Source organism: Emydura macquarii, unplaced genomic scaffold (assembly GCF_026122565.2).
Source record: "Emydura macquarii macquarii isolate MOO-44397 ecotype Brisbane River unplaced genomic scaffold, CSIRO-AGI_Emac_v2 contig_1345, whole genome shotgun sequence".
Taxonomy (NCBI): Eukaryota; Metazoa; Chordata; order Testudines; family Chelidae; genus Emydura; species Emydura macquarii.
In genome coordinates, this window is record NW_027131482.1 from 51429 (window position 1) to 112376 (window position 60948).

At 62.1% G+C, this 60948-nt stretch overlaps 7 protein-coding genes across 9 annotated transcripts; 4 read left to right on the top strand and 3 right to left on the bottom strand.

Moving 5' to 3' along the window:
* Window positions 1-10375: 10375 nt before the first annotated feature.
* LOC137154974 (lymphocyte antigen 6 complex locus protein G6c-like) lies at window positions 10376-11279 on the bottom strand. Its single transcript, XM_067550824.1, has 3 exons — window positions 11169-11279; window positions 10815-10934; window positions 10376-10605 (listed from the first exon to the last, which is right to left on the bottom strand). Exons 1-3 carry the CDS (start codon window positions 11218-11220, stop codon window positions 10376-10378), a joined length of 402 nt encoding a protein of 133 aa, XP_067406925.1. The 5' UTR covers window positions 11221-11279.
* A 1673-nt stretch (window positions 11280-12952) lies between these two features.
* LY6G6C (lymphocyte antigen 6 family member G6C) lies at window positions 12953-17071 on the top strand. 2 transcript variants are annotated; one of them, XM_067550797.1, is made up of 3 exons: window positions 12953-13088; window positions 15088-15207; window positions 15856-17071. In XM_067550797.1, exons 1-3 carry the CDS (start codon window positions 13037-13039, stop codon window positions 16062-16064), a joined length of 381 nt encoding a protein of 126 aa, XP_067406898.1. In that variant the 5' UTR covers window positions 12953-13036; the 3' UTR covers window positions 16065-17071. The 2 variants fall into 2 exon arrangements, with proteins under 2 accessions (XP_067406898.1, XP_067406899.1); XM_067550798.1 differs by having other exon boundaries at window positions 15091-15207.
* A 5782-nt stretch (window positions 17072-22853) lies between these two features.
* LOC137154965 (sperm acrosome membrane-associated protein 4-like) lies at window positions 22854-25601 on the top strand. Its single transcript, XM_067550812.1, has 3 exons — window positions 22854-23044; window positions 25091-25204; window positions 25298-25601. The coding sequence occupies exons 1-3, from the start codon at window positions 22993-22995 to the stop codon at window positions 25504-25506; spliced, it is 375 nt and encodes a 124-aa protein (XP_067406913.1). The 5' UTR covers window positions 22854-22992; the 3' UTR covers window positions 25507-25601.
* Window positions 25602-27779: 2178 nt separating this feature from the next.
* LY6G6F (lymphocyte antigen 6 family member G6F) lies at window positions 27780-29810 on the bottom strand. Its single transcript, XM_067550825.1, has 6 exons — window positions 29756-29810; window positions 29106-29393; window positions 28723-28995; window positions 28401-28548; window positions 28257-28294; window positions 27780-28131 (listed from the first exon to the last, which is right to left on the bottom strand). Exons 1-6 carry the CDS (start codon window positions 29808-29810, stop codon window positions 28052-28054), a joined length of 882 nt encoding a protein of 293 aa, XP_067406926.1. The 3' UTR covers window positions 27780-28051.
* A 962-nt stretch (window positions 29811-30772) lies between these two features.
* ABHD16A (abhydrolase domain containing 16A, phospholipase) lies at window positions 30773-41274 on the top strand. 2 transcript variants are annotated; one of them, XM_067550799.1, is made up of 20 exons: window positions 30773-31008; window positions 32586-32642; window positions 33082-33148; window positions 33540-33626; window positions 33729-33814; window positions 34277-34350; window positions 34586-34690; window positions 35434-35548; window positions 35863-35964; window positions 36340-36403; window positions 37213-37262; window positions 37392-37515; window positions 37607-37711; window positions 39015-39078; window positions 39589-39645; window positions 39826-39888; window positions 39985-40061; window positions 40172-40270; window positions 40495-40541; window positions 40862-41274. In XM_067550799.1, the coding sequence occupies exons 1-20, from the start codon at window positions 30877-30879 to the stop codon at window positions 40943-40945; spliced, it is 1659 nt and encodes a 552-aa protein (XP_067406900.1). In that variant the 5' UTR covers window positions 30773-30876; the 3' UTR covers window positions 40946-41274. The 2 variants fall into 2 exon arrangements, with proteins under 2 accessions (XP_067406900.1, XP_067406901.1); XM_067550800.1 differs by having other exon boundaries at window positions 32589-32642.
* A 185-nt stretch (window positions 41275-41459) lies between these two features.
* MPIG6B (megakaryocyte and platelet inhibitory receptor G6b) lies at window positions 41460-43841 on the top strand. Its single transcript, XM_067550801.1, has 7 exons — window positions 41460-41814; window positions 41960-42277; window positions 42369-42650; window positions 42730-42835; window positions 43022-43059; window positions 43361-43446; window positions 43606-43841. Exons 1-7 carry the CDS (start codon window positions 41760-41762, stop codon window positions 43705-43707), a joined length of 987 nt encoding a protein of 328 aa, XP_067406902.1. The 5' UTR covers window positions 41460-41759; the 3' UTR covers window positions 43708-43841.
* An 8552-nt stretch (window positions 43842-52393) lies between these two features.
* Window positions 52394-60084, bottom strand: LOC137154966 (C-type lectin domain family 2 member D-like). Its single transcript, XM_067550813.1, has 6 exons — window positions 59471-60084; window positions 58146-58390; window positions 57371-57478; window positions 54958-55145; window positions 54567-54670; window positions 52394-53386 (listed from the first exon to the last, which is right to left on the bottom strand). Exons 2-6 carry the CDS (start codon window positions 58222-58224, stop codon window positions 53275-53277), a joined length of 591 nt encoding a protein of 196 aa, XP_067406914.1. The 5' UTR covers window positions 58225-58390; window positions 59471-60084; the 3' UTR covers window positions 52394-53274.
* Between the last annotated feature and the right edge of the window lie 864 nt (window positions 60085-60948).

The following is a 60948-nucleotide window of genomic DNA, read 5'->3' on the forward strand; positions in this document are numbered from 1 at the left end:
GCGGCCTGATCCCTAGGGAAGGAGCCTGGATCAATTCAGTCGCCCCTCACTGCTGACCCACAGCACCCCCCAGCGCAGGACTCCCCCCCCCCCGACCCCCAGCTCTGCCGGTGCCCCTCACTCCCGACCCACAGCCCCCCACTAGCCCAGGGCTCCCCCTCCGACCCCCAGCTCTGCCGGTGCCCCTCACTCCCGACCCACAGCCCCCCCGCTAGCCCGGTCCTGGGCCCCCCAGGCATAGCTCTGCCGGGGGCTGCGGGAGGGGGTGGCAGGCCCCCGGGGGGGTCCCTGATATCCGTACCCAGCGCTTCCAGGCGCCCCTGCGCGCTCCGCAAACCCCGGCGGCTCTGCGGCTCCTCCGCTGCAGAATGAATGTAAATCCGGCCCCCCCGCGCCGGTTTCAATCCCCCCCCCCCCCCGCCCCCGCACTTCTCCTTCGGTTAGTTTCACTTTCCTTTCTTCCCCTGGCGCCCTGCTTCTCTGCTCTGTGCATCCTCCCCCCTGGGATCTCTGCCCCCCCCCACCCCATCGCCACCTCTGCAGGGGGCCCGGCCCTGCCTCCCCCCCCCCCTTGTGTCCCAGGGGGTGCCCAGCTCCAGCTGCTTCCCCGGAGATTTTCCCTTCACAGGAGATTCGGGCTTTTTTTCCCTTCTCATCCGGTTTCGAGCTGATCTGCTGCAAGGAACCCAGGAGTCCGGGCAGACTGTAGGTCCCTTACCCCCGTCCCGCAGGAGGGGGAAGGACCTGGGAGAACTCGCAACCCCTCCCTATTCCCCCCGCTCCCAGCCCACCCTCCAGTTCCCTAGGGAGCCCTTTGCGGTCTGTGCCTGTCCCCACAGCCCCCGCATCCTGCCCACAGCCCCCCAGTGCCCCCAGTCCACCTGCACCCAGCCCTCCCTCCCCGCCCGACGGGCTGCGTCTCACTTTCCATTTCCCCGAGGGCAATGATTCAGATTCCTCCTGGTTTACACCGGAGTCAGAGAACCGGCGCCTCTGGAACCGTGGCAGGGGGCGAAGCGGTGGAAACCAGAGCGCTCCGTACACGTGTAAATCATTTCCCGGGCTCTGCCGCACCTGCTCTGTGCGCCCGGGCCTTGTAGAACCCGTCCACCATCCGCCTGCTGGCCCCACTGAAAACCACAAAAGAAGGTAGCCCACGGGGAGCCCCATAGCATAGAGGGGCTCCCAGCTGCCCTCGTCCCCTCTCTCTACGGTTGATAGGGGCGCACGGTTGGACGGGACCCCAGGGGTCACCGAATGCAGTCCCGGCTGGCACCAACACCCATCGTCTCCTCCTGTCCGTAAACGTCTCAAGCGCTGCCATATTTTCGGTGTGGTTCACAGCCCCCTCGGGCAAGACTTCGTACCCCCCCCCCCCCCCCACAACCCGGGTCTTGCCAGGGAAGGAAGGATCATTTCCTGCATCTGTTCTCCTAAGCAAATTACCCGGCGGTGGATGTGGGGACAGATCCCGACTCTCTAGCCCGGCCTCGCTTGGCCGCATCGCCTCCCAGCACGTCTGTGCCAGAGCTGTGTCCTCCGGGTGCTTTTCTACGGGAGGTGTTCTCAGGCACTTCGATACCAGGGACCGGTTTGCTGCCTTCCTAAACCGTGTCCGGGAGAGCTCTGGGACCGGTGCCGGTTGTTAAAACACACTGCCTCCCAACGGTTACACAACTCTCTGGTGTGCAATCTGCGTGCACAGCAGCAGAGGGGGCCAGAGATCTTTCTCTTCCAGCACCCCCAGCTCGGTGCTCCAGGGGCCTCATTTTAGTGGGGATCAGGCTTTTCCAGTGCGTCAGTTTTCACCAGAATCAACAGGCTCCTGCCTCTCCGTGCCTAGGATGGGCCCTGGGATTTTGGACTGGATCGGAGGCAGTTTTCAAACGTTAGCACAGAGCGAGAAAGGCCGCCCCGTTGGCTGGAGCTTCCCTTGGCTAACATCTACAACGTCCGCTTCACAAGCCCATGATTTTGGGGGGTCCTGCATGTGATTTGTGACCACTGGGGGTTAACGACACAAGTCAGCTGCCCTGCGAGGGGTTGGTTGAGCAGAGTCTGGTGTGGGGGCTGATTTGGGCAGGCGGGCCGCTGGCAGGAGAGGGGTTTCTTCCCGCTGATGGTGGGGAGGGCACGACCTGCTTTGGCGGGGGAGCTGGGTCCCAGCTCACAGCACCAACCACTAGCCCATACTCCCTTCCCAGAGCTGGGGATAGAACCCAGGAGTCCTGACTCTCAGTCCCCTATACCTATCGCTTTAGTGCCTCGATAACAAGGGGGTCTGCCCCCTTTAAGGCCAGCCGGCCCTGTCCGCTAAGCAGATGCAGCTGAGAAGGGGGCAGGCGCCCCCCATAAAATACTGCCAGAAAAAGGGGATCCCAGAGCTGGTCAATGTGCTGTGTCTGTTGGTTTCTCTCAGGCTGCACGGCATGAGTCTGCCTGGGGCCAGAGACTTTGCTGGTGCGTTTTCAGTGGGTATAGTCTCACGGTTTATTTAAGCTGCAGTTAATCGGAAAATTAGTAGCAAAAAATCCAACCCACTTTCTACTATTTAAGTCGCAGGCACTGGCTTGTTTTTGTCTACGTTCATTAACACGTCACAGAAATCTGTTCAGCTCCCTGCACCCATCCATCCGTCCACCCATCTATTCTCATATAGATCCATCTACCCATCCCCATACAGACTCACTCCATTTCTCTCTCCCAGAATAATGGCCTGGGTGGGCAACTTTCTGGAAGAAGAGGGCCCTGCTCCAGTTTAAAGAGTGGAAAAGCTAAGCAGAAACCAGACACTGTTATTCCAGAATACGTCTCTCCAGACAGAGTTATTCTGGCATCGTTATTCCATTTTCAATTCACTGCCTCGGGCTGGAATGATTTTCACCTGTAGGAACAACCTCAGCAATCCCCTTCCATCTATTTATTCCCAGTTCCTGCTGCCTAATCACGACCATGGGGGGCTAGAACCCACATCTGCAGAGGCAGTTGATAGTTCCACAGCGCCACCAGGAGGCCACACAGCAGCCCAGCCAGGGGGCACTGGGGGAAGGAGGCACTGCAGGAAGTCCCGCCCACTGGAGCAAGAGCCACAGCACCCTGTGGCCCTCTGATTGGCCAAGTGGCCCCTACTTAACCCCAGAAAGTTGTCTGAGCAACCACACAGAGCTTGGCCTGCTCGAGGCTGGCTTTGGCCTTGTCTCTTGAGCTGCGGTCTCCAACCTCAGCCCGACTTGACTCCGGCCTGACCCCGACTGGCAGTTCCTCTGCCTACGCCCCGCTGATGCCTGTCCCTGCTGGGGAGGCCTCAGACCGGCTGTGACCACTAGGCCAGACTGACTACACCCTGGTCCCTTACACCAGCCTTCTACGTTCTGGTGTATCTATTCACACTCTCCGTATCTTTAGATATCTGACTTTTCTCTCTCTCTTAATTCATCCCTCTCCCCATACGTCTCTAGTCTCTCGCACTCTTTTCATACCTGTCTACCACAGCGCCTCCACACCAATCTAGCTGATCTCTGGCGTTCTCTTCCTGTTTATCTATATCTGGCTTTCATTACCTCCCGATTTATTGCATTATCTCCATATCATTCATTTCTGTGTCTTGGTGTCTTACCTATTTAGCTGTATATCGCACGTTCTCCATATCGATCTACGTACTCAGCAGGATTAGCTCAGGGGAATAACGCGTAGCCATTTTTGTGATGTGCATTTGGCACCTATTGCAAATTCTGCCGAAATGACCAGACGCCTCGGCAGTTGTTTCACGGGGAGATCAACCCTTTTTGGACGGGACCACTTCCCAATGGAGAATCACGCTGCTTGAAAGGGTGACGGTCGAGAGCCAATGTTTCAGCCACCCACTCCAGAAAGCCTCTGTAACCTTTCCCGGATTCGTCAGGAAGCCATCCACTCTGGCGTACCGTCGGATGAGTGTTTACGGAGGCATTCGTTCAATTTGCATGGATTGGTGATCAATCCGCTCAAGTTACGACCGGGCCATAAGCTATGGGGCCGTGCTGGAATAGCTGGACTGGGATAAACTCCATGGTGTAGACCCAAGCCAAAGCCTCATTTTCTCACGGAAGCGTCTGTCTCTCTTTGGGCCCTTGGTCGAAACAGCGCCATGGCTTGGAAGGAGACTGGCGGGTTGCAAACTACCCCCCCCAAATGTTCAAAAACTCCCCAGTGGCTGACATATCCTGAGACGTTTTTCAATAATGATCAGAGAAATCCAAGGTGCAAAGGGCTCTCGAGACGTCCTCTAGTCCAGCCTCGATCAGCCTTGGATCACTTTTGTTGCTGCCCTCTGGACTCTCCAAATTGTCCGCGTCTCTCCTGAAGCAGGACACCCAGAATTGGACCCAAGACGCCAGGCGAGGCCTCGCCGGTGCCAGTAGAACAGAGCAGTGACCTCGCGCGGCTTACGTACGACGCTCCAGTTAATACACCCCAGAAAGGTGTTTGCCTTTTTTCCCCACCTGCATCGCGTTGTTGGCTCGTGTTCGATTTGGGGAAGTGTCCTGGCTCAGAGAGGAAGGCCAAGAGAGGGACTGGGTGCTGGGTCTTAACACACACACACAGACACACAGATACAACCATATACTCAAAAGCCACACAGCTCACCTTGCCTGCATTCAGCATACATACACACCCTGCTCACTCACAAAAGAACACAAATCAACTCCCCCTCACACAGCCCGCACAAAATTTCAGCCACATACACACAACGAAAATATGCACAAAACACACACACAGCAACACAGGCACAATCCCATATACAAGAAAGATCAACACATGCACACAGCTCAACTAAACCCCATGCAACGCACACACACACCCGCACGCAGACAACAAAATCCACTCTCCGGAACCCTGCTCAAAACACACCTGGATCAGCACACCGCTACACCACACACACACATCCAGCCCTGACCCAGATCAACACCAGAGACCACAAGTGGACAAAGAAATTGACACGTGAAAAATACACAGGATGACAGGCACAGCTAAAAACAATAAACCACACATGTGGCCACAGAGAGCACACGCCAGACAGAGCCGTGTACGTGAGACGCTGCAGTCTTAGTTGTATGCTGAGGATTAATTGCACAAACAGAACTAGATTGCACAGACAAGACTGGACGATTGCTGCTTTAAACCCATGAGAAACGACCCGCTATTTGACCCACAGAAAACTGGAGGTTTCATAAATGAGATGCCATCAAAACCCGCGCCAAATATTTTCACTCCCAATTCAAAACCTGACTTTGATCTGCCTTTATGAATCCCATGCGCGTTCTCTGCATGTAGATAAACTGCCCCCTGTCTGCCATTGGGTGTTGCCTGTTCTGCTGCACACCCCCAACGAAATCAAAGACCATTTGAACCACAGCGACCCTGTTTAGAGGAACTAGAAAAGTTCTGCTTGGTTTTGCTTTTGGAATGGGGGCTGCGCCCTGGAAATGACACGGTTTGTATGGCGCACGAGGGAAGGAAATGCGGAGAGGTGTAAGCACTCGGCGGGTGTCGCTTTGGAGTATTAAAACGAGTGGTTTAAACAGGCAAATTCTCGTTAATCGTGTGGGTTAAAAGGGAAACGCAACGAACGGCAAAGGACGAAACTAAACAAAGAAAAATTCCTCCTGTGAGAGAATGAAACCTGAAAAAGAGCTCTGGAAGTCAGTCCCTTTCGCCAGTAGATGCTGGTGGACTCAGACGTTTAAGGGCAGAAGGGACCAGCATGATCATCCAGTCTGACCTCCTGCACTTGCAGGCCACAGGACCTCCCCCTCTGTAATAGACCCCGAACCGATGAGTGAGTTACTGAAGTCCTCAGATCAGGGTTTAAAGACTTCAAGGTCCGGAGAATCCCACAGCAAGTGTCCCAGGCCCCACGTTCCAGAGGAAGGTGAAGATACTATCCAGGAACATATGCTAACTCAGCGAGACGAGCTGGGTGAAAGAGTCAGACATATTTCTGATACGCCACTGCCATCTCTTGGCTATCGTCTGAAGCACCGGAGAGCAGCCGGTGACAAGTGTCCGATTGAAAGCAGACAGCACCATCGGGCTATAACGAACCTGAAAGTCTCTGAGGAGACCCTCTGAAGCGGCAGAGCGCATCGTGGCGCTTTGGACCAGCAGCTTCCATCCAGCCAAGGGTTACCGGGAATACGAAGCCGTGGGGCTTCTGTTCAGGGATTGCATTTCTCTTTGTTTGAGACCCAAGATTATTTCTCCCTGGTGTTCGTCTGGCTTTAACCTTCCAGCCATTGGTTCTTACTCTGCCTTTCTTCATTATCTTAAGGAACCTTTTAGTGCCGAGAAATTCCCGGGAGGTTTCTTATTCCTCAATCAAGCTGCCTCTTGATTTTTCTCTCTGCTAAATCAAGCTGGGTGAGCCATTCCGGTTGCTCATGGCGAGGTCTGCCCACGGGTTAGGTAGATAAGATACAGGTAGCTATCAGGCTGTGATGTAAGGACCTACAGGTGTCAGGCCTCTATCCCAATCAGCTTATCAGAACCAAGGCCTGGCTGGACCGGAGCGGCCTGACGTAAGGAAATAACCGATAGACGATCTTAACTGAAACGCCTAAACCGAGTGATACGTGGTGGGAAAAGGCAAAGCGAGGAACGCGGGGAATTATCCCTGCGACATTGCTGGGAAAGTTTGAGTGTAACTTGAAATGTGCATGTACTAGGCACAGCTGTGCCACGCCAGCTAATTAACATAAATGCTAATAACTACGAGGTAAATGGTCAATTAGCAGGTAGAAGATAAACAGTGAACGTGGGGGGTAGGGGGAGATTGTTTCTCGATGTCCTCGCGGTCCTGAATGGGGTGATAAAATCTCCACCATCCCTGATTCGGAGAAGCAGCCCTTTCAGGTCACCGCATGTTAAATAAACCCCAGGAAGCGCTAGGTTATGGCTCACCTGCCGCTATTTTCACCAATGTCTGGAAGTTTTACTGCTTTAACATTCAGGGAGGCGTGTGGATTATTTTTATTTTAACAAATTCCCTTTGACATTCAGGGAGATACTCCCAGGCACCTTTAGCGTCAGCGCGTCGTTCTACCAGTATAACCCCTAATGTGGACCAGCTAGACCAGTGTAAAGGGGTAGCTAAACTGATTAGAAGCACTTTGACCCTGGTATAGCTGGGTCCAGTAGGGTGATGTGATCATAACGAGCAACGCAACTTTTTGTACAACATCAGGCGCTAGTTTCTTCTTTGTGTGTAGTGTAGCGGGGGAGTGGCCATGCTGGTTCCAGGATATTAGAGACACGGGGCGAGCAAGGTGGAGCCAGCTCATCTTGTCTCTCTAGTTTCTTCTCGGTGAGTCATAGAGAAACGTCCCGGCATAGAAACGTTGAAGCTGAGGCAGTCCAAGGCAGCCTTGAAGAAACCCTTGGGAACATCAAAACCAGTTGCTTAAAACTTAAAACTGTCTTAACTCTGCCCCCCCAGAGAACTGTCTGCAGGAAGGGAAAACAAATGAGCATCTCAACCATCTCACACAAGCATGGTTCCCACCACAATTTGGGTTCACATGACCCACCGGGATCCCTGAGTGCAGGCTGTGAGCACCTTTGAGCTAAAGGAGGGCAGAGTTAAGGGTATTTTGGGGAGAATCACCTTAATTCTGGCTGTTCTTCATTCCCTGAGAATGGGAATGAAACTCTTGCATGCGGGAAGGAGGCCAGAGTTTTTAAATCCTCCTTAACAAAGTTGCTTTGCATTGAAGCTGGTTACACCCAAAAGGGGAATTTCTTGAGGAATGGAGAAAGATAAAGAAAGAGCTACAGACCCGGCCTGGGAAACAAAAATCAGGGAAAGGTTTCCTGGGCTGCAGGGCTTGCCGGGCCCGGCGCAGGTCAGCGCGGCCAGACATGGGAGGAGAAGTTTGCCCAGGGGCGTCTTCCGGAGAGGTGGAAGCGGAAGATCGAGTGGATTGTCTAGGGAGACAGGACACTCCCAGGGCTCGGTGGTTGGCAACTGAGGGGGCAGCCAGGTGTGTGTGTCTGACACGCAGAGAAGGGGGGGCGGGAGGGCGTGGAAACAAATTGACAGATGGGCATGAGTAGCAAACACAGACGTGCGTCGCTCAGACAGCCTCAGGGATTAGGTTAGACGTTCATGTAACTGGAACACACACACACACACACACACACACACAGACTCTCCCTGACAGACACGGGGCTGTAAAGACACACGTAGGTAAAACACACCCAGCTGTAGCTAACACACACACAAACCAAACACACACACACACACACCTGTAGCTAGCACACGCACAAAACACACACACACACACACATACACAGAATAAATGCTAATACACGCTGAAGACACAGTCACTCACAAGAGATAGACCCACAAGGGTAGACACACGGCCTGATCAGAGGGGCACAGTTGACAACACACACACGAGTGTAAACAGACCCACACAACTGCACCTGCATTGCCAAGGGCGACGCAGGGACTGGAACACACACGGACACAGGAAAACACAGCTGCACACACGGCCGCACGGCCGGCCAGAGAAGGTCCCTGGCGGGCGGGACGTGGCTGCAGTGGGTCGGCCCCATGGAGGCCCGGGGCCAAATCCCCCTGCGGGGGGATGGGGGGGCGGTGAAGGCAGTGGTGAGGGGGGTTGAGTCGGCCCCGCTGGGATCCTGGCCCCAGGCAGCTGTTAGTTCCCCCCATTGCCCCCGTCCCCCCCCTCGCGTGGGGTTATGACATCAGCATTAGAACGACCAATCAGACTCCTCTCCCCCGGGCTGTCGGGGCCCAGCCGTTGCCCGCGTGGACGGGGGAGACTCAGGCCCCCCCCCGGGTAAGTGGCTCCCCTCAGCCCCAACCCACAGCCCCCTGCTAGCCCAGCCCAGGCCCCCCCCAGAGAACCCAGGCGTCCTGGCGCCCCTTTCTCCAGCGCCGGCCTCACGGCGTGGGGCTCCCCGCCCGGCCCTCCCCAGGGAGCAGCCAGGGGTCGCCTGGGACATCCCCGGAACCCCTTCCCCCGGCCCCCAAATCCTGCCACCCCGGCCTCCCCCCAGGCACAGGCCATGGGGCCACCTGGTGCCCGCCACGAATTCCTCCCCTCCCTCGGGAGCCGTGACACCCCCTTTGCCCCTCCGGGCTGGGTCCCGGGTGTGTCCAGCCAGGGCGAGTCCCAGAGCCCCATGGCCCGGCCCTGCCACTGGCCCGGCCCCCCAAGTCCGCGTCTCTGCCCTCAATGGGGCAGGGCCCCAGCCACCGTGGGGCAGGGCATCGCCACTGGTCGGGGAAGGACCGTCCAATGGGAGAAGGGCAGAGGGAAGGCCCGTCCAATGGGACAAAGGCGCTGTCCGGGGGGGGGGGGGGGGGGCCCCACACTGCCCAATGAGGGAAGGGCAGAGGCTGGACCGTCCAAAGGGAGAAGGGCTGAGGGCGGATGGTCTGTCCGGGCCGCGGGATCCGGGTGGGGAGACTTTGGGGGGGGCCCTCGGGTGTGGGGCGCTGACCCTGATTAAGACACCTCGGCCCCAAACCTGTCTCCTCTTTGGGGAGCCCCCCCCGAACACCGCCCCCCCAGACCAGCCTAGAGCAATATTGTCCTGCCACACCTGGGGAAACTGAGGCACGAAGCAGTGACGTAACTCGCTCAGTGAATTGGTGGCAGAGCCGGGGAGAGAAGAGAACCCAGGCGTCCTGGCTCCCAGCCCCCTCCTGCTCTAACCACTAGACCCCACCCCCTCCCAGAGCCGGGGAAAGAACCCAGGAGTCCTGGCCCCCGGCCCCCAGCTCCCTGGGCTGTTTGAAGCACTGGATACGTTGTTAGCTCATTCGTTTGTTTACTTAGGTTAGGCTCCCCTTAAGGCCGGTCGCCATGGAGCTGGTTTGTTATCGTAGGGTCTCCGGGTGATTGTCGAAGGACCGGTCAGTTATTGTAGGGTCTCTCGTCGGTGGTGGCGGTGAGCACGCTGCTTTATTTTTGTAGGGTCCTCTGAGTGCAGGGGGGGCACAGCGCTGGCCATTTGTTATGGTAGCGTCACTCTTGAGCAGTGAGCCTGGCCTGCGTTGTTATTGTAGGGTCCCACATAAGTGCTGGGGCTGTGTGGACTGCTTTGTTATTGTAGGGTCTCTCAGGGATCCGCACAGGCTGGTGTGTTATTGGAGGGTCTTTCAGGGGTTTGTTGTTATTGTTATTGTTAGAGCAGGGGGGGCTGGGAGTCAGGACACCTGGGTTCCATCCCGAGCTCTGGGAGGGGAGTGGGGGCTAGTGGTTAGAGCAGGGGGGCTGGGGTCTGTTGGGGGGGCAGTTTGTTATTGTAGGGTCTCTGGCGAGGCTGGGGGAGTCGTGGGCAGCAGGGGGAGGGCGTCTCTGGCTCAGCGCAGGACCCAGAGCGCCAGCGCCAGCAGCAGGGAGGCGTGGGGGGTGTGGGGGGCGCGGCTCCAGGGCCAGGGCCCGCGCAGGGCGGGGGGCGCGTTGCAGAGGTCGGTGCTGTTGCAGCAGGTGTGGTTGTAGGTGAAGCCGAAGAAGGGGTCGACCAGGTCGGCGGCGTCGCAGGGGGCCCCGTGGGGGGCGCAGCCCAGGGTGGACAGCGAGAAGAGGGGGCCTGCGGGGGGGAGAGAGACGAGGCTGTGTTGGGGGGGGCGGATCCTGGACGACCCCAGCCCTCCCTGCCCCACATCTTCGGCTTCCCTGCTCCCCAGCACCCTCTGCCCCACACTTCCAGTCCCCGGGACCTAGGCCTTCTCCCCCCCCCCCGCTGTCTCCCCAGCCTTGACACCCCCGGCCCCTCTGCCCCCCCAGTAGGGGACTCACCGAAGTCGACGACGTGGGTCCAGCAGACGCCCCCAGGCTGGGCCGTGCATGTCCCCTGGCCCCACAGGCAGCCCTTGTAGGGGTTCCCCACCTCGCACACCCGGCACCGCAGCGCCCCCCCTGCCCGGAGAGAGGGACACCCCGTCAGAGCCGCCCAGCCACCGCACGCCCCCCCAGGACCCCCCAAGCCCCCGCCGTGGGGCTGGATCACAGCTGGCGCCCCCTAGAGGGGACGGGCCCCTGCCCCCTTGCCCCAGCCAGTCCCCGCCATGGGGCCCGATCACAGCCTAGAGGGGACGGGCCCCACGCCCCATTTGTGCCCGCTGCCCCACCCAGTCCCCGCCGTGGGCGCACCGGTGGCACAGCAGAGCAGGACGGCGCCGGCGACGAGCAGGGTCAGGCCCATGGCACTGTGTGGGGGTCGCTGGGGGGGTCAGTCGGGCTCTGGGGTCCGGCTCCGGCTGCTGCGTCTCGGGCTCGCTCGGCTCTGAGCCACGCCCGGGTTTACTCTGCTCTTATCGGCGCTGACGCCCTGGGCGGGGAGCTAGAAGGGAGGAGTGGGGCGTGGGGCCCTTCCCTGTGCCGGCCCCTGGTAGCTCAGCCCCATTGACTGGCCGGGGGGGGAGCGGGGGGGTGTTTCTCCCCTAGCAGCCAGCAGTAGTAGGCTGTTATCCCGCTGCCGGCACCACAGGGCAGGGGCATTTCCAAAGCCAACCAGCGGCGTCGCCCTCCCCAGCGCCAAGTGAAAGGGGGCGACTCCCCACTGGGGGGGCTGGGAGCGACCCCCAACCTAATCATGCTGGGACCTGGAGGGAAACTGAGGCACGCATGGGCTTCCTGCTGAGAGGACAGATCATTCCCACTTTGGCACAGCCCAGCCACCCCACCTCAGAGGGAGGATGGCCCCGCGCCCCATCCCCGCCCCCCAAATCCAGCCAGTCCCCCACTCCAGGGGTCAGTGGGCAGTGGGCGAGTCCCCCCTCGCCCAGCCCCTATCTCCAGGCCGCGTTATTTGCCCCCCCCCCCCCCCCACCCTGGCCTGCTTCCTGCCCTGGCGCCGAGACCTTTCGCAAACCCCGGCCCGCCTGACCCCGCGTAAGAGTCTCGGGAGCTTCGCTGTGACTCACAGACCGTGGGCCGGTGGGCTGAGGAACGGAACGGGGGGGCCAGGACGCCTGGGTTCCTTCCCCAGTTCAGGGAAGTGGGGGCTGGGGTTAGAGCGGGGGGAGGGGGGGGGCTGGGAGCCAGGACACCTGGGTTCTCTCCCTGGCACCCGGAGGGGAGTGGGGCCTAGTGGTTGGAGCAGAGGGCTGGGAGCTAGGACGCCTGGGCCATATTCCACATTCTGGCGAGGTCGCCAGGCCCCTCCCAGCCCCGCGGCCCAGCCAGATCCGGCCCCCCAGGCGCCTCTCCTGGCCCGACACCTTTTTCTTTATTATCCCCGGGCCGCGATTTGGGTGGGGGGTTAATTGTTATTTTCTCTGGCGTCTGGACCTTGATATACCCGGACCAAGGAGTCTGGGCCTGGACCAAGAAACAAGGGACGCCCCTGCCTGGGCCGAGCCAAACTGCACCGGGGGGGGGGGCGGAGAGGGGGTCTGTCCTGAGCTGCCCCCAAGGAGGGGCCTGGTTGGCACAGCCAGGCGGGGAACGGGACCCGGGGGCCTTTCCCCTCTTGGGGGCGCGGCTCCCACCCAGCCCCAGGGCGGGGCAGTGGCTGGCCCAGGGCCGAGCCTGCGGGGTGACTGTGGGGAAGCCTCGTGTGACGAGTTTGTGCAGCCTCAGCCCGCTGCGAAACCGGCCGAACCAAACCAAATCTCCGCGCAGCGTTTCCACGGCGGGAGCAGAGACCAGCCCGGCGGGGTGAGGGGGTGAGGGGCACCGGCGGAGCTGCGGGGGTCGCAGGGCTGGGGTAACCGGGGGCTGCGGGTCGGGGGTGAGGGGCACCGGGTGTAACTTCCCCACGCGTGCCCGGCGGGGAATCCGAAGCGAAGCGAAGCGGAGCCTCCCCCCCGCCCGCTGGGGCCGGACCTCCCCACTGCCAGCATCTGGGCGGCGAATCCCGCCCCCTCATTGGCCGCGCCCAGCCCCACGGAGGGATAAAAGACCCGGAGCCGCCCCGCCCTGCCGCGATCTCCCCGGAGGAAGAAGCAGCGTCGCGCCCGGCCCGTTAATTCGGCTCCGCGCCTTTGTTGGTTTCAGCCGCTCCGGAGTTCGCCGCGATGGGCAAAGCGCCGCTGCTGGCTCTGTCCCTGCTGCTGCTCTGCGGGCCGGGTGAGCGGGGGGCCGGCCGGGCCGGGGCTGGGCGCTGCTCTGCGGTTGGGCGATGCGGATTCTGGGCTCTGTGGTCACCCCAGGTTGCAAATCCGGAGTGACTCCGCTGTCGCTGGGGGGGCGGTCCGCCCGGCCAGAAAGTGCGGCTGAAGCGAGTTTCAGGTGGGGCTCGCTTGCCTGGAAACCCACGCGGGACTGGGGGGTGGGATGAGTCCCCCTCTCCCCCCGGATTAAGGGCAGAGTAAATGGTTCAGGGTCCGCGAAGGGCGTTTGTGCCGGAGTGAACGGCGAGGCAGGGCCCGGGTTGGAAGGGGGGAGGTGTTTGGCTGGGGAAAGTTGGGACAATTCGGAGTTGGAGGGTGCTGAAGGGGGGCTGGGAGCCAGGACTCCTGGGTTCTCATCCCAGCTCCGGGAGGGGCGTGGGGTCCAGTGATTAGAGCGGCTGGGAGCCAGGACTCCTGGGTTCTGTCCCTGCTTCTGGGTGGGGCGTGGGGTCCAGTGGTTAGAGGGGGGACAGGTAGCCAGGACTCCTGGGTTCCCTTCCCAGCTCTTCTGTTCCCTTGCCGGGTGTCTGGGCAACAAACCCCGGGGCCAGTTCTCCCTCCCGGTCCCGGCACAGAACTGGGGGGTTTGTTCCATTGCCTGGGGCCCGTCCGGCCCCTGGGAACACGGCTCCCCCCAGCCAGGCATCTGTCACAAACTGCAGCTCCCGAATCCAGCGGGTATCCTGGGGGGACACTTGAAACCGTCATTTGTGAAAAGCTGTTTCGAGCTTTTTCTTCCCCCTTCGTTTTATTTTGAGGGTGGACTTGGGGCTGGGAAATTTGCTCCCTTCTGAGATGGAGAACCCCCCCCCCCCACACACACACACACACACACTTCGAGTTTAGGGGTGGGGGGGGGAGAGACTCGTTTAAACTCCGTCTGTATTTGCACCTTGGAAGGGGGCGGGGGAGATGCTGGCTAATAACCAGAGGCTTTGCCATGCTTGTGGGTCCCTTGGGGAACCTGGAACAGGCTCTGGCCCCGGAGGGGAGCCCTGTGACCTCTGCTGCTCATCCGCTCCGGGCAGGTTCTGCTCTGGGAGGGGGTGGGACCGGGTGGAGCCACACGACTGGTTTCGGGGGGTGTTGGGTGGGCTCGGACGTCGCCCTTTGGAATGACTCCAAGCCCCCGGCCACGCCTTCTGACGGTGCCCGGTGGGCGGAGGTTGCGCCCTCTCTGGTGGAGAGCGCTCCGGCAGCACCCCACTTGAACGCTCGACTCTTCACCCTCTTAAGGGACTCTTAACATATTTGCATGTTCCCTGGCATGCCCAGGGCTGCTCGGCAAGCTGAAATTCCTGGGAACCCAGGAGTCCTGGCTCCTAGCCCTCCGCCGCCCCTCCGCCCCCCCAGCTGGGATAGAACCCAGGAGTCCTGCCTTGCTCTCCAGCCGTGTGCCGGCTGCCTTCCCCTGCGGGGGTCCCGGTCAAGGTGTTGGGTGTTGAATCCCCCTCGCTGAGATTTCACCCCCGCTAGCGCCTGAGGCGTGGGTTTGGGCCCCGGTCCCAGCCTGGGTAATGACGATCCGGTCCTGCCCCGGCCAGGGAACGGGCGGCGTCGCAGCCATGCTCCACCCCAGAGGCAGCCGCGGGGCTGCAACAGGAGCTCTCCGCTGTTACGTCGCTTCCTACATGTCCCAATTTCCACTGCTGGAAAAGTCACTGGGATGACTCAGGCCCTGCACCCCCGCCCCCGGCTCTGCCTCTCACACCCTGTACCGCACTGCCAGGCCAAATGGCTTTCCAGCCCTCCCGCCGTGCCAATCCAGCCAGGGAAACGAGCTGCTGCAGATGCCGCCCGGATGCCTCGCCCCAGCGGGGTGTGTGCGTGTGAATTCTTGGCTTAGGTCTCTCTTGGCCCCGGGGGGGGAATGAAGAACCCAGGCGTCCTGGCTCCCAGCCCCCCCCCCCCCCCCCCCCCCCCCCCCCCGAGTGACGTGCCTCCTGTCTTCCCAGCAGCTGAAGGCCTGGTTTGCAAGGTCTGCAAGTTCAAGGTGGGCGCCCTCTGCTTCCACTCCGGCCAGCCCTGCGTCGCCGAGAAAAACCAAGTCTGCGACACCACCAAGGCCTACATCGGTAAGTCCTGGGGCCCCTTCGTGCCGGTCAGGACCCCAGGCAGGCATCCGAGCTGCTCCGGATCCCGGGGAGGAGGGGCGGGCACTCTGCTGCCCGGGGTGACCTGCGGCCCGTCGGAGGAGAGGCGCCAGGCTAGGCGGGCCGCTCGCCGCGGGTCCGTGTCTGCTGCAGCCGGGGCCGGAGACGCTCGTGGCCCCGTCCCAGGGCAGGTCCATCCTTCCAGGGCTTTTTTCTCGCCCTCGCCTGGGTTGCCTCCTGCCCCGTCTCAATGGTGACCTGCTGGTGGAGATGTTTGGGTGGGAAAAGCTCCTGAACCCCCTGGCAAAACAGGTCCTGGCTTCTCCTCCTGCCCCTCCCAGGATTGTTGTTCTCTAGGGAACAAACCTACTACTGCTAGTTACTGGTGTCTCTCCTCTAACACAAGGGGCGGAGGGCAGAGCCGGAGGTCCCGGGCTCAAATGCTGAGGGGGATCCACCGTAGGGGCTGGCTGCTTCGCTTTCCCAGCACTCCTCTAAGATCACCTGCCCCACCCTCTCTTCCCAGAGCGGAGGAGAAAACCCAGGCGTCCTGGCTTCCCTCTGAGAGCCAGGACTTGAACCCGGGAGACCCGGCCCCCTGCTCACGGCTGCCCTGGTCTCTCCCCACAGGCAAGGTCCCGCTGTTCTCCAAATACGGCTGCAGCAGCAACCTCGATACCTGCAACAAGACGGAGCTGAAGGACAGCTCCTTCGACGTCAGCTACAACCGGACCTGCTGCACCATGGACCTGTGCAACGCGGCCGGCCCCGCCCGGGCGGCCGGGCTCCCTCTGCTCTCGGGGCTGGGGGTGCTGCTGGGGTGGTGGCTGCTGAAATAACGCCCCCGGCTGCCCTTTTCCACGTCCTCACCCCCGCGCCATCTCCACGACCTGCTTTTCCCTCCTCTCACGTGCGTCCGCTCGGGTACCAGGCTCCACTCCACCCCGTCAACTCGCCTTTTCCTCCTGTCTCCCGCCAGGCCTTTGCACATACAGCAAACGGCCTCTTCCCACACAGACACCCCCCGGAATCTGCCCCCCACCTTTTGAAGGGTTTGGGGATGCCCGAGCCGCTAATCTCCTCTTCTGCAAGGGTCTGGCCGGCGTCTCGAAGGGCTGACGCCGGCTCCTGTGGTAAAGCAGAGAGAGGTTTGCCGCTTTAGGCACCGCCCTGGAGTGCGTCTCCTCCCTGCACCCTCCCTCTGGGGGCAGACCCCAGCTCAGGGCAGGAGGCCAGAATCCCCCCGGGAGCAGGGGACCATCCCCAGGCTTTTCCGTGGAGGCTGCTGGGGACGACCCCAGCCCCGGTGGCTCTCTAGTGGGGTTGGCTGCATCTGTGCCCCCAAAGTTCTCCTGAAACCAAGTCCCCCAAGAGAGGCTGTTCCTCCTTCCAGGGGAGAAGAAATGTCCTGGCGCTTTGTCCCAGCTGTTTGGCTTGGGGTCGTCCGTGGTATCTCAAGACCCTGCAGAAGCCGATGGGTGGGAAGCCGAGCCCTTTAGCTCTTCCCCGGGCAGAGGATGACACTTCCCAAGCTCCTGGAGACCCTCAGAGCAGCCCGAAATCTGCAGCGCAGACCAGGTGGCCTCCGCAGCAGCGTGGCCTTAGACTCGGACGGCGTCTGAGCCCTCCAGGGGCCTGCCGGGGAGAGGACACAGCTGGGGAAGGAGCAATGTTAGACCGAGAGGCTGATATCAACCCACCGTGTCCGTCCGGGTGCGGGCGTGGTAACCTTCCTCGCGTCCCCATGCCCCAGCCGGCTCGCCGGGGTGTCTGTTCACCCGACGGCTGGGGGGTTTCAATGCAGTTTTTAACACTGAATGCATTAATAAAACAAAAATGTAAGTGGTTGCCTTGTCGCCAAGTTGTCTCTGTGGGTTCACGCGCTAGCCGAGAGACATCCGGGCTCTTGGAAGGGCCCCAAGAATGATTTCAAGGTCTGGAGAACTTGTTCATTATTTGCATCCCCACCGGGCCATGGGCATGGACTAGTGCTAGGTGCTGTACAAACACTGCCCCAGGAATCTAACAATCCAAATATCAGCCAAGGGGCGAGAGAGGGCTACAGGCAGAGGGGTGCAAGGAAGCCATGGCAGCCAGCGTTACAGGCCATGGTACCAGCGGCCTAACAGGGCCCAGCTTTATTTTTTGAAGACACCACAGCAAAGGCGTCAGGAGCAGGATAAACGAGTGAGGTTTTACGGATGTTGACAGGGAGCACGAGGGCTGCGGGGAGGGAGGAGGGGGGGAAGAAAGCACAAAGGGGCTCGTTCTAGAAATGTATCCACTGCAGGCTGGGCTGGGGGGCTCCTCAGATTTGTATCAACAGCTGAGGCCTGTGGGAACCCTCTGGGGGGGCCTTGGAAGTGAAGATGAGACATTATCATGTGACACAATGGAGACGGGGCAGCCCGAAGAGGGACACGCGGAGCCGGGGTGGACGGGCTCGGAGGAGAATCTGCAGCAGCAAGACAGCGGCCGGGTCTTGGCTGTGTCCTCGCGAACTTTCCTGGCGGGTAGGACGCCGGAACGCGGCCGTTTGCCGGTGTCCGGCTCCAGGGGCCTGGGGTCAAATCCCCTCTGGCTGGCGGCTGGCTGCCTGCGATGCCCAGGGTGCGTGCTCCACGGCAGCTGGATCCGGGCGTGTCCCGCGGTGCCAGCGGTTTCAACAGGCCGGTTCTCAGCGCCCAGCCTTGCCCCGGGGAATGCGGGAGGAAGGAGCCGGCGTGTGGCCACAGAATCAGGCCTGCACCTGCCTGGCTCCGACCAAGCCCTTTGGTTGGCGGGGGCCGTGCCGCGTCTTTCCCAGCCCCTCCAGCAAACATCCTAGGAGGTGAGCCCAGCTCGGCTCCCCGCCCCACTGCGCAGGTGAGCTGAAGGTGGGCCGGCTGCGGCGGAGGAGCCGGGGACGGACGTGCCGGTCCCTTCCTGGCCACCACTGCGCAGGGCGTGGCAGCTGCAGCGTGTGAAGGGGTTCAGGGCCGGCCCTGGCTGCAGGGCAGAGATGGTGGAGGCACTGCCCGGGGGAGGAGGCGAGGAAAAGTGGAGCCGGCGCTGAGTCTGCAGGGGGGCCTGCCCCCACCCCCCTCCCTGCAGGCGGCGCAGGCTGGGGCAGAGGGCCCAGCACAGAGGTGAATCAGCCCCACACCCCAAAAACCAGCCCCTGAAACAAACAGCTTAAAATTTGCCCGGCCTGGGGGAGCGGAGAGGCTGGTGCAGGGCCCAGAGCTCGGGGCTGGGCGAGCAGGGGCTGTGGGTCGGGAGTGTGGGGCACTGGCAGAGCTGGGGGCTGGGGTGGAGCTGGTGAGGGGGCAGGGGGACGATGGTTCCTCGCTGGCTGGGGGCCAAAAGGAAGCTGAGGTCCTCGTCTGTTTAAAGTTTCCCATGGCCGACTGCCGCAGCCAGGATGCCTGGGTTCTGCACCCCACCCTGGGCGGGGGTCTGGGGGGGCTAATGGGTTGGGGGAGGGGCAGAGGCTGGGAGTCAGGACTCCTGGGTTCTATTTTTACCTCTGCTGCTGACTGTGGGTGTCTCGAGGGCGACCCCCCCCTCCCCTGTCTACCCCTCCCGTAATTCCTGCCTCGCTGGGGCCGCTGATGGTCTCCGTGCAGCCTGAGTCCGGCCCTGCACCCCCACCGTGGGGCTCTCCCCGTGTTCGGGGCGAGTGAAGTCCCTAGGTTCACCTTCACCAGTGGGTGAAATTAATGGGGCTGGCCGTGGGGCTGGCCATGGGGCTGGGGGTTACCCACTGAAGTCCCTTGGCCTGCCCCCTTCCCGGTTTAGGCCCGGTCCCCCCAACCAGCTTCCCCTGGAGCGTCTTTTGTCAGGCCGGATCAGCACTGGGCCGTTCCCTCGTCCCGAGTTTCCACAGCCGGGGGGTTCTCGTCCATTGGCCGGGGTCGCCTGCGTAAGCAGTTCTCACACTGGTCCTGTGGCCGGGCGGGAGGGGGTGCTGGGCAGTATTTTCCCCAGCAATTGAAGGGGGGGGGGTGTTTGAATTGACGGGGGTGCGAAGGGGAGCTGGGCGACACCCTCGTGAAACGTGTTTCACGCCCGTTTTAGAAGCTGTAGCTGGTGCTTGGAAATCCTCCCCCAACTGAAAGCGGGCGACTGGAGCCTGCTGCGGCGTGGTTTGCTAACGGGGTGCCAGCGTTAACGAACGTCTCGAGGGCGGCGCGCTCAGCGGGCGGGACGTCTCGTGTTCCCAGCACGCCCCGTCCTCCAGCTGATCCGCTTGTTCGCTCACTCACAGGACGAGGCAGAAGCGGGGCGAGAACCGAGCGGGACGTCCCGTCCGTGACGGGAAAGGGGGCGCCCCGGGAGCGGCCGTGACGGCGAGTCGCACGAGATGAAGTCCTGCTTCTCTCACCCGCGAAGACGGGGCCGGGCCCCGGATGGTGATAAAAAAAAAAAAAAGCAGTTGAAATCCAAGCGCCTTTCGCTGGGCGGACGCTGCTCCAGGCCGTGTCCCAGTTCTCTAGTCTGCCCTTGTCACGGGGCCGCCTCTGCGCTGGCCGTGCCCCGCACCCCGCGACCGTCGGCGTTTTATAAGCCGGGCATCTGCGAAAGCTATGCAGAGCTTGCCTGGAATCCAGAAAGGGCCGTTGTGGGTCTGTAAGAATCACGGCTGTGTTGTGGTTTTTGTTTTCTCTGCCGCTGGCTTAACAAACGCCGCTTGTCCTCTGAAGGAGTCGACGTCCTCGGCACTCGTCAACGTCCGGCCTGAATTCTTTGCTTCTGCCAGCAGGTCTCCAAGGGATCCAGCCAAGTGCTGAGCCCGAGGATGGCGTGAAGGCCGAGCCTGGGTTCAAGAAAGAACCGGCGCAGTTCACGGAGGACAGCCGGCCCGTGGCGCTGACCCCAGCTGGCCGTTCTGCCCTTACGGTTTCAAGCGGCGCTTCGATGGCCGGACCAAGATCTCCTGTCGTAGCAGCTGCCTGGGTGGCATTTCATGACCCCGCTGGTTTCAACCGTGGACGTATGAGAGTGAGAGGATGAGGAGGGGTCGTCTCGTCCGGCCACCTGCCCTGAAGGCGGGATGAAGGGTTATCTAGACCCGCCCTGACAGGTGACTGTTTGACCTGCTCTTAAAAATCCCCCATGATAGAGATCCCACAACCCCCGAAGTAATGTATTCCCGTGTTTTACTGCCCGGCCGGGCAGGACTTTGTTCCTATTCTCCAGCCTTGTCCTGTCCTCAGAGAGAACAATGGTCTCCCTCCTCCTCGGAGCAGCCTGTGCTGGAAAACCGTTCTCACGTCCCCCCTCGGTCGTCCCTCCAGATTAAACAAACCCAGGTTTCCAATCCTCCCTCCTCGGTCATGTTTTTTAGACCTTCCATGTTTTTTTATTGCTCTCCACGGGACGGTCTGCAGCGTGTCCACATCCTTCCTGACACTCGACGCCCACAACTGGCCGCACAACTCCAGCTGAGGCCGTGTCGGCGCGGGGGCCATGCCTTCCCGGGCTGTTTTCGACACGCCTGTGAACACAGCCCAGAGTGAGGTTTGCGTTGAGTGCGACTCTCTTGACTCAGATTCAGCTTGTGATGCATCGGCACCCCCACACGACTCCTCCTCCGGCAGCATTTCCCAGCGTGGGCGTGCGCGACTGCCCCACGGCTCTGCTTTGGCCGGGTCGGTCTGAATTCGAATCCTGCCCCGGCAACCCCTCCCGGCCTCGTATCGCCCGCAAGCTTTATCGGCTGCTCTCTGGCCAGTCTCTGCATCGCCGACAAGGATATTGAGTGGAAGCGGACCCAGAACGGATCCCTGCGGGCCGCACTGCGGCGTGTCCAGGAGAAACCGGGGCTGGGCTTTTCTCTGAGCAAAGCTCATCCTCCCGGCGTGTCTTCCGGGGACGTCGGCAGCTCCAGCTGACGCGCACGCAGCCGGCCGACCGGGGCCCGGCATTGAGCTCCTCTGAGACGTGGGCTGGCACGGACGCAGCCGCCGCGGCTCCTGGAGCCGCCCGACCTCCGGCCAACGTGCTCGGCGCTGGGCGCCCGTCTGCATCGGGGCGTGTCGTCGGCCCGGCGTCTGCACGCGTTGCCGGGGGCTGGCTGGGGGGGCTGGTGGCGCAGGCTGGGGGGGTGGCATTTTTTGCCTAGATCTCCCAGCACCCCCCTCCCTGGACCCCAGCCCCCATTCTCCAGCCCACACCCCGGCCCTGGCGGCTCAGGCCCCCGGCCTTCGCGATGGGGGGAGGGGGAGAGGAATGGGATGGAGAAGCTCCGCCCTCCCTGTCTGCCACGTCGTCACGGAGACGACGGCCATGAGGTCGCCACGGCGATGACAGGACCCCCTCCACTGCAACCGGTGGCGTTGCCATGGCGGCGAGGTCGTGGGTGGGTGACCCACAGGGGGGTGACCCCCGGCCTCTTGGCACAAGCCTGGGCTGAGCGGCCCTGGACTGAAAGGGGGGGCCCCCCGTCTTTACATAAGCACCCCAGGCGCTCGGCATGATGGGAAATGGTGGGCAGGGCCGGGGTCAGGCCACAAACCCCTTCATTTGTGTGTTGTTAATTAACAATTTGCATTAATTGCAGGGCAACATAATGAGCCCTTCCCGTTCTGCCCCCCATCGATCCTAGCACCAGAAGGGAGGCGTTCAGGCTCTGGGGGGGCCGGCGGGGGTTGCACTGTCGACAGGAAGGCTCAGAATTCGAACCCGGCCCCGGGGTGGCTGAACACGTCTGGCAGCAGAGGCGAGAGCGGCTGTTACCATGTGCCGGCCCACGCCACGGCGACAGCTCCGCCTGACGTTACCCCGGGGATGGCCTTGTCATCGCCACGGCAACGGCCGCCTGTGACCTCGCTGGTCCTTGGAACTCTTGGATGGGGTGACCTCCCCCCGTGACCTCATCTGAACCCTAGAGCTATTGCCCGGGTGACCTGTGACCCCCTTGGCGTTGCCATGGCAGTGAAGTCGGGTATCCCGGTTACGCACATGCGGTGGTGTTGTCACGGGTGACATCATGGCCCCTCCCCGCCATGGGGGGAGTCTCGCCCAGTGACCACCGGCCCGGGCTTCAGCTGCCAGCCCCCACCCCCCCTCCAGAGCCAGGGAGAGAACCCAGGAGTCCTGGCTCCCAGCACCCCCCCGTTCTAACCAATGCACCCCACTGCCCTCCCAGAGCCGGGGAGAGAACCCAGGGAAACCTCCAACTGTGAGAGTGTGTGTGTGTGTGTTTAACCCTGGTTGCCATGTGTGTGATATCTCCTGGGTCTCTGTGGTTGTGGCTGTTGTCGGTGTGGGTGGGTTTAGACAAGTTTGTTTGCAGCCGAAGGGCCTATTTGTCCCTGTGCGTCTCTTTGCACCTGTTACTCTGTGTGTGTGTGTGTGTGTGTGAGCATTTGCGTGTCACTTGGTGTGTCTTCGTCCATGTGTCTGGATAGCTGAGAGCGGTTCTGGGTGTGGGTCTCTGACTGTGTAGTTTGAGTTTCTCTGAGCATGTTTACGGGTGGGGCTGGGTTGTGTGTGTGTGTGTGTAGCTGGGTTGTGTGTGTGTGTGTGTAGCTGGGTTGTGTGTTTCCCCCATCTCGCCTTTCCAGCTCTGAGTCACCCTCCTGCGGGCTATATTTATAGCACCCCTCTGGGATCATGTGTCTCGCCCCCCCTTTCGAGCAGTCCCAGGCACGGGGCCGTGCCACACCCGGGTGTGTGTTTGTGTTTGTGTCTTTATATAACGGCACAGATCAAAGTCAGGCAAATTCACCCTCCAAGGACAGGCCAATCTCCAGCCCCCGGCACTGGCCACCCCCGACGACCATGGGCAAAATCCTCCTCCTCTGCCTGGCCGCGCTGAGCTGTGTCGGGATCGGTGAGCCACCGCCCGGCCCCACATGAAGCGGGGATCTCTGCCCGGCTCTGGCAGGGGAGTGGGTCCTAGTGGTTGGAGCAGGGGGGGGGCTGGGAGCCAGGACGCCTGGGTTCTTTTCCAGTGGACAACTCCCTTTCCTCCACTACAGCTGGGAACCAGCCAGGCCCCCGCCCGGGCTGGCTTCCTTGTTTTCCTCTGGGATGGGGGGGGCCACACCAGCGCCTGGGAACGCACCATGCCCCCTGTCGCCTCCTCGGGTCAGCGCCTGCCCCCGCCCGGGGGAAAGGGGCAGTTTCCCTTCCAAGCGGGCGCCTGGGGGGGTTCTTGCCCTGAGCAGATGGGGGGATTCAGGACCCAGCGGGCCAGGGGATTTCTGTGCATCGCACACACGCACACGCCTGGCGCACGGGGAAGGAATGTGGATTTGGTTTGGACCTGAGGCCAGTTTTCCAGGCTGGGCTGTTTTTCCCCATGGTTTGAAATCTCTCCTGCCAAAACACACCCAGCTCTGTGTGTGTGTGTGTGTGTGTGTGTGTTCGGTGTTTTCTGGCTGGCTCCGTGTTGTGCGTCTCTACGTGTTTGTGCTTTTTTCTCCCCCTGCAGGGTTGTTCGCAGCCCCGTGCTTCGTGCCCGTGCGAGCCCGCGCTTGTGTCGCCCGGCACGTGGCCACCTCGGCCTCCGCGCGGAGTCAGGTGTTTGCCCGCCCGCGGGTGTGTTTGTCGTCTGTACTTGTGCGCCTCTGTGTTTTTGTTCCTCTGGTATGTCCGGTCTGGGGCCCGGTGGGGCGTTGTGTGCCCGTGGTTGTGTTGTGTGGCCGTGTCCTTCCGGGGGCTTTTTCGTGCGTGCGCCTTTTTGCCTTGCTTACAGCCGTGTGTTTTGCATTTGTCGGGCTTCGGCTTGTGTTTGTGTTGTGTGTGCCTGTTGTTGTCAGTCTGTGCAGGGCCCCCACACGGGGGGAAGGGTCCAGGCTGCAACCCCCCAACTGAGGAAAAAATGGAGGCTAAATTGCAGCTCCGGCCTGCGGCTATTTATAGAAACGTCTCGATTGTCCGGAGCTCAGGCGCTTTGCAAATCCTGGAGATTTGTAACCCGGGGGGAGGGGGTGTGCGTGTTACACGTTTGTGCTCGGCCCGACAACATGACGCTTGAGCCCTGTGTGTCGGCGGCGCGTGGCCCCCCCCCGGCAGAGGTGCTGCCCCTGCTTTGCGACCGGGACGGCCCTCGCCAGCGTACGAATCCACACGACCTCGGATCCGCTGAGCTGGGGGGGGAAAGGAAACACTTTTCCGGGGGGCCCGGCCCAGGCTGCAACCCCAGTGGCTCTGTGTGTCTGCCACTGCTAGGTATTTTTAGCTATTGGCGCCGGTTTGACACCCGTACCGGTTTGGAAATCTCCGTGTGCGCAGGATTCGCGCCTCTTCTCGCTGGTTTCCGTGGGGTTGTAAATTCCCAGCCGGACGCTGGGCGTGGCCAATCTGCCCACTTACGCCTTAACCTGTCACGCTCGATTTCAGGCCTCGTGCGCGCCCTTCCTACCCCAGCGCGCGCCTTCCTGGCTTGCTCACAGCTGTGCGGTTTGCGGGTCCATGTTGTGCGTCGCCCGCCTGCCTCGTGTCTGCGTGGCACGCGCCGGAGTCTGTGTCTGCACGCACACCCCTCTCTCTGCGAAGAGCGCTCTGGGGTCGGGCGTCGTGTGCGTGCGTCTCGGCAGCCGGGCGCGTGGGCGGCTCAGTGTAGCCGGGTAAGCCCCGGGCAAGCCCCGGGCAAAGTCGGCAGATGGCCAGGGGCTCGCGAAGCCTGGAGTCGAGCCGCTTTTACAGGGGCAGGACAAAATGGAAAACTGTGATTATGTAGCCCACTGCTGCCACCAATGCTGGAGTCTCAGATCCCACTCCAGGCACCAATGCTAGAGACGCCGATCCCCTTTCTAGCACCAAGGCGTCGGCACCCCATCCCGTCCCCACCATCCCTGCAGCTGGCTCTGCGCCCTCCCCCCACAGCCCAAAAGGAGATAGATCCGGTCTCCCCCTTTCTCTCTGTTCCCAGGGGTGGCCCTGCAGTGCCTGAAATGCGACTTCACCGTGTTTAAAATCCCCTGCTATACCACCACCGTCGCCTGCCAGGACGGGCAGCTCTGCGCCACCATCCGGGGCCATGCAGGTAACTCTCCGCTTCTCTCCGCCTGGCTCCTGTGGTTCCCTCTCCCCTCCCATCTGCCTCGGTTTCACTCCCTCTGTCTCTCCCCTGCCCCAGCCGGCCACCAGATGATCATGAAGAAGAACTGCGTGGACCAGCTGAAATGCAACAGCAACGACACCTCGTCCTGGGCCGGTGTCACCTACGTCACCTCCTACAGCTGCTGCGAGGGCGACTTCTGCAACTCGGCCGCAGGCGCCAGGGCCCAGCTCTCCCTGGCCACGGGGCTGGCCGTGCTGGGGGCCTGGCTCAGCTGGGGCCTCTAAATCCCGGCGCCGGAATGGGGGAGGAAATCGTTGCGGCGGGAGGGCCAAAAAAAATAAAATAAAAATCCAGCCCGCCCATTCCTTTAAATAGCCCCGCCCCTTTTCTTCTTAAAGGGGCGCTTGGGAGCCAGAGGGGAGACCCGCTTTGGGGCCTTTGCGGGGTCATTGGAAATCGTTATCTGCCATCGGCGCAGCCCTGGTGGTAGCGGTGGGATCTGCGCGGCCAGAGACGGCAAATCCCGCCGCCCTGGTTCTGCAGTGATAAGCTGCCCAGCCAGTGCCCCTCACTGCTGCCTCCCGCCCCCATGCCCGCCTCAGCCATTTTTGTGTGACCCCCGCAAAAAACGCCCCCTTCCCCAGGACGAGCTGTTGGAGCTCCTGTCCGGCTCCCGATGACACGGGCGTGTCCAGGAGGGAGCGGCGAAGGTCACCGGCGTCTGAGTGCCCCTTAAAGAGTGGAGGGGCACCTCCCCCTGCCCCCCTTAGCCTTTCTCCCCCTCGCCGCAGCCACTGGTGACCCTGGCTATCACAGCAACCCCTCCGCATCGCCCGGTGCCACAAGCGTCTGGCGCCAGCTGTGTCCCACGCCACTGGTTTCCCAGCCCGGAGAGCCTCCAGAGCCCACGGTGCACGAGGCCCCGCCCCCCCCACCATCCCCCTACTGCCCCACATTTGACAGCGGGCTCTGCTGCGCCCCTTGGTGCCAGGGGTGGGATCCGCACGGGGGCGACAGATGCCCTGGGGCCAGATGTCCGTCCCCCTCTGTGTTCCTTCCCCTGCCCGCCCCCGCCCCCAGAGCATCTGGCCCCAGACTTGCAACTGCGCCCCCTCCCAAACATCTGGTTCCAGATGGTCACTGGCCCCGCCCCCACACCTGATGGCCGCTGGAGGTGGAAGGAGGGGGCTCTGCTCTTCAGCCAATGGTGGCTGGGCAGGGGTGGCGGAGGGGCGGGAACATAGCATCGACCCCGCCCAATGGCCCAGCAGCTCGGCACTGCCCCCTGCTGGTGGGGGCAGGATCAGCGGTGCACTTGTGTTGTGTATGTGTGTGTGTGAGTTTGTACTGGGTGGGGGCATGGCACGGCATGGCGCTTTGTTATGTGAGTGTCTGTCTGCCAGCTTATGTGTGTGGAGTAGGGCACGGGGCAGTTGCATGGGTGTGCGTGTGTGTTTGTGAGATTGTATAGGTGGATATGTGGAGCCGTGTGTGTGTGGGGGGGGGGATACGTGCTGGTGAGTTTGTACAGTGTGTGCATGTGAGATTGGGGCACAGGGTGTTGTATGAGTGTGTATAGTGTGACACGGAGCCTGTTGTGGTTGTGCTGCATGGGGATATTTGGGGGTGTGTGTGTGTGTATGCAGTGGGGGGATGTTTGTGAGGCTATGTGTGTGTGTGGTGCAGGGCACAGGTCGGGTGTTTTGTGTGTGTGTGTATTTGTACAAGGTGGGGAGATGTTTGTGGGGGGGGTGGCACAGGACACAGGGGGATCATATAGGGGAGGAATATGGGGGGGCCTCGTCTCCCTCTTGGTGGCTCAAGGAGCCAGTTTGCGTCTTCCAGGTAAACTGAGGCACGAGCTCATTGCTTCCTTTAGAGCCGCTCCCCAGCCTGCGGGGCACAGAGCATGTGCGACCCACACGGGACCGGGGAGTTGTGATGTCGCATCGGTTGTTGCTGTGCATGGCTCCCCGGGGTGTCGTTTTCCAGTGATCCCACACTAGGCACATTGTGTAGAAAGAGTGTTACGCTGGGGTGTGGGGTGTGACGACTGGGGGGGCGGGTGGGCCTCGGTGCAGCTGTGTCATTGTGGGGGTGTTCTGGGTGTGATGGTGTCAGTGTGAGTCTGCCTGTCTGGGCGTGTGCTTGTTTGTTTGGTTCTCTGCGGGGGATGCGATTGTGTTAATGTCTGTGTCTTCATGTGTACGTGATTGTGTTAGTGTCTTGCTCTGGGTGTGTGGCTGTGTCGTGTCTGGCTCTTGTGTAGTTGTGGGCGTGTCACTGTGAGTCTCGCTGTGTGCATCATTGCATTAGGGTGTGTGTGTGTGTGTGTGATTGATTGCATCAAAGTCTCATTCTGTGTGTGTGGTTTGTGGGGGAGGTGTGTGTGTGGGTGGTGGTGTGTGCGTGTGGTTTGTGCAGGGTGTGTCACAGTCTTGTGTGTGTGTCATTGTGTGTGTGTGTGCACGTATGTGTGTGGTTGTGTCAGTCTCATTGTGTATGTGTGTGGTGGTGTGTGTGCACGTGTGGTTTCTGGGGGTGTGTGTCGTGTGTGTGTGTCACAGTCCCGTGTGTGCGCGCGCGTGTTGTGGGGGTGTGTAGTTGTGTGTTCTCTTGCGTTGTGTCACTCCCCCCAGCCCCACACGCCCGTCACACACTCGGCTCCATTCTCCTTTATTCCCAGCTCTGACCCCCATCAGTCACCGCAGCCCCCGTGGGGCGGGGGGCGGCCAGGATGCCTGGGTTCCTCTTCCAGCCCTTTGCTCGTCCCGCTGCGAGAAGCCCCAGGGAGGCTCCGCCCCCATCCTGTGGGGGGCGCTGGCTAGCTCAGGGGGGCAGGGAGGCAGGCGTGGGGCACTGGTCCAGCCCCACGTTCTCGTACAGCTGCGATTTGGGCCCGGGGGGGCCTGGAATAAGAGGCAGGAGAGATAAAGCCTGAGCTCCTGGGGGAGAGGGGGACAGTCCGTCCCGCCCGCCCGCCCCCCAAGTGAGGGGCCGGGCTGCCACCCCACGGCCTCAGCAGAGCACTTACCGGGTGTGGGGCATGCCAGATGGCCACCCAGCTCCAGCCTGCAGGGAGGAAAGGGGCGGGTACAGGAGGTCAGGGAGGAGATCCAGGCGTCTTGGCTCCCCGGCTCTAACCACTAGACCCCGCTCCCCTCCCCCCAGCACTTACCCCTGGTTCGGCCGCCTCTGCCTCCACAGTGCCACCCCCAAGGCGAGGATGAGCAGGAACTCCAGCGCCACACCTGCAGCCAGGGGCATCCAGGCAGAGCCACAGGCGGATCCCCCCCTGGCGCGGATGGGGGGCTCCTTCGCTGCCCCTGGGGAAAACACGAGGGGTGGGTGAGGAAGAGAACCCAGGCGTCCGGGCTCCCAACCCCCCTCTGCTCTAACCACTAGCCCCCACTCCCCTCCCAGAGCTGGGGGAAGAACCCAGGCATCCGGGCTCCCAGTCACGCCTCCCCGTAACCCCAGCATCCCGGTCCTGTCCCTACCGGCGAGGTCGAAGGTGACCACCGTGTCCTTCAGCTGGCAGCGGAGCTGGCCCGGCCTGGCCCCGGCCCGGGGCTCGCCGCCCCCCCTCTTCCTCCAGCAGGCCTGGAGCAGGCCTGCCCGGTGGCCCCAGAAGAGGCGGAGGCGGCCCTGCCCATTGGCGTCCTGCACCTGGTGCCGGTTGTCCCACCAGGTCAGCGCCGCCCGCTCCAGCGGGGCCGAGAGGGCGCAGGAGAACAGCTGGCAGGCGGGGTCGGCCAGCGCCGTGCGCGTCCCTGCGGGGCAGAGGCAGGCGATGGGGCCGGGCTCCCGTCTGCCCCACGGCGTGAGGCAAATGGGAGGTGGGGGGCTCCTGCCCCACGGCCGGGCGCCAGGCGCCACCCACCTGTCACCACAGCCAGTTCGTAGCTGCGCTGGTTTGCGCCCCGCACCGTGCACCAGTAGGTCCCGGTGTCGTTGTCCTCGGCCCCCGACAGCTGCAGGGAGAAGTTGGGGAGCAGGGCCAGGCGCGCCGACACGTTGGCCTGCACCCGCCCCGCCACCGCCCGGAACAGGGTCACCGACTCCCGGGTGCCGCCGGCGTGGTATGACCAGACCAGCTCGTCCTGGCCCGCCAGGGGCTGCTCCAGGCTGCAGGGCAGCTCCCGTGTGTGCCCCTTCTGGACGTAGGCGGCTGCGGGAGAGAGGGAGTCATGGGGGTGAGACGACCGGGCGCTGAGTCTGGGGTGGGGCAGCTGGTTATATGGGGATCCCTTGTGCCATAGTGAGATGCGGCCATCTCTGGGGTGGGGACACTGGTTATACAGGGATCCTCGCCCAGCACTGAGATGCGGCCATCTCTGGGGCAGGGTGGCAGTTTATACAGGGGCATCTCACCCGGTGCTGAGATGCGGCCACATCTGGAGCAGGGCGGCTGTTTTATACAGGGATCCTCACCCAGCACTGAGATGCAGCCACCTCTGGGCGGGATGGCTGTTTATACAGGGACCCCTTATCTGGCACCAATGGGGTGGAGGATAAAAAGCAGGTTTTTACCTTCCTCTGCGGTGAGTTGCAGCTGAAGAAGGAGAAGGATCCAGACAGGCGCCATGATGCCCCAAAAGCCGGGTCTGTCTGTGGGGCCCCACCCTGGGGGCTCTATCTCCACGGCCCAAGGCGGAAGAGACCGAAATGCACCCGGCCGTAGCTGTCTCCGGAGTGACTCGGGGTTCAGTGGCCGGCTTATCAGGGACGCGCAGCAGCAGCGGAGCCAGGGGAAGGGAGTGAGAGAGACAGAGAAACAGGAGGGGGATGATCCACCCCAGAGGTAGCTGCATCTCAGCGCCAGGCAAAGGATCCCCGTATAACCAGCCGCCCTGCCCCAGAGGCGGCCGCACGGCAGGGCGGCAAAACGGCTCCCATGATCCCTCTCCTAAAGGGGCGCCACTTCGAGCCGGCGCCCCCAAAATGGCCGCCACATCCTGAACCTGACGATATTGAGCAGGCCTGAGCCCCACGGAGCAGCACCAATGTGGTGGCCGCACCCCACAGACGCCATCTTGGCCCAGCTCCGATCTGGCGATACCAACATGGTCGACACACCCCACAGACACCATCTTGGCCTGACCCCAGGATGGCCAGACCAAGATGGCCGACACGTCGTCAGCGGAGAGCTGCCAAGTTGGCCTGAGAGCGGCAGCACCTCTCTAGCAGGGCCGCGCCGTGCCCGCCCCTGGGGCTACTTGACGCCACCTGCAAGATGGCTGCCGGGTGCCCACCCAGTTGGCGTGAGCCCCGGCCCGATAGGGTGACACCAAAATGGTCGCCCACCGCAGCCACCATGTCCCCACGCTGGAGGTATCGCCAGGTTGGTGCACCCAGGCCGTAGTCATGGCAACGCTCTCTGTCCCCCCCCTCCCCCCCCCAGCAGTAAATTGGAGGGCGGGGGAAATGGACGCCTGGCCCTTTAAGAGCAGGGTGGGTGTGGGGGAGGGGGAGAGACGAGAAAACGGCCGCCTGGCCCTTTAAGAGCGTCTCCCAGAGGGAGGGGGGGAAGCGTTCTGAAATCTTCCGGTTAAGTTTGTCCGCCCCGGGCCACTGTAGGAAACCCGGAAGTGGCGCTCCTATTCTCCGAGTTTCCCCAGCCCCCTTGTCCGCCCGGCTTGGTCCGGCCCAAGATGGCGAAGCTGCTGAGTTGTGTGTTGGGGCCGCGGCTCTACCGGGTCTACCGGGAGCGGGGGTCGGCCAGGCCCCCCCGGGACGGGGACGAGGCAGCCGAGCGGCCCCCAGGCGCCCAGGATGGTTCTTGGGTGAGTCTGCCCCCCCTCCCCCGCGGGAAGCAATGGTATCGCCCGGGCTCCCGTTATTTCTATGGGGGCTTGGGCAAGACCATGGCGGGGAAAGGGGGCAGCTCCCCCCATGGTCCATCATGGACTCTTCTGAGCCCCAGGCTCTTGATACCCCTTTGGGCGATGCCATTATGGAAAATTGAGGAATTTGGCCTTTTCTAGTCTGCTCCCCGTTATCCAAAATGGTATGCCCCAGGGTATTGAGTCTCTTCTCTTGAGAGAGACTATTGTGGAAAATGGAGGGGGTGTCGAGAAACTGGGGAGCTGAACCCCCTTTCCTTTCACTTACGCAGTATGGTCTTGATAAGCCCCCCCCTTTGGGAGAGATCATTGTAGGAAATGGGGGGGGTCCCAAGGGCTGGATCTTCCCCCCATTATCCTATGGTATCGTCCAGACCCCCTGGATATTGATACTCCCTTGGAGAAACCATTGTAGGACACGGGGGGGGGGAGGGATGCACTTGAAATGGCCTCTCCCAACCTTTGAGATAATGATGCTGTCACCCCCTTCTCCCCAGGAGAGATCCTGGTGGAAGAGGAGGGGTGTGCTCTGCACCGAACATGATATTGCCCAGCCTGTAGTATATTGATATCCCTATGGGTCAATCCACTGTGTATGTGGGGGAGAAATCCACTCCCCCCCTCATCCAGAATGACGTCTTCCAAGCCTTGGGGAATTGTTATCAACTTGGGACAGACCACTGTAGGAAATAGGGGGGGGAGGTTCCACACCTGTCTCCTACATAGCCTGTCTCGGCCCCCTTAGTGTATTGATAGCTCTTGGGGTGAGACCATTGTGGAAAATGGGGGGGGTAGTACAAAGGGAGCATCTTACCCCTTCCATTATGTAATATGGTATCTCCCAGTCCCTCCCCCCCAACATTAATATCCCTGTTACCTTGGCTCCCCTTCTTACCCTGTTGCCATGACGCCGTACCCCGGAGATGCCGGGTTGCCGTGACTCCAGTGTGGCCTTGGGGAATGGCGCCATGGTGACCATTTTGGCAGTGCCACACTGGAGTCACGGCAACCCGGTGCCTCTGGGATGGTGCCACAGTGGCCATTTTGGTATAGGCGCCCGGTTGGTGTGACCCCAGTGTGTGCCATCGCCAAAATGTCCGCCACGGCGCCATCGCCAAAATGGTCGCCATGGTGCCTGGCTGGCGGGCCTCCAATATGGCTGCTGCTGCGCCCCCTCAGGCAGCATCGGGGCAGCGTGACCCCCCCACGTGGCCTCCCCAAGATGGCCACCTTGTCCCTGAGGCGCTGGGTTGGCGTCGCCCTGGAGGTGACCGCGCCATAATGGCAGCCGTGTCCCTCTGATGGGGATGGGGGCGGGGGTGGCAGCTTGGCCAGGCTTGATGCCCCCTCTCCTAGCCGAGCCACAGCAGCTTGGTGGCAGGATGGGGATCCCCACTGGGCTGCAGCTGGCTTTGCTCCCCCCGCCCCAATCAAACTTGGGGGGTTTAACTCCCGGCGTTTCCCTCGGCCTGACCCCCACGGGGGGCTCGAAATGACGGGGGGGTTTCTCCCGCCAGGAGTCGTACTACCAGCCGCGGACGCTGGAGAAACACGCCGACAGCATCCTGGCCTTGGTGAGTCCCCCTGCGCCGCCGGGTCAGGCTGGGGTGCTCAGTGGGATCCAGGCCCCCTCCCCCTCAGCTTTAACCACTAGACGCCCGTCTCCTCTGTAAGCAGCCACTGCAGGGAAGCGCGACTCGCTCTGTGCAGTGTCTAATCCCAGCCCACACCTGGCTTGGTTAGGTACGGTGACCCTACGGCAGCCGCCGACCCCTGCCCTGCTGGGGGTGCCAGAACCCAGGCATCCGGGCTCCCAGCCTGCCCTGCTCTAACCACTAGTCCCCACTCCCCGCCCAGAGCTTGGCTAGAACCCAGGCGTCTGGACTCCCAGCCCCCCTGCTCTACTCACTAGGCCCCACTTCCCTTCCACTGCTGGGGCTAGAACCCAGGCGTCCAGGGGGGGGGTGGTATTGGCTGTTTCATCCTCCTGACTCTGGCTTCTCACCCTCGCAGGCGTCTGTGCTCTGGTCCATTTCCTACTACACTTCACCCCTGGCGCTGTTCTACCTGTACCGGAAAGGTAGGAGGTGCTGTGCCGCCGGGAGCAGGGGGCAGTGGGGGGTGCTCTCCCTGGCCGTCAGGGCTGGCACTAGGGGGCGCTGTGCTGCTGGAAGCGCAGGGTTACAGCAGGAGGCTCTCCTCTGGCCCCTGCTGAAATCCCAATTCTGCCTCCCTTAAACATCCCGCTCTAATGTTATCATCACATCCGCCATTTCCCCTTCACTTCCTGTCCCAAACTCCAGCCGTCTCACTGGGCTACTGCCAGACCCCACCCCAGAGCTGGCTGCAGCTCGCGCCAGATGAGCCGTCCCTGGGCAGTGTTATGTGCGGCTGTGACCCCGCTGTCCCGCCCCAGAGGTGGCAGCACCGCCCCAAGCTGACTCCCACCTTTGCCTCTCAACCCCCTGCAGGATACCTGACCATGTCGAAGGTGGTTCCTTTCTCGCACTACGCGGGGACCATGCTGCTCCTTTTGGCCGGGGTCGCCTGCCTGAGAGGTGAGGAGGTGGGGCTAGTGGTTAGGGCGGGGCTGGGAGCCCGGACGCCTGGGTTCTCGCCCTGGGTACCCCGCCGGGTCTAATGCCCTGTCCGTGTCACAGGCATTGGGCGCTGGACCAACCCCCATTACATCCAGTTCATCACCATCCTGGAGGACAGCCACCGCCTCGGCACCCCTGAAATCAAGGTATGGGGGGGCCCCCCTAAAGAGGTCCTGGGGGGGGAGGAGGGGAGCTGCCTCCTGTGATCCTCCGCTGCTGTGCCCTGGCTGGCTCCCAGGGGCCTTGCAGCCGGCTCCCGCGAGCCCTTTACCCAGGATGCTTTTCTGCCCCTCCCATAGTGGCCCCTCCTGCCTCTGCTGCCCCCCATGGCCTCCCATGATGCTCCGGGGCCAGCCCTACCATATCTCCCATGGTCCCTTGCTCCTGCCCCATCTCTCCCATGGTGCTCAGTGGTCCCCACCCGCCCCGTGGGGGTTCAGAGCCCCTTGGGACCTGAGCTCACCTGCCATAGCAGCTCCTGGGCAGCAGGGGGTGCTGATGTGCAGCCATGCGGGGGGGGAGGGGGGGCTGAGCAGCTGGAATTTGGGGCGGGGCTGGGTGCACCCCTCCCTCCCTCACCCTCGTTTCTTTCTCTCTCCTGGGGGCAGAAGAAACTTGCCAGCTACAACTTCGACTTCCGGAGCTGGCCCGTGGACTTCCGCTGGGACGAGGCCTCTAGCCGGTGGGTGCGGGGAGAGAACCCAGGCTCACAGCCCCCCCTCCCCTGCTGTAACCACTAGACCCCACTCCCTTCCCAGAGCCGGGGAGAGAACCCAGGCATCCAGGTTCCCAACCCCCCCCCCCCACTCTGACCACTAGTCCCCACTCTCTTGGCAGAGCTGGGAGAGGACCCAGGCATCCTAGCTCCCAACCCCTCCCCCGCGGTAAGCCCCCCCCCCCCGTTCTGCCCCCTGCAGGTCGGACTCCCGGGGCATCTCGCTGCTGCGGCCGGAGCCCCGACACCGGAGCGCCACCAGCGGCTTCCTCCACGCCATCCGGAAGCTGCCCTGCCAGATCGCCAGGTCAGCTCCACCCCCTCGCACCTGGGGGAGGGGCTTAGCCGCATCCTGGGCTCCCATTGGCTGGAAGGAGGGGTGCAGCATGCTGGGAGGGGATCTCGAAGCCAGGGCAGGTCCCAAGGCATTGTGGGAAATGGGGGGGGGGACAGGCAGAGAGAACTCCTTGGTACTGATAGGCCAGAGGGAATGGATGGGTGGGGAAACTGGAGTATGGGGGGGGTCTCCTGCATGCTGATTGGCTGGCTGGATGGAGGGGGGCGTGGTTTTGGAATGCTGATGGAGGGGTCCTGTCTGCTGATTGGCCACGGGACTGGCGAGCGGGCCATGGTGCTTCTAAAAAGCTGAGCAAGGAGGATGCTGATTGGCTATTGGGTGGGAGGTGGGGCTTGGAATGTCGGAGGAGATCCTGGCTGCTGATTGGCTGAGGAGGATGAACTCGGCGGCTTCTGGTTGGTTGAGGGGGTGGCAGCTTTGGGGGTGGGGAGTGGAGGGAATCTTGCCTTCTGATTGGCTGGAGGGCCCTTCACTGCCTATTGGCTGGGGGTAAGTGGGAGGAGGGACTTTCAGGCCATTGGGCCTGCAGATCCAAGATGCTGATTGGCTGGGGAGGCACATCATGTGACCTTCATCCCCATCCCACTGTAAATAGATCCCCTGGGTTGTCTGGAGAATGGGTGGGAGGGGGGGAGTGGATTCCCTTCCCAGCCAGCACTGCCCTGACCCACCCACCTCCCTCTGCCCCCCAGCTACGTTGTGGCGCACACGTTCGGGCGCCGGGTCCTGTACCCCGGCTCTGTCTACCTGCTGCAGAAGGCCGTCATGCCCATGCTGCTGCAGGGCCAGGCCCGCCTGGTGGAGGAGGTGAGTCCCAGGGGGGCAGAACCCAGGAGTCCTGGTTCCCAGCAGGTCCCCCTCCACACACACACTGTAACCACTAGACCCCACTCCCTCCCAGAGCAGGGGACAGAACCCAGGAGTCCTGGCTCGCAGCCCCCCCTGTGTAACCACTGGACCCTACTCTCCATCTAGCTGATGGAATCCAGGAGTCCTGGTTCCTAGCCCCCCAACCCCCGCTCTAACCACTAGACCCCACGCCCCACCCAGAGCCAGGGAGAGAACCCAGGCGTCCTGACGTTCCGGTTTTCACCCTGCTCCAATGTCTCCCGGTGGCGCAGTACAACGGGAAGCGAGCCAAGCTGGTCGCCTGCGATGGCAACGAAATCGACACGATGTTCATGGACCGTCGGGAAAGCTCCGAGCCCCACGGCAAGAAGCTGGTGAGGGTTTGCCCCGCCCACCCCTCGGTGAAGGGGGCTTGGGCCAGCCGGGAGCCCGGAATGTGGGTCGTGCCAACGGGGTGGGGGTCTGGATGCAGAAAGCTGGGACCCCCGTGGGAGGGAGGGGCGAATCCCCGACACGGGAGCTCCCCTCCCGGCCCTGGCCTGAAAGGGACTGAAGCTGCTGTGGGGTGTTTAATGCATAGCAACAGCTTCCTCACCATCAACATGCAGCCACCTCTGGGGCGGGGCAGCTGGGGAGCAGCCGCCCAGGGACGCCGCCCTGAGGTCCCAAAGGGGCAGCCTGTGTCTGATTTCTGGGGAGGCCATGCTGAGGTTGAGCCGGGACCCTCATTGTCCCCTCTGCCCCCCCAGGTGATCTGCTGCGAAGGCAACGCTGGATTCTATGAGGTTGGCTGCCTGCCCACCCCCCTGGATGGTACGATCTGGAGTTCCCCCTGCCCCTCCATTTTGGTAGATTCCAATCCTTTGGGAAGGGTGGGGCACAGTTGTACTTGGATCAGTCCACTTCTCTGTATGGGGGGGGGTTTTCACAGCTTTTGGGCAATGCCTGCTCTGAATGGGGGTGGGGGCTGCGGGGGTCTCCCTTTGGATCAGTCCATTCCTGTGCTTCCAGGCGTGGCTTAGGACAGAGGTTGGAGGGGCTGCCTTTGGACCCATCCATTTCTTGCATGCGGGGGGAACAGGTTGGGGCCGCCCCATTTGGATCAATCCACTTTTCGTTGGGAGACATGTTGGGGGAGCAGAATGGGACTGTTGGTTGAGGCTAATCCACTTGGGGGGGAAGGGGGAGAGGAGGAATGGCACTGTCCAGATTAGGCCACTCCATTCGAGAGGGGGTGGGATGGTCCTATTTCAATTAACCCATATCGCTGTTCAGGATGGGGGTGCTGGAATCAAGTAACCTTTCTTTGAACCAGTCCATTTTTCTGTGTCGGGTGGGGTGCGTTGGGAAGGATCCATTTCCCTTGGGGAGGAGGCTGGTGCTGCCACCCTTTTCCCCGTCCCCCTATCCATTTTGCGGGGGGGGGGTTGTCCCAAACCCCGGGGTAAAAGGGGGTGAGCTGTGTCCCTCTTACGCCACCCCTCCACTCGGTGGAACTGGCCGTCGGCTCCCCGCACATTGTTGCAACTGATGATCTCTCTAGCACCTGTCCAGTGGGCTCTCTCCCTGCTGCACTTGGCCACTCATTAACCCCCCGCCCCTCCCCCGCTTCTCCTTCCCAGCCGGCTACTCGGTGCTCGGATGGAACCACCCCGGCTTCGCTGGCAGCACGGTGAGTCTGACGGTCCCCAGGGGCGGGGATTAGACACAAGCTCCAGGAGTTTATAGAACCCAGGAGTCCTGGCTCCCAGCTCTCCCCCCACCCCCTCCTCTAACTCCCAGTCCTCCCCCACCCCCACAGGGCGTGCCCCTGCCACAGAATGAGGCCAACGCCATGGATGTGGTGATGCAATACGCCATCCACCGCCTGGGCTTCCTGCCCGAGGACATCGTGGTGTACGCCTGGTCCATCGGGGGCTTCACAGGTACCAGTGGGAGGGACCACGTGCGGGGGAGGGCGTGGAGGGGGGACAGGTTCCCCTCCCCCCGCTGACACGCTGACACCCTCTCCTGCAGCCACGTGGGCGGCCATGTCATACCCAGACATCAGCGCCCTGGTGCTGGACGCCTCCTTTGACGACCTGGTTCCCCTGGCACTCAAGGTGATGCCGGACAGCTGCAGTAAGTGACACCCCCCTGCTCACATGGTTCAGCTCTAGGGATGCGGAAACCCAATTGGCTGCGGAAGAGGAGGAAGCCTTCATTATGAGGGGCTGGGTAGGGCCTAGCTTTCTCTCCCTGGAGAGAGGTTCCATTAGCTGTGGGGGGGGGTAGGAGGTTCCCCCTGGTGGAAAATGGATCATTCCATCATTCCTGTTGCAACCAGTGTTATATCCCGCACCTGCAGTGAGACATGGCCCTGGCTGGGTAGAGAGAGATCAGATCACCAGTTCCCAGCACAGCCTTGCTTTCATACAAGTACAGAACCCTGGCACTGTTGCAACTCATGTTTTATCTGGCACCTGTCTTCAGATGGAGCTGGCCCTAGTGCCTGCCTCTGGTTAGATCTACCACTTGTTAAAGACGAGCCGCTTTAAACTCAACGCTCATTGTTTGCTGTCTAGATGCAAGATACAATCACTGTTGCAACTGAAGTTCTATATTGCACCTGCTTGGTGGCAGAACAGCTCCACTGCGGGGCTAGACTGCACTGATCTCTCCAAGAGGCAGTGTGGCCTAGTGGATAGAGCATTGCACTCAGAGGGGACACGGGTTTTATTTCCACCTCTCACTGGCCTGCTTGGTGATGTCATCATTCTGTGTCTCAGTTCCCCTATATGTAAGAATGAGATGATGGTACTGGTCTCCTTTGTAAAGCTCTTTGAGATCCTAGAAATGCACAGTGTAAGACGTAGAGGTTAACGTTTAATAACTGTTGCAACTATTGGTCAGTATGGCACTGCCGCTGGTTAGATTGCCTTACCTGGCATTCGCGCTTGTAAAATATCACTGTTGCAATTGATGTTCTATATGGAACCTGCTGGGAGGCAAATCAGTGCCACAGAGGGCTAGATCGATTTGCTCTCTTACTCTGCAGACACTATTTGTTGCAGCTCGTGTTCGGGACTGCACAGCAGCTGCCTAGGACCCTCGGAGCTGTCTCTTTGCTCCTTAGAGATCATAGCTGAAGGAGCGGTGTGGTCATCTAAGCTGGCCTCTTGCATAACCCAGCCCATAGACGGCGGCTGAATTCGCTTCTGAGCGGATCTTTTAGGAGTAAAGCCCAGCCAGTCTTGACTAAATCCGCCTGAATTTTTTCAAATTGCTGTTGCAACTCATGTTCTAGATGGCACCTGTTTGGAAGCGGAACCTATTTATCCTGCGGTGTGTTGTCAAAACACCAGCGGGCGTTTTGGTGGGTGGGGAACACTCAGTTGAAGGCTTGTTCTTCGTTCTAATTCCTCCCAAACCCTTTGTATCACAGGGGGGCTGGTCACCCGGACGGTGAGGCAGCATCTGAACTTGAACAACAGTGAGCAGCTTTGCCGGTAAAGAGGGGAACCGAGGCATGGGGTGCTGGGTTCGAAGGGTGGGGCTCTTCAGCCTTCAGCTAATAAAAACCCAGCCCCGGATCACAACTTGCGGTTATAAACCTCCCCCCGAAGCCAGACCTGCGCACCCGGCCCCTGCTAGGCTCTTGGCTGCACTGATCACCTGCGGGACTCCCTGCAGCATGATTTCAGGCTCCTGTCCCACTCGTCCCGCCCTTGGGCCTGGTCGCATGTGGCCCAGTGGAAAACCCATTTCGAAGTCCCAACCCTATTCCTGAATCCCAGCAGGTGCCAAAGTCGCCGTCACGCGGCCGGGAGTCCCACAGGTTAACAGGATCCCTTGGTGAATCCAGCCACCGCCATGGCCCTCACCAATAACCCTCAGGACTCGTTGCTGGCAGTGAAATCTCTCACTGGGGACGGGGGGAGTAAATTCTCCCCCCCCCCCCCGCGTGCCACACCCACAGCCTCACTTCACCATTAATTTCTCTTCCTTTGCGTCCCCAGGTACCAGGGCCCCGTGCTGCTGGTCAGAAGAACGAAGGATGAAATCATCACAACCACGTGAGCAAAGCGGGGGGTCTAGTGGTTAAAGCGGGGGTCTGGGAGCCAGGACTCTAGGAGGGGGAGCAGGATTCTGGGGGTCTAGGGGGCAGTATAAAGTATTCAGAGGACGGTCAAACTCGTGTCACCAACCAGCCTGGAAAATACCCTTAACTGTGGCCCCCTGTTGGCGTCCTCTAGGGTCCCAGAAGATATAATGTCAAACAGGGGCAATGACCTGCTGCTGAAACTCCTCCAGCACCGGTGAGTTTGGGGGGCCCCGCTAGCGGCTGGGGGGGCCACGGTTTGGGAGCGAGGGGCACGTATCTCTAACGCCCCCTCTCCGCCCCCCCATGGCAGGTACCCCAAGGTGATGGCTGAGGAGGGGGTGCGAGTTGTTCGGCAGTGGCTGGAAGCTGCCAGCGCCACGGAGGAAGGTAAATGCGCTAACCCCTAAACCCTGCTGCCCGCCCCGAGCCGGGGGAGAACCCAGGCGTCCTGGGCCCCCCCAGCCCCCTCCCCCTGGTAATCAGCCCCCTCCCTGCAGCCGCCGTGTACAGCACCTACGAGGTGGACGACGACTGGTGCCTGTCGGTGCTGAGATCGTACAGGGCCGAGCACGGCGACCGCTTCCCCTGGTCCGTGGGTGAGTGGCGGGGGGGGGGTCGGTTGGGGGGGGGGGGCGGGGGAGTGAGAATTGGCCAATGGGGTGGCTGGGGAAGCTTTAGTGGTGGGGCAGTGGCCAGTGGGGCTGGGGGGGGGGGGGGTTTGGGAAGGGAATCATCCAATGGGAAGATGGGGGTGGAGCTGAAATCAAGGGGAGGGGTCGTCTCTGCCTGACCTTTGACCTCTTCCCCCCCCCCCCCGCAGGGGACGACATGACGCCCGAGGGGCGCCGGCAGCTGGCCCTGTTCCTGGTGAGTGACCCCCCCCATATACCCTCCTGCCCTGGGGGGCTAGGGGTCAGAGCGGGGGAGGGGTGTGGGGGCGCCCGGACACCTGGGTTCTCTCCCTGGCTCGGGAAGGGCGGGGGAGGGGTCTGGTGGCTAGGGTGGGGGGGCCGGGAGCCTGGCTCTACGAAGGGGGGAGCCTAGTGGGTACAGCGGGGGTGGGGATGAGAGCCCGGACGCCTGGGTTCTCTGCCCGGCTCTGGGAGGGGGTGGGGGGCCTAGTGGCTAGAGCAGGGGCTGGCGGGGTCCCCCCCTTCCCCCCACTAACTGCCCCCCTCTGCCCCCAGGCCCGGCAGCACCTGCAGAACTTCGAGGCGACGCACTGCGCCCCGCTGCCGCCCCACCACTTCCGCCTGCCCTGGGCCTTGTAGCTGGGGGGCCGCCCCTCCCCCGATGGCACTTCCCCCCCGTCGGTCTGTTTTACAGGGAGCGGGTCCCCCCCCCGCGCCGTGTGACCCCCGCCCCCCCCGCACGCTGTAAATCTGCCCCCGCCCCCCTGCCCTGCAGATGGTAACAGTAAAGAAGGTATTTTTTGTACTACGGCTCCGTGTGTCTGCGGCGATGCGGCCAGCTCTGGGGGGCAAGCCCTGGCCAGCGGGGGCGCTGCGCCACAGGGGGCCCGGTTTCCTCCAGCAGGGGACATCCTGGCAGCTGCTTCAGCCCAGCCCCATGGGATCCTGGGGAACTCCCAGCTACTGCACATGGGCAAATCACCGCGGGCGCGATTTGGCCTTGTTGCCCCCCCACCTCCCCACGCCAGGTTCTGAGCCCCCTGGGAGTGGATGCCTGCACCTCGTTAGCCTGGGGAACTCCCTGCCGCAGGCCCCAGCATGAATCAGCATGCCAGGCCCTCCTGGGAGCTGACATTAACCTGGGGGGCTTCTTGCTGCGGGATCCTCCACTGGCATTCGGCTTTGGGGGGGCAGCTCCCCCACCCCTCCGAGTGGGCGTTTCTGGGCAGCAGAGCTGCTGTCAGTAGGGTTCAGGGTTAACGCGGGCGGGCAAAGGGATCCGGCCCCTGTGGCCAGGGGAAGTCTGGGCGGCAGTGATAAGGACCCGGCCCTGCCTGGGCCCCCCCTGTCCCCACCCCCACCCCTTCCTCCCCGGTTCCGGCCCCGGCCCTGGAGCGAGTCGCGGCCCCCACAGGAGCAAAACCGGCCCCGGGAGGGGAAACGTCCGGACCCCATGGGCTGCTGGGGCTGGGTCCTGCTGGGCCTGCTGGCCCCTGGCCCCCTGCGGGGTGAGTGCCGGGGGGCTGCGGGTCGGGAGTGGGGGACACCGGGGGGGGCTGGGGGGGCTGTGGGTCAGGAGTGGGGGACACCGGGGGGGGCTGGGGGGGCCGTGGGTCAGGAGTGGGGGGCACCGCTAACCTTCTGCCCCCCCAGGCAGCCCCCCGCGGCTGGAGCTCGGGGAGGCCGGGGCTCAGGTCCTGCTGCCCTGCGGGGCCGGGCCCCCCCCCCTGCGCTGGGTCTGGTCCCCCCGTTACCCCGACTGCGCCGGCGTCACTGGAGACCAGCTGGAAATCGCCCGGCTGCACCCGGGGCCCGGCCCCCCCTTGGCCCGCTTCGGTGGGCGCCTGGCCCCCCACCCCTCGGCCCCGGGGGCCCTGCTGCTCCGCGACCTGCTGATGAGCGACTCCGGCACCTTCACCTGCCTGGGGGGGGCCGGGGCCGGTCGCCCCACCCAGCTGGAGGTGACGGGAGGTGAGGCTGGCGCCCCCCACATTTCCCTGCTCCACACTGACCCCCCCCAACCCCCACCCCACACTGACCCCCCCTCTCCTGCCCCCCGCAGGCTGCCACCACAACCTCACCGTCTCCTCCAACTGGACCTCCGCCTCGGTGCTGACCCTGCACTGCCAGCACTGCCCCCCGGTGGCTGGCCCGGCCTCCTACCGCTGGCTGCTCAACCACCGGCCCCTGGGCAACCAGCGCTGGGCCACCAAGAGCCACCGGGGGGCCACCGTGCAGCTGGATCCCACCCGCCGGGCGGCCTGGGGGCGCTGGGAGTGTCACCTCCTGGCCACCCCCACTGGGGCCTTCGAGTTCTGCCTGGCGCCCACCCCTGGTGCCAAAGGTAAGGTCGCCCCCCCCCCCAGCTCTCTGCACCCCATGGTGCTGCCCCACGGCCGGCCCTGACCCTGCCTCTGTTCCAGGCCCTGGCCCCGAGGCGTGGATGTGGGTCGCGGTGCTGCTGGCGGTTCTGGTGCTGGGCGGCGCGGGGCTGGGTGCCTGGCGCCTGCGGAGACGGAGGAGGGACAGGTGAGCTGGGGGTACCCAGGAGTCCGGGGAACGGAGCTGGGAGTAAGGGGGGGGCCCGGGAACTGGGGGAGCCAAACCCCAGCTGGTGGGGGTGGGGGAGTGGGTGCCCCACGGCAGGAGAAGGGACCCAGGCGTCCGGGGAGACAGGACATGTTTCAATTTCGTCCCCCGGTTTTTTCCCTTCAGGGAAGGACGAGACCGAAAGAAACCAGAGAAGGACAGGGGTGAGAGAGACAAACCCACCCAGTACCTCCCCTCCTGGTATCTGCCCCCCATCGGTTGCACCCGTGGCCCCCCCCCGGTCTCCCCCCTGCCCCAGCCCTCCCCCGAGGAGCTGAGTCTGGTGCCTTCCTGGCCTTGTCTCCTCAGGGGGAATCCCAGTGGCGGGTAGTTCCGTGGGTGAACGGTTCTTGGGCTGGAGTCCCAGCAAATCCTGTCCTGTCCTGCCCCCCCCACCCCTCCAATGCCCCCCCACATCTGCCTCCTCCCCCCTTTTCATTCTCTCCTTCTCTCCCTCCCGCCAAGGGGCCCCCGGCCCCAGTTTCTCCCTCATGGAAGAGCCTCGGCTCGGAGATGCACCGGTCCCGCAGCCCAGGAGCAGGGAAAGGAAGGTAAGAGCCGCAGGGGGGGAGGCACCAGCAGAGCCGGGGTGTGGGGGGGCAGGGCAGGGGTTGTGTGAGGGGGGCCCAGGTTGGGGGAGATACAGGGCCGGGGGGGCGTGTGAGTGTGGGGAAATCTCTCCTGTTTATTAAGCCCCCTTCTCCCCCCAGGTCCCGGACGCCCTGCTTTACACCGAAGTCCAGCACCCCCCAGCGGCTTGTTCCCCACCGCCCCTCCAGGACGGCGCCACTGTCTATGCCACGATTGTCTGACCCCCAGCGCGTGCGACCCCCCCAGCTTGCCCCATATCTCCCCTCTGCCCCCTTGTTCTAGGAATGAAGGCCCCTGGCTCCCAGGGGGCAGGAAATCTGTTGGAAAGCAGCCGCGGTGAAAGCTTGTGGCAGGGAGTTCCACTGGCGAACGCCTTGTGCCATTAAACTGCCCTGCAAACCCTCCTGCCTGAGCCGTGTCACCTCTGTCCACGCAGCGACCCTGGGGGCCGGGCCCCGAACGCAGGGGGGTGATTCCGGGCGGCAACAGGGCTCCCCTTGGCTTCCTGCCATGAACTTCTCAAGCCACTGTTGCCCAGCTGCCGTGCCCCAGAGGTGGCCGCATCTCCGCACGGGCTCAGAGATCACTGTATAACCACCCGTCCCCTGCCCTGGGCTCCACCCCAGAGGTGGTTGCATCTCGGCGCCAACAGAGAGACAGTGGGAGGGGAGGCTAGTGGTTAGAGCAGGGGGCTGGGAGCCAGGACGCCTGGGTTCTCTCCCCAGTAGTTGTGGGGGGGACAGGGGCTGTTGCCCAATAGCCGTGTCCTGTCACATGGTTTCCTTCCTGGCTGCAGCTTCCCCTTTTCTGTAGCCTCCAAAGGACGCCCTCCCCAGAGGGAGACGCACCCTGAGGCTGGAGGGGGCCCCCCCGCTGCACCATGCGCCCCCCCCTCCTGCCTCTAGCCTTCGCCCTCCTGGCAGCGTCGCCCCTGGAGGCTCAGGAAGGTAAGGAGCAAACCTGGCTGTGGGGCCGGGCCTGGGCTGGGCGGCCTCCAGCCAATGGAGCAGGGCGGGGCGGGGGTAGGCTCTCCCCAGTGCAGTCATTCAGGATCACACCTCGTGTCCCCCCCTCCCTGAAACAGGGCGACCCCAGGGTGCCAGCAAATTTCCAGTCCAGGGAGCCCGTTCGGGCACCCTCAGAATCTCCTCCTGTGGCTTCAGCTGCGTTCGCGCTGCCCCGTCACTTTCTGTCCCAAACATCTGTTCAGCTGGTGCCCACCCGCTGCACCCCAGAGATGGCCGCATCTCAGCGCTGGGCACAGGGGCCCCTCTCTGGGCAGGATCCACCAGACTCTGGGGTTTGCAGGCTCCCAGGTGATGACAGAAGCCGGCTCCCTCGTGCGTCTCCCCTGCAACCTGCGGGGGCCGATGCTGAGCTGGACGTGGCTCCCGCGCTACCCGGGCTGCGCTGGTGTCAGTGGTGGGATAACGACCATCTACACAGCGATGGCCGCCGGGGCCGGGCACGTCCAGCTGCAGCGATTCCAGACGCGGCTGCGGCTCCGCACGGGGCCGGGAACCCGACCCTCCGCCCTCGAACTGCGACACACCGATGTGAGCGACTCGGGCGTCTTCTCCTGTGCCAGCCCCAGCCAGGCCGGGCCCAACGTCTCGGTGACCATCACACCTGGTAACAGCCCGGACGGGGGGGCTGTGTGCCGGGACACCTGGGTTCTCTGGGACAGGAGTAGGGCCTAATGGTTAAAGCGGGGGAGCCAGGACTCCTGGGTTCTCTCCCAGCCCTGGGAGCAGAGTGGGAAACACCCGCTGGGCGGCTGCTGTGTAAACGGATCCAAATCTCTCTCTTGGCGTCATCGCAGGCTGCCAGACTGGGGCGTCCATCCAAGTGACCCCCCGTGAGCCACCGCGAGCGGGAGCGTCCGTGTCTCTGTCCTGCCTCCCTTGTGCGGTGCAGGGACCCACGGCGTCCACAGCAGGGGGGGCCACCTGGCTGCTCAATGGGGAACCACCCCCGGACACCGCAGGCCTTCAGTTCCTGAGGGACAAGGTGACGATCGAGAATTTCTCCAGCCGGTTTGAGGGTCTGTGGAGCTGCCGCCTGCCTGGGGATTCCCCCCGGACCGGGAGCTACTGCCTGGAGCGCCCCTCGCCCAGCACCCGTGGCCCCATCGCTCCAGGTGCGTATTCAGCCCCATGGCCCTGTCTCAGTGCAGCCACCTCTGGGGTGGGGCAGCGCGGTACCAGCCGCACAGAACGGCGGCGAGGGATCCCCGTATAACCAGCCGCCCCGCCCCAGAGGTGGCCGCATCTCCGCGCCGGGAGCGTGTCTGGTGTCAGCTCCTCTCTCTGCTCACAGGCTCCCGGTCCGGGCTGAAGGTGCTGGCCGGGCGCTGCGCCCTCACCTTCCTCTTCCTCAGCGCCAGCGTCGGGGCTGTCTGCTACGTGCACCGGAAGCCCCTGGGCCCGCAGGTACCAGCTTCTTCTACGCTAGCCCCTCCCCCGCTCCCCGAGGCAGGGGCCCCCCCTCCGCCCTGACCTGGGGCCCCCCATTTCCCTCCACTGGAGCAGAAGGAAATCCCCCACCCAGCCCCCCTCTGCTCTTCACCTGCCCAGTTTTTACTATACATAATGTAGGACCTACATTATTGTTCCCCACAGGCAGGGTAACAGAACCACCAGTTGCCAGGAGCAGGGTCCCTGCTGGTCCCGGTCCGTGCCCCTCCCATCGGCTGGTGGGGGGGTCACTGGCCCCCGGGCCCTACAGCACCTGTAACGCCTGCTCTGTCTGTAGGGCCCTGGCGGGATCCAATTGGCCAGCCTGCGCCCGAGCACTCCTCCCCCCCCCGAGCCTCTCAGGCCGTGAGACCCATCCCTCCCCCCACTTAATGTGCCGCGTGTGGCCATGGGGGAGCAAAGGCATTGACAATATTGTAGGTCCTACATTATGTATCGTAAACAAAGCAAGCTGTAAATAAAGGGGGTGAGGGCCAGGACTTAAATCTGCTGCTGCTGCTTTAATCAACACAAAGAAGGGGGGAGGGGGCATATTGCAGAGGCAACTCTTGCTGATGTGAATAAGGCACAAGCCAAGAACAGTAATGTAGGTCCTACATTATGTATTGTAAACAGAGTGAAATGTAAACAAAATGGGGAACAGAGTGAATACAGTACTTCCCCACCCTGCCCCCCGCTTCTTCTCCACTCGAATTAAGATGGGGGGTGTTCATGGTGCAGAACGGGTCACCCTCTCTTCCACTTCTCCTCAAACAATATTGTAGGTCCTACCTAATGTATCATAAACAGTAAACAAACCATTTTTTTGCAGCTCCCAACAGTGGCATTCGATGGCAGTGCAGTGAGGATCCTGCCCATGGTAACTCATAGCCCTACCTTCTGAGAATAATATTGTAGGTCCTACAGGGTGCAGCCTAAATAAACCGAACTGTAAACACAAGGGGTACTAGTCCCGAATGATATGTTCTGCTTCTCCCAGTGGCAGCAGGTGGGGGCTTCTCCATTATTAACCCTCCCCCCATACAATATTGTAGGTCCTACATTTTGTATTGTAAACAAATCAAAGCATAAACCCAAGGGGATATTTTTGGATTTGTTGTGTCACCCCACAGCAGAATGTGGGGGCTCCAGGGTGGGACACGGTCCACGGGAACTGGTCCCTCTCCCATCCTGCCTCCTGAGAAAAATAATGTAGGTCCTACATTATGTATTGCAAACAAACCAAACTGTAAACAGAGGCAGGTGTAGGGCGTGCGAAACGCTTTCAGCCTTCTCCCCAGGGGAGGGATCCCGTCTATGCCCGCCCAATCCACACCTTAGCGTAGGCCCTACGTTATGTATTGCAAACAAACCAAACTGTAAACAAAGGGGATCTGGGTTGTACCAACCAGCTGCACGGTCCGCAGGAGGGAAAGAGGCGTCATGTGAGACCCACGGCAGAGCAAAGGGGTGTTGGGGGGCGCTGGGCTGCTGGCAGCGGGGCAGGGGCAGTGGGGGGGGGCTCTGCCCTGGCGGTCAGTGCTGGCCAGGGGGGGCCCTGCCTCGGGGAGCTAGCGTAGAAGAAGCTGGTACCTGCGGGCCCAGGGGCTTTCGATGCACGTAGCAGACGGCCCCCACGCTGGCGCTGAGGAAGAGGACGGTGAGGGCGCAGCGCCCGGCCAGCACCTTCAGCCCGGGCCGGGAGCCTGTGAGCAGAGAGAGGAGCTGACACCAGACACGCTCCCGGCGCGGAGATGCAGCCACCTCTGGGGCGGGGCGGCTGGTTATACGGGGATCCCTTGCTGCCGTTCTGTGCGGCTGGTACCGCGCTGCCCCACCCCAGAGGTGGCTGCACTGAGACAGGGCCGTGGGGCTGAATACGCACCTGGAGCGATGGGGCCATGGGTCCCGGGCGAGGGGCTCTCCTGGATCCCGGGCGCCCCCGGCTCGCGCTCCAGGCAGTAGCTCCCGGTCCGGGGGGATCCCCAGGCAGGCGGCAGCTCCACAAACCCTCGAACCGGCTGGAGAAATTCTGGATCATCACCTTTTCCCTCAGGTCCCGAAGGGCTGCGGAGTTTGCGGGTGGTTCCCCATTGAGCACCTGGGTGCCCCCCCTGCTGTGGACGCCGTGGGTCCCTGCGCCCCACAGGGGAGGCAGGAGAGGGACACGGATGCTCCCACCCGCAGCAGCTCGTTGGGGGGGTCACGTGGACGGACGCTCCAGTCTGGCAGCCTGTGACGACACCGAAGAGAGAGCTTTGGATCCATTTACATGGCACCCTCCTGATGGGTGTTTCGCACTCTGCTCCTGGGGCTGGGAGAGAACCCAGGAGTCCTGGCTCCCAGCCCTCCCCTCCCCCGGCTTAACCATTAGACCCCACGAGAACCCAGGTGTCCTGGCACACAGCCCCCCCGTCCGGGCTGTTACCGGGTGTGATGGTCACCGAGACGTTGGGCCCGGCCTGGCTGGGGCTGGCACAGGAGAAGACGCCCGAGTCGCTCACGTGGGCGGGTCGCAGTTCCAGGACGGAGGGTCGGGTTCCTAGCCCCATGCGGAGCCGCAGCCATGGCTGGAATCGCTGCAGCTGGACGTGCCTGGCCCCGGCGGCCGTCGCTGTGTAGATGGTCGTTATCCCACCGCTGACACCAGCGCAGCTCGGGTAGCGCGGGAGCCACGTCCAGATCAGCCTTAGCCCCTGCAGGTTGCAGGGGAGACCCACGATGGAACTGGCTTCTGTTGTCACCCGGGAGCCTGCAAACCCCCGAGTCTGGTGTGTTCTGCCCAGAGAAGGGCCCCCGCACCTGGCGCTGAGATGCACCCACCTCTGGGGTGTGGCGGCTGGGTACCAGCTGAACAGACGTTTGAGACAGGAAGTGATGGGGCAGCGTGAATGCAGCTGAAACTGCAGGGGGAGATTCTGAGGGTGTCCGAACGGGCTCCCTGGTGCTGGGAATGTGCCGGCACCCTGGGGTTACGCCCTGTTTTCCAGGCTGCCCAGCCCAGGCCCGGCCCCATGGCCAGGTTTGCTCCTTACCTTCCTCAGCCCCCGGGGGCGACGCTGCCAGGGTCACACTTAGCAAAGACGAGCGGGACCAGGCCACACCGTGTGTGTTGTGCATGTCAGACTAACTAACACGCACCCACCCCGGGACCTCGCCTTGGTACAAAACGCAGACGGTTTGTTTAAGATTCCTCGTCACGTACAGACTTTGCTTTGTTTACCATACATCATGTAGGACCTACCCCATGATTCTCGGGGCCAGGGAGGATTGGAGGGCGTAGGGGTAGATTCCCCTCCCCGTGTCGGTTGCCACTGGGAGCAGAGGAAAGGTTCATTGAGCCCTACGTAGGTTTGTTTACAACATATAATGTAGGACCTACACTATTGTCAATGCCTTTGCTCCCCCACACGCGGAGCATTAAGTGTGGGGAGGACAGGTCTCACTGACCCCTCATGGCCTGAGGCTGAGAGGCTCTGGGGGGAGGGGGTTGGGGGGGGGGGGCTGCTGGCGCCAGCCCCAGGCGCTTGCTAGCCCCGTCCACAGGGTCAGGGCTCAGTGGGGCGTAGATGGTCGGGGGGGGGGGCTGGTTTTCTGCCTGTCCACACCTCCCCCCCCCCCCCCCGGATTCCATTTCCGTCACACCAAAGGCCTACAGACAGAGCAGGTGTTAGAGGCGCTGTAGGGCCCCCCCCCAGCCAGCCAATGGCAGAGCCCCCTCTAGCCAGCATGTGGGGCACAGTGCCCCCCCAGCACAGTGCCCCCGCACTTACCGTCAACCAGGATCGGAGGCTGGGGGGGGGGGGGGGGGCCGGGCCACGCTGCTGGGAGAGGCGAGGGCGGGTTACAGGCACTGGCGGTTGGGCCGGATGGGAGCCGGCGACCCCCAGAGTGGATGGGGGCCCCCCCCCAGCCCCACAACTCACCGGCTCACTCCCCCCTCACCTTCGGCTGTCGGCCCCACACGGGTCTCGCTGGGGAGGGACAGGGACAAGCAAAGAATTTCCCGGGGGGGGTCAGAGACATTGGGGGGGGTCAGCCCCATAGGGAATAACCCCCCCATGGCAGCCAACCTGTATCACCCCCTGTAGAATAGACCCCATTGACCCTATAGCCTAGCCCCCTATATTCCCACTGACCCTATAGACCATCTGCCCCATATCAGCTCTCTGGGAGCTGCCCCTATGGAATAACATCCCCATGTCCCCCACCATGCACCTGTTCCCCATAGACTAGCAAATCCCGGCCTATAGCCCCTCCCTAGAGATGAGCCCTATAGCCCGACTGCCCCAGAGGATCCCCTGCCCCCTAGACGCTCATCCCCGGCTCTGGGCCTTTCCCCTCCAGAACATCACCCGTTCACCCCACCCAGCCCCATAGAACTAGTTCATCCTATCGCCTCGTAAGCCCCTATGGAATTACACCCCCCCCCATCCTGTTCCCACCCCTTCAGAGAATCTCCCCCATAGCTACCCCCTTCTAATACCACCCCCTATAAATTGACTCTGCTACACCCCTCCCCCCCCACACCTGGGATTGTACAAACCACCCCCCTCCCCACTGCTGCCCCCTACGTGATGTACCTGCACCGGCGCCACCAATAGTAAATGCAGCCACTGATGGTTATGACCAGAATGACACCCACACAGCTGGAGATCAGAAACCAGGGGGTGGGGTCCAGGGTGCCTGAGTCAGGCAAGAGAATTGGGACTGGGATCACTCACCAGGTACGGAGATGCAGCCAGCTCTGGGGTGGGGTGACTGGGTAACAGCCGTGAGGAACACCTTCACACAGGACCAGCGCCCATCTATCCCACATTTAGGTCTCTCTTGGCCAGTCGCCTTTAACCCCCCCCAGGGGTGTTGGAGTATGGAGAGGGGGAGCAACACACCTGACTGGGTGTGGCTGGGCGAGCGGCTCTCCTGGGCGCCTCCGGCTCACGCTCCAGGCAGTAGCTGCCAGTCGGGGGGGGGGGGGGGAGAGGGGTGTCCCCAGGCAGCTCCTCGAACCAGCTGGAGAAATTCTCGATCGTCACCTTGTCCCTCAGGTCCCAAAGGGCTGCGGGGTCTGGGGTTGGGTCCCCATTGAGCAGCCAGGATGCCATGGGTCCCTGCGCCCCACAGGGGAGGCAGGAGAGGGACACGGATGCTCCCTCCCGCGGAGGCTCATTGTGGACGGACACCCCACTCTGGCAGCCTGTGAGGCCGCCGAGAGAGAGATTTGGATCCATTTACATGGCACCCGCCCAGCGGGTGTTTTGCACTCTGCTCCCACTGGACACGCCACCCCACTTCCAGAGAACCCAGGAGTCCTGGCTCCCAGCTGCCCTGCTCTAACCGCTGGACCCCACCCCACTTCCAGAGAACCCAGGAGTCCTGGCTCCCAGCTGCCCTGCTCTAACCGCTGGACCCCACCCCACTTCCAGAGAACCCAGGAGTCCTGGGTCCCAGCCCCCTATTGGCCCAGTCCTGTTTTCATGCAATACATGAAAGAAGAGAGCCACAAACACACACACACCTTCCCACCACGAGGCGCGTCAGCCTGACACACGGCCCCTTTAATCAAAAGCCAAAACCTCACTGGACTGGCACTGTTCCACCCTTCGAAATGTTCACGGCAGCCTTTCCAAACACCCCCTGACTGCAGAATAATTCACGTCCGGCTGCACTTCGTGTCACTGTTGTAAAACCAGCCACTGCCCCCGGGATCTGTGCACGTTACCCACCCTCCACAGACTTGTACAAACCCTGTTTAGGTACCAGAAGCCGCACTGTGCAGTGTAACACAGCGACCGCACTGTGACAGCCAGCGGCAACGCTGAACGCAGGTGTGCTTTAAAAATAATCTGAGAGTTCTTCAGCCAGGAGTGTGCGCTGAGTGATTGGAGTGTGAATGGCCCAGCAACGGAGGTGGGTGTAGACAGGGAGAGTGACTGAACAATTGGTCTGAGGGAGGGATGAAGAAAACACCAGCCTCACCTCAAACGTTTGAGGGAGGAAGAAAGGAGCGAAGATAATAACTTTTACCACTCTACTGGCTGAAGAGGAGCCCACCCTGCTAACTCTGGAGTCAGCCCACTTCAAAGGACAAAATCGGATCAGGCTTGCAGCAATGTGGGTGATTGAGGATCACACCAAATGCAGATGCAGCAGGACAGAGCAAAACCCACAGACTGACATGGGGTCTTTTCCCTATAAAATGGGACAGAAAGATGAAGGCTGGAGGTTCGGGTCTACATCACCAACCAGCCAGGAGAACCGGTGCCATCGGCAGAGCCTGGCTCCTCACCCTCGTGCTGCAGTCACCTGGCCAGTGACTACCATGAGCACCAAGAGGCTGGTAACTAGAACATCTGTGAGACCCTGGGTGTGTTTGTCTGTCTGTCTGCCTGTCTGTGTGTGTGAGTGTGAATGAAAGCATCAATTGAAACACATGTCAACAAAGTACATTTATTACCATCTCTGTAAGTGTAAGGCACCACATTGATCTTGTTAGTTTCTCTCCTACTTGCATTATTGACCAAATCTCTGGGTTCACAATAACCGTGGCTTGTTTCCATATCCTGAGACATTTGTTGTTTGGCTAACACAGGGCAGGGTGAGCACAGGCCGGGGGCAATACAGGCTGGCTGCCATGGGAGGTAATTCCCCAGGGGTCTGGCCCCCCCCGTGTCCGCCCCCTGGACGCTCCCTGCAGGCTCGGCCCTGTACCGCGGGGAAGGAAGTGAGCGCACCGTCTGATTCATGGCATTACAAGGCAGCTCCTACCCAACATCCCAGCCACTCCTTGAGCCACGTCGGGGGCTCCTCCGGCTGCAGCACAAGCTGCTGAGAAATGTGCTCTACGGCAACGGCTCCCAGCCTGGGGGTGGGACACCCAAGATCCCCAGGGCTCCATGAGGCTTCAGTAATACTGAGGTCATTCAGCCCCCCGAGCTCTGCACCGGGTGCAACAGCCTCACGCTGGGCGCTGGCCAGGTGCAAACCCCCCCGGCTCCCTGCTGGCTGGGTATAACCCTCCCCTCCCTCGGTGGTGCTGGCTGGAGTGGAGGAGCAGCAGCCCCCAGGGATCAGCTCCAGCAGCTGGAGCAGCCCAGCCCCGACCCTTAGGCTGCAGAGCTGGAAGGTAAATACGAACAATCTACAGTTTACGCTACACACACACTATTAATGCTTGAGGGTCCCACTGCCTGATTGTGAGCTCTTCCCTGAGGTAGGCCTGGCTGAGCAGTGGGGACGTGGCTCATTCAAGCAGGTGTGAGCTGTATTATTGCACTATCTTGTAAACACTTATTTCAAGTCCCCTTCCAGTGCAGTCCCGTCTCCTGTCACCTACGCTTCAGGTTTGCTACAGATCCACCGTCGCTCTGCGGAGCACCGGGAGCTGCTGCCATCGGCCACATAATTCAGATACGCGCAGTCACCGCTGCCTCCTATCGTGAACCTGCGACACAGAAGGCAGGGAGCTAGGCAGTTCACGCCAGTCGCATCAGGGGATCCATTCCCCAGAACGCAGCCCTGAGCGTGCAGCAGCTACTCACAGCCCCTCGGGATCGGAGCGGAACACGTTATTGTTCAGCGCAAGGGCCAAACTGAAAAATGTTTTTGTTCAAACCAAAAGTGACTGGTTTCTGTTTCCCCCCCACCACAATGAACCCATTCGTTTCAGGTCAAAAGACACCTGAAAACAAAATGAAAAGGTAAAAAATTGTGTTGCATCAAACGAAACCTTTCGTTTAACCGCAAACCACGTTTTCCCATTTCAGTTCTGGGTGTTTTTCCCCTTTTGGGGTTTTTTAAAGAAATAGCTAAATCTGAAAACCAAAACATCAGTTCAACAAAGCGTCAAAATGTTTAGATTGGAAGTGGCCAAAACAAACCATTTCACTTCCCCCCCCGCATTAATTTCCCCCCACCCGGCCAAAACTACTTGCTGAATTCACAAGCGGTTACAGTGCCCCCAGGATGCATGTTTCAGCAACGTTACCATTGGCTGGGGAAAAAATCTGGCAGCGAATAGCTGTAATCCACACAATGGAAGAGCGAGAGCCGGGCTCTCTGGGAACAGTTCATCATCATCATCATCATCTACACCAGAGGGCAGAGGCCTGTCAGGACAGGCTGCACCGGGGAGGGCTGGCGTGAGATGCCAGCAGCACCGGGGCTGCACCACAAACCCAGCAGCCATTGTGTGAGGACATCAGCTCTCGCAGTGCTTCACGTTAGAGCTGGAGCCACCGCTATCCTACCCCAGCCAACGGGAGCCCAGGCGCCCAGCCCCTGTGAGCAGCAGGCTCCTTCAGTGTCCTGCCGGGTTGTGGGTTCAGGGGTCTCACTGGCCAAGTAACTCAACCCTGCTGCCATCCTCCAGCAGGACCCGTAGCCAGTTCAGGGCACCTCTGACCACGGCTGGCCCAGCACCAGGCCAGCACCGCGCTGTGGGGAGGAGCTGAGGGTTCTGGGGACACGTCACTTCCCTCTGTCTCTAACGCACACAGCAAACAACCGGAGCAGGGCCGTGTCTGTCTGCTTCACTCACACTGAACAGTGCAGCCACCTGAACGCAACAGCTCACACACCACAATCCCCTAACCCAGCATTAACAGAGAGGGGGAGAGACTCACAGGCCATTGAATGCGGTGCCGTTGGTCCATTTCCAACGCTGTCCTGGGTCCCTGTGGAGGCCGATCCAGTGGTCAAGGACACCCTTATAGCGCAGCAGGAAAGTCTTAAAGAAAGCAGAGGGACGGCCTGGATCAGCCCCAGCTCTGGTGCACCCCCCAGGGCTCTGTGCGGCAGAGAATCCCAGTCGCACCTTGACGGGTGCTCAGTTTATTTCCAGGAGGGGCAGGGATTTTCCCCTCCCTCGTTTCCAAGGGACAAGGTCACCCAGACAGTAAGTATTAACACCCCCAATTCTCACAGCCCCGCCCACATGCTCCCAGTCGCCTGCACCCCAAGTTCACCTGGGCTGGGGACGGCCCAGGCCAGGACATGGCAATTAGCGAGTCTCACCAATTCCTGCTCACTGTCGATCCCAGCCAGGGAGGCACCCAGTGCAGAGCAGTTGCTCCGGCAGTAGGTCCAGTTCCCTTCGCTCTCTGAGAAATAGTAGCATTTCCTCTGGTAACCGACCCAGCCGTCCGGGCAGGCGGGGCCAGCAGGGGGGCCCAGGTCAGCTGATGAAGGCTTAGCTGGCAGCACTGAGAATGAGAACGTAACACGTGGGGTAAGAATTGCACCAAGTGCTGGGCATTCGACTGCTACAAAAATAGTCACTCAACTGACCAGTCCAATAAGTCAAAAACGGTCAAAGGTTGTAAACACCAATTTACCAGAACAGTTCCAGAGAGGAGTTCGACTTTCCGGTCTCCGGTAGGTTTGGTGTTAGCTAGATACGGAGGCCTAATTCAAACAATTTACCCAAGTGAGATATTTTAACTCCCAAAAAAAAAAAGTGAAACAAAAAAAAGAAATCTAAAGCCCACGAGCCCGTCGGCTGCGTGACGCAATGAAAAGTGCAGGCTGCCTCCTGCACCAGTGCTCTGGCTGCGTATCGGACCATGTGTGCCTGGCAGGAAGGGTTCCAGGGACACCCCCCGCCTGGGAGGGACTAACACAGCTCAGAGCATTTCACCCCAGCACAAGATCAACACCTGGACGTTTGACCTAGCAACAAACAAGGGTGAATAACTGGGGACGGGAGGTAACTTTCACCCAGGGACATGAAATGGCCACAAGGTGACGCCACCAAGAGCAAGTGCCTGTTGCACTGAGAACGGTGCAAGTTAATTCACCTGCTACCTGCCGCCTTTTCGTTCCCCAAATCCAGCAGCAAGAAAGAACCTTGCTGGAAGCCCTCACGGCAGCGTAACCCTTCCAGTGCCATGACAGAACAGCAATGGGGGGGGGTCACCCATAATTGACACCGAAGGGGTATTTGAAAGGCCAGGCCAGCTGGTGAGTAGCCAGAGGCAGAGTTATGAGATGACGGTGTGTAGGAGCCGGGAAACCATCCTACGCCCTGCACGAATCACCCCTCCTCATCCTCAGCCCCGGGGGCATTTGCTGCTGTTTCCTTTCTGGGGTTGGGAGGAGTTGGACTCAAATCCTTGCAGACATTTTGAGCCCATCACTTCTTTTGCACCACGGTAACTCAGAAGCTGGTTTTTAAGCCTGCCCGTGTGGCTGGCGCTCAGTGAGGAACAGAAGAATTAGCAAACATGGCAGCTGTGAGCAGGTGGTACCCGGGGATTTAACTGTGCAGTGCATAGCCGCTCACCCCCCGCCCCCAGGGAACTGAGTGCAGAGAGGTCAGTGATAACAGTGGGTGGCACAGGGTCTCTCCCACCCATCTCCAGCTCAGATGCCATGTGTTCTGCGGAGCTCCCTGCACATGTAGGTGTGTGACCAACCCTACGCTCATAGGTCCCACCTTACCCAGTGCCAGTGCTGCCCATTGCAATAGCTGCCAGTACAGCAGGGAGCTGGGTGCAGGGCCCATCTGCACCAGAGCCATCTGCACCAGTGCAATCACAGTGATGCGGTTACATCAGGGCAAACACCTCCTGTGGCTGCGCTGGAGCAGTGCGGTCACTGGTAACGTCCTGCAGTGAACTGCACCGAGGCCAGCGCCTTCCCGCACCAGCGCAGCACATCTGCTTTAGCCATTTGCACCAGCTCAACTGCACTGATGTCATGACATCAGCACCGAGGATTCCTAATGCAGGCTGCCTGGATTCAATCCCCTCCGCCAGCTGCTAAACGCTCCTGGGGCCCAGTGAGCAGACCCCAGGGCAAGAGAGAACTCCCACTCTGTGCCCATGTCACAGCATCCCCTTCCTCAGATGACTGGCAGATACGGCAGGGTTCAAATTCACCAACAGCCGCCCTGTGACCTAGCCTAGCTGTCTGTGCAGACTGGGGCAGTGACCGGTGCTAAGGGACCTTCATGGCCAAGATCAGTGATGGGGGGTTTCAACGCTGCATTGACGGAGGTGACGAAAACTGAATTCTCTGGCTCATTTCAATAACATGCAGCGCCTGCCCCCAGCCCCCAGGCATGCCCTGAAGATGCAGGAAGGCCAGGCTGCTAATCTCAGAGTGACACAGTGCAGGGAAAGGGCTCACTGCTGCGCTGAGCCCTGTCCCATCAGACACCCGGTAAGTGACTGCTTCATGGCGCACGGGAAAGGTGTCCCAAGTGCTCAGAGATCTGCTGGGGGGAAATAACATCAGTGCATCCGACACAGGGACAGCCCAGGTGCAGGGTCTGTGCGGGGCAGGAGGAGGAATTTGGAGGAACAGCCCCCAGGAATCCTCTGTCCCGGGGCAGAGACCAACAAACCAGGAGAAGAGACGGTAACCGTGGCACTAGCCCCAGGGGGAGGGGATGCACAGAGGGGGGCAGGGAGGGCTGAGAACTTACCTGGCAGGAGAGTAGCTGTGAGCAGAACTAAGAACACGAGTGCGAGGACGAGGACGATGGCAATGATACGTTTCCTGCGGTTACGTTTCCTGCAGTTACCGTGAGGGTCTGAAAGAGAAAGACCCGTCAGCCAGGGCTGCGAGGACCCATCTCACTGACGGCCCCAGGGCTGGAGCTGCCCGAGAACATGCAGCATCCTGTCCATTGCTGCTTCCGTCAGATGCTCTGGGACAAGAGCCCGGGGGGGCCAGGCAGGCTGGGGCTGGGGGAACAGTCCCCCTTTCCCCTCAGTCCGGTGCCCTCCCCTGGGCACTCCCAGCCACGCTGTCATGAGGCCTGGCTTGCTCCGGGGTACAGAGATAAGGACCCGTCTGTTCCAGTGGCTGGAGTTCAAGCTGCCCCCCCTCCCCACCCCCGCTGTCCCCTGCAGAGCGCTGGCTGTGCCCGCGTTGCCAAGTGCGCCTGTCACCGCACCTGGAGTCTCACACTGGCCACACACAGCAGAAGGGAGGAGACCGAAGCAGGCAGAGGGGCCAGTGTTGTCACAGGGGGTCTGACACACACAGCCCCAGAGGCACCTGCCCAGCCTGGCTGTGTGCACCAGACAGCAGCTGTGAGCCAGGGACCGGTGCCCTGAGAGCCCCTGGCACTGATCCAGTCCCTGCTGCCACAGATGGGGGTCAGGCACTTGCTGCCGCCCCTGAGAGCATGGCCCCACCTGGGGCAGTGCCAGTGCCTCTATCCCGCCTGTTCCCAGCCAGCGACGCCCCATTACCTGGCTGCCCTCCAGTCTGCAGGTCTCCATCACCATTAACAGGCACTTGGCTGTAAGTCGGCCCCACGGCTTCCTCCATTGTCTCTCTCAGCGACACTCAGGCTGAAGACGCTGCAGGTGCTGGGCTGGGATCGGCTCCTCTCCCAAGTAATTGTGTCCCACCCAGGGGCAGCACAGCAAAGTTGAGCGAGGGGCGAGGTGCTGGTGCCTGTTCCCTGCTCCGGACTCTCCAGCCGATCTGAAAGCTGAGACGGACCAGGCAGGACAGTTGGTGCGGTGTCTGTGTGTTGATTTGTGGTTTCTTGTTCCTGGCCCAGCAGCCCAACCCTCTGCCAGAGGTGGTACCATGATGATTAAACCACATTAAACCCCTTCGGCCCCCTCTGCCCCCAAAAAGACCTGCTCTGCTACGGAAACCGCCCACTGGGACGTGCCCACCCGTGACAAAGGGCCGTGTGCCAGGTGACGAACAAACCCTGCCCTGCTCTGAAAACGCTGCCTGTGTCACTGCCAGTTCCCGCTGGGTGCCCCAGTCGCTGGAGCAGGACAAGTCCCTGGGCAGGCGTCTGAGGCCTTCCCTAGGCCAGCACTTCTGCCCTGCCGGCAAAGCTTCTGTCGCTCGGGGGGGTGAAACCCCACCCAGCAAGGTCTGCTTTGCCGGCATAAGCCCTGGTGTGGATGGCAGACGTTCTCCCACCACCAGCGATACCGGCTCCTTTAGGTGCTTTTATCACGTCACTGGGATCCCCTCCCACCCCAGGCTGCCCGGTAGCAGGTGAGGCCCGGAGGAGCCCGGCTAGGCTAGGGCTGGGCTGGGGGAGGTGGTTTGGGGGCCGTGGCTGGAGAATTGGGCACCCTGAGCCCCACAGCAGAGCTGCTCCGAGCCCCACCCAAAGGGACGTGCGGGGGCAGCCCCGGACCAGAGCCACGGCAGACGCCGGGCAGGGAGCAGCCCCAAAGCGGGGCAGGCAGCTGGCGAGCGTCGCTGTGCCATGAGTGGGGCTGGGGGGCACCAGGCCTGGTCCAGCCTGCTGCCAATGGCAGCCAGTCCCGATCCTGCCACACAGACCCTGCACCACCCTGCAGTCCAGGTCCTGGCCTGCCGCCCATGGCCCCCCCAGTCTTGCGGTGGGCAGGGCTCCCCCCACATTGCTTCCCCAGGTGGCAGCGGAACTTTTGCCCCCGCTCGGCCACCCGACTTCTGCCTGGGCCGGCTCCTGTCCCCTCCCAGGCAGGCTTCTCCCCAGGCGGCAGGGGAGCTTTGCCGTTTTCCCCCTGCCCACCCCCCCCATCACCCTCCTCCCTGGCTCTGTTCCGGGATTTACCTGCTGGTCTGGCTGGGAGGACGCAGACGGGGGGAGGGAGGACACACAACATCTGCACCATGGGTCAGACACACCCCGTCCCCGCCCACCGTGGCTGTAGTACACCGCCCAGCCCTTGTTAGCAGCAGCCGCTTCTGACTGCCGGTGTATTTGTGCTCTGGAAGTGGGTGGGCACTAAAGGCCCATCCCCCCCGCCCCCAGCCTAAGGGGGGCATCCCTGGGTCCAGGCCTAGACAGAAGGACTGCCGGATTTTGTGGATCAGCCCCTGCGGAGCAGGCAGGGGGCGCTCGCTGATCGGCCGGGACCCGGGTTATCGGTTAGTGGCATCACACCGGCAGCCCTGCACCGTCTCGGCGTGGGTGGGCAGGCGGGATTCAGCCCCCGGGCTCTGCGCTCCGCCGGGAGGGGCCGTGTGCGTCTGTGGGGCCGGGACAGGCCCCAGACCCCCATCGAGGAGCAGCAGGTGCTGCTGGCTGGGCACCCCACCGCTGGGACTGGGAAGGAGCCGCACTATCCAGCTCAGCTCCTGGGCGCACAGAGACCCACCCCGCCCCCGCTTGGTGCAGGGCGCTGTACACGGCAGCGCAAGAGTCTGCAGTAGCCCTAGGGGCGACTCCCGGCAGCGATCCTAGCTCAGCCCCGCCCCGCCCCAGAGCAGCCGTCACCGGCGGAAGGGGCCCGGAGCCCTCGCCCCCCCAAGGGCACCCGGGGGCCCAGCCGCGATCCCGCCCCGGGCGCCACGGTCCCGCCGCCGGGTGCAGGAGACGGGCCCGCTCCCGCCCGGGACTAGCAGCGGCCGCCCCCCGCCCCGCCCCAGCCCGGGGCAGGGCTCGTCGCACCGTGATGCTAAATTGCCGGGGGGGGGGGGGCGGGGACAGACAGACACACACACACACACACACACACCCCTGCAGCCCCGCCCCGCAGCTCCCGGTTTCCGGCGGGGGGAGGGGCTGTTTCCCACCGGTGTCGACCCCGCGGGGAAAAGCAGCGGCTGCCTCGCCCCCCCCCCCCCGGTCATGTCCGGCCCGACCCGCTCCGTGCACCGGTGCTGGGACAGCCGCTTCCCGGCCTGCAAATAACGGGAACCGCCCCCCCCCCGCAACCGGGACTGTGCACGGCCCCCCCTTGTCCAACACCCCGAGATCGGCTGCCCCTCCCCCCGCTGACCGACAGACCCTCGCGGGGCCCCCCGCGGCTTCCCGGGCCGGCCGGCAACAGCAGCAGCAGCGGGCGCCGGGCTGGAGCGCGCCGTGCTCAAGACACGCAGCAGCCGGCGCAGGTCACACACAACCGCCTCGCAGTGTTGCCTCCAGGGGTGAGGCTCCGCCTCCTTGGCTCGCTGCCAGCCAGCCAGCCACCTTCCAAAACTGGGGCGTCCACCGGCTCTGCCGGAACGTTTTTTCCCCTCAGCAGACCCCGTCGGCCCCCTGGAGCCCCCTCAGTCCGGTCCGTCCCGTCCCGACGCCTGGAACCA

Coding starts and splice junctions, on each gene's coding strand:
- LOC137154974 (XM_067550824.1), bottom strand. CDS start 11,220: ATGGGCCTGACCCTGCTCGTCGCCGGCGCCGTCCTGCTCTGCTGTGCC. Junction 10,935..11,168: donor CCTGCTCTGCTGTGCCACCG/GTGCGCCCACGG, acceptor CTCTCCGGGCAG/GGGGGGCGCTGCGGTGCCGG. Junction 10,606..10,814: donor GACCCACGTCGTCGACTTCG/GTGAGTCCCCTA, acceptor TCCCCCCCGCAG/GCCCCCTCTTCTCGCTGTCC.
- LOC137154966 (XM_067550813.1), bottom strand. CDS start 58,224: ATGGAGGAAGCCGTGGGGCCGACTTACAGCCAAGTGCCTGTTAATGGT. Junction 55,146..57,370: donor CACAGCTACTCTCCTGCCAG/GTAAGTTCTCAG, acceptor TCTCATTCTCAG/TGCTGCCAGCTAAGCCTTCA. Junction 53,387..54,566: donor GGCACCGCATTCAATGGCCT/GTGAGTCTCTCC, acceptor TCTGTGTCGCAG/GTTCACGATAGGAGGCAGCG.
- LY6G6F (XM_067550825.1), bottom strand. CDS start 29,810: ATGGCGCCTGTCTGGATCCTTCTCCTTCTTCAGCTGCAACTCACCGCA. Junction 29,394..29,755: donor GCAACTCACCGCAGAGGAAG/GTAAAAACCTGC, acceptor TCTCTCCCGCAG/CCGCCTACGTCCAGAAGGGG. Junction 28,996..29,105: donor CGAACTGGCTGTGGTGACAG/GTGGGTGGCGCC, acceptor TCTGCCCCGCAG/GGACGCGCACGGCGCTGGCC.
- MPIG6B (XM_067550801.1), top strand. CDS start 41,760: ATGGGCTGCTGGGGCTGGGTCCTGCTGGGCCTGCTGGCCCCTGGCCCC. Junction 42,836..43,021: donor CGGAGACGGAGGAGGGACAG/GTGAGCTGGGGG, acceptor TTTTCCCTTCAG/GGAAGGACGAGACCGAAAGA. Junction 43,060..43,360: donor GAAACCAGAGAAGGACAGGG/GTGAGAGAGACA, acceptor CCTCCCGCCAAG/GGGCCCCCGGCCCCAGTTTC.
- ABHD16A (XM_067550799.1), top strand. CDS start 30,877: ATGGCGAAGCTGCTGAGTTGTGTGTTGGGGCCGCGGCTCTACCGGGTC. Junction 39,079..39,588: donor AACAGTGAGCAGCTTTGCCG/GTAAAGAGGGGA, acceptor TTGCGTCCCCAG/GTACCAGGGCCCCGTGCTGC. Junction 40,062..40,171: donor TGCCAGCGCCACGGAGGAAG/GTAAATGCGCTA, acceptor CCCTCCCTGCAG/CCGCCGTGTACAGCACCTAC.
- LY6G6C (XM_067550797.1), top strand. CDS start 13,037: ATGGGCAAAGCGCCGCTGCTGGCTCTGTCCCTGCTGCTGCTCTGCGGG. Junction 13,089..15,087: donor GCTGCTGCTCTGCGGGCCGG/GTGAGCGGGGGG, acceptor CTGTCTTCCCAG/CAGCTGAAGGCCTGGTTTGC. Junction 15,208..15,855: donor CACCACCAAGGCCTACATCG/GTAAGTCCTGGG, acceptor CTCTCCCCACAG/GCAAGGTCCCGCTGTTCTCC.
- LOC137154965 (XM_067550812.1), top strand. CDS start 22,993: ATGGGCAAAATCCTCCTCCTCTGCCTGGCCGCGCTGAGCTGTGTCGGG. Junction 23,045..25,090: donor GCTGAGCTGTGTCGGGATCG/GTGAGCCACCGC, acceptor CTCTGTTCCCAG/GGGTGGCCCTGCAGTGCCTG. Junction 25,205..25,297: donor CACCATCCGGGGCCATGCAG/GTAACTCTCCGC, acceptor CCCCTGCCCCAG/CCGGCCACCAGATGATCATG.